At 35.4% G+C, this 60,948-nt stretch overlaps 8 protein-coding genes across 9 annotated transcripts; 6 read left to right on the top strand and 2 right to left on the bottom strand.

The window, feature by feature from the left end:
• The first annotated feature begins 3,323 nt into the window (after positions 1-3,323).
• Positions 3,324-5,691, top strand: LOC138324591 (uncharacterized). Its single transcript, XM_069269643.1, has 3 exons — positions 3,324-4,270; positions 4,401-4,584; positions 4,847-5,691. The coding sequence occupies exons 1-3, from the start codon at positions 3,459-3,461 to the stop codon at positions 5,207-5,209; spliced, it is 1,359 nt and encodes a 452-aa protein (XP_069125744.1). The 5' UTR covers positions 3,324-3,458; the 3' UTR covers positions 5,210-5,691.
• Positions 5,692-9,787: 4,096 nt separating this feature from the next.
• On the top strand, positions 9,788-12,194 carry LOC138324590 (uncharacterized). Its single transcript, XM_069269642.1, has 3 exons — positions 9,788-10,724; positions 10,896-11,079; positions 11,318-12,194. Exons 1-3 carry the CDS (start codon positions 9,931-9,933, stop codon positions 11,684-11,686), a joined length of 1,347 nt encoding a protein of 448 aa, XP_069125743.1. The 5' UTR covers positions 9,788-9,930; the 3' UTR covers positions 11,687-12,194.
• Positions 12,195-13,182: 988 nt separating this feature from the next.
• On the top strand, positions 13,183-22,515 carry LOC138323958 (uncharacterized). Its single transcript, XM_069268915.1, has 2 exons — positions 13,183-14,585; positions 17,424-22,515. The coding sequence occupies exon 2, from the start codon at positions 17,432-17,434 to the stop codon at positions 19,670-19,672; it is 2,241 nt and encodes a 746-aa protein (XP_069125016.1). The 5' UTR covers positions 13,183-14,585; positions 17,424-17,431; the 3' UTR covers positions 19,673-22,515.
• A 180-nt stretch (positions 22,516-22,695) lies between these two features.
• Positions 22,696-25,296, top strand: LOC138323959 (uncharacterized). Its single transcript, XM_069268916.1, has 3 exons — positions 22,696-23,674; positions 23,873-23,964; positions 24,297-25,296. Exons 1-3 carry the CDS (start codon positions 23,337-23,339, stop codon positions 24,416-24,418), a joined length of 552 nt encoding a protein of 183 aa, XP_069125017.1. The 5' UTR covers positions 22,696-23,336; the 3' UTR covers positions 24,419-25,296.
• A 10,671-nt stretch (positions 25,297-35,967) lies between these two features.
• LOC138324589 (uncharacterized) lies at positions 35,968-38,249 on the top strand. The gene is made up of 3 exons (XM_069269641.1): positions 35,968-36,623; positions 36,785-36,876; positions 37,337-38,249. Exons 1-3 carry the CDS (start codon positions 36,292-36,294, stop codon positions 37,462-37,464), a joined length of 552 nt encoding a protein of 183 aa, XP_069125742.1. The 5' UTR covers positions 35,968-36,291; the 3' UTR covers positions 37,465-38,249.
• Positions 38,250-38,743: 494 nt separating this feature from the next.
• LOC138324588 (uncharacterized) lies at positions 38,744-42,640 on the top strand. 2 transcript variants are annotated; one of them, XM_069269638.1, is made up of 6 exons: positions 38,744-38,914; positions 39,429-39,478; positions 40,433-40,517; positions 40,622-40,653; positions 41,117-41,150; positions 41,664-42,640. In XM_069269638.1, exons 1-6 carry the CDS (start codon positions 38,815-38,817, stop codon positions 41,717-41,719), a joined length of 357 nt encoding a protein of 118 aa, XP_069125739.1. In that variant the 5' UTR covers positions 38,744-38,814; the 3' UTR covers positions 41,720-42,640. The 2 variants fall into 2 exon arrangements, with proteins under 2 accessions (XP_069125739.1, XP_069125740.1); XM_069269639.1 differs by lacking the exon at positions 40,622-40,653 and having other exon boundaries at positions 38,756-38,914.
• A 3,915-nt stretch (positions 42,641-46,555) lies between these two features.
• Positions 46,556-51,123, bottom strand: LOC138324587 (serine/threonine-protein kinase D1-like). Its single transcript, XM_069269637.1, has 7 exons — positions 51,004-51,123; positions 50,547-50,717; positions 50,001-50,162; positions 49,581-49,668; positions 49,197-49,375; positions 48,440-48,810; positions 46,556-48,219 (listed from the first exon to the last, which is right to left on the bottom strand). The coding sequence occupies exons 2-7, from the start codon at positions 50,652-50,654 to the stop codon at positions 47,958-47,960; spliced, it is 1,170 nt and encodes a 389-aa protein (XP_069125738.1). The 5' UTR covers positions 50,655-50,717; positions 51,004-51,123; the 3' UTR covers positions 46,556-47,957.
• Positions 50,683-52,955, bottom strand: LOC138324438 (uncharacterized). Its single transcript, XM_069269505.1, has 5 exons — positions 52,821-52,955; positions 52,345-52,410; positions 51,936-52,124; positions 51,331-51,400; positions 50,683-50,717 (listed from the first exon to the last, which is right to left on the bottom strand). The coding sequence occupies exons 1-5, from the start codon at positions 52,920-52,922 to the stop codon at positions 50,683-50,685; spliced, it is 462 nt and encodes a 153-aa protein (XP_069125606.1). The 5' UTR covers positions 52,923-52,955.
• Positions 52,956-60,948: the final 7,993 nt, after the last annotated feature.

Raw genomic sequence — 60,948 nt, 5'->3', positions numbered from 1 at the left:
ACGAGATACTTATTTTGTAATTACGAGAAAACTATGAAGTGATGACGAGATATTATGTGATAATTATCTCATTACCTACTACGCTGATTTTGTATTTTGTGTTCTATTTTAACCCCGGAAGATTGGGGATGTATTACAGGAGAGTCGCAACTACGTATGTTACTAATGTGTATAGATATAAAAAAAATGCAAATTACTTTTTAAAAACAAGTGATATACTTAAAATATTATCGAGAAAAAACCCACAAAATAATACCCAACAAAAGGGGAAAAAAAACCGATAAAAAACGTTGCCCTATGGTCACTCCCTGGCAATTACCCTACGTTAGTTTCAAACTTGCATTTCAGAGATGATAGTCTAGAAGTATGCAACGGTTTACTCGCATACAGTGTATCCACAAGAAAACAAACACATGTGAAAAATGGAAAAGTCCATCCTCATTAAACATTTTTTTAAATCTAAAATGCGACTATTTTTGTACGTTAATCTATTTGTTTATTTCATTTATATATTTATGAACATATTCAAATTGACGTTTGGGTTCTCAATTAAGACGATAAATGACATTTTGTAATTTGACTGAGTGACTGATATCATTAATCATAGATTGACCACTTTGATCAGGAAAATTCTCACATTATGAGGTCAGAGGCCACCAGGGGTTAAAGCCCGGGCGATTTATAAATATGTTGATTAATCACAACCTAGACCTGATACTACTAACAACTTTTATAATGTGTTTGGTATTGATACCATTTTCATATCTCTTCGTTGTTGTATCCAAACTAATAGATATGATTTATTTTCTACCCCTTTTATTGAAAATTTTGAGGCGGTAGCTTAAATAGATTCTTTATTTATTGGCTTTGTTAACTTCAAATAATGCATGAAAGAAAAGAAATCATCAATACGTATGAAAATAAAGAAACCTTGCATACAATGGAAATTGTTACCTTTCGAATTGAAAGATTTACTTTATTCCATATTTCAAAATTATGGAGAAATAGCAAAAATCTAGTTTATTAATAAACTACACTCTGGTGTTTGTGTTATACCTTTAATACATAAAAAATCCTTATATCCAATCTACAATAGAAAAAAAACTCTTCAAAATTTCACATTTATTGAAGGACTATATTTTCTATGAAATTATTACTCCGTATCAGCAAATCAAAAGTGGCGCTACAAACGGCAATGCTATTTCATTGGATGAGTAAAAAGTAAAATTTTAAAAAGTATCATTGTAAAATGTTCGTTACAAGCAAGATTTCATTGTTATGACGAATTCATGAAAATCAAACGACACATTTTATCTTACAAGAAGATTACCTTATTTTTCATGTAATTTGAAAATAAATTGGCAATATGTCACAACTGACAACCACACCATCCTTATTTGTTTACTAATTATACAGACTAAGTGATTAATATATCAGCCCAGACATAACGATATATTGTTGTTAACCGCGATAAATTTAATAAATATTAAACAAATATTTTATTTTCAACCACCAAACTCCTGGCTGAGAACACGTGAACCCCACATCGGCGAATGATGCGTCCGTGTACAGTTTTCATCCGGCTCAAAAACCTGAGACGTCCTCACATAAAGGAAGGTAAACTTAAAACAGGCCTTTAAAAAGTTGTATTCGATTTACCAGAAACCTGATCAAAAACGAAATCCATTTCAGTCAATGAGTTTCTTACAAGAAATTGTACTTAATTACTAAGGTACTATCTTCCAATCTTCCGTAGCTAGTCTCAAGCCCTTATTAAGAAGGAGGGAGGAGTTATTAGAAAATTAAAGCAATCAACACTCTAAAATAGAGGCGCAACCCTAAGTCGTTATCAAATAACATTAGATAAATGTGAATGTTTCCGCTACACCCGGACATTTCCGTCAATCTCCGGGAAATGTCTCAAGGCCGTTTGGTAAGTCCTCGGGCTACAGATAGTTTGTTTTTATTATCTTGTCTGTAATTTGTTTGTCATTAATTATGATAGATTTGTGTTTACAGTTTCGTCCGGTCAAGACATCTATTTACTACAATTACATTTTTATTCTGTAAACATCGCCTACATCGCAAGTTTCTTGTGCTTTCTTTTCCTTTATTATACAAATTATTTTTTTTAAGATGACAGTAAGGCCTTGATTTTCAAAACCAACATCAAAGTCTTTTAAGGTAATAAAAGGTTTTAATCTCCCCATTATCCTAGATTTTGGTCTCGTCAAATACTTCCGAGTCTGATCAAAGACGTTTTTATGATTCAATGTTTTAATATCTCATCTTTTTGTTCTCTTGCATATCTGTTGAGGAAAATATGAAGCACTCAAAAGTTAAATCATGAACATTTGATATTAAATTCCAGTATAGCAATTGATTTTTTTTTATCAAAATTAATGAAAATTAGCAAAATATACATTGGTATTGTAATGAGACAAACGTAATGCCACCTTCAGAAACAATCTTTTTCCGTTTGAATGTTACATGATTTCAAAAGTATCATGGTAGCAGATGTTTTACATGAAGCGATGGTTGTTACATAATGAGAACGAAAATGGATTTTTCCTTGGAATGTTTTGGTTTTTGGTTCAGATTACTGCTATTCTAATTAAATATATTTGTTTCTATCTTAATTGATAAATCGTTTACAGAAATATATGATATCTTATATTGGCGAAGCACTCGCAAAATATTGCATGGCTAATCGCTTGGCTTTGAATGAGTATTTTTTTTAATTATTGAAACTTCAAAGTTAATTTTTGCTCTTGCACTAATGGGCTCTGGATAGGGCATTGTCCAACTGACTTTAAAATACTAAAGAAGTGTGTGTGTGCGTGTCCTCGTCGGGACACAAAATCTGCTCGTGCTATTGTAGGCGGAACCTGTAAACACATACATGCTCATCACTTAATCATTATTAGATTAGTGGACATCAGTAATCGTCACGCTTAACATGTCGAAATATGTTTGTTTGTTCTAGAAACATCAACGTTTTAATCCCTTCCCAGCATTCCTTGCTTATTGTTGTCTGGTAATCGTGGTCATTCACGAGATCATCTGCTTTAATTCGGACATATTTATTGTTCATCTTGACAGTTTGATGTAGACTGTCGTGGGAAGTGGCGGACTACGTCATCAGTATCGCGCTCTATTGTAGTAGAGAATATGCGTATGCGTCATCGTTTCGTGTCGTTGCACATCAGACAGACCACAACAACATACTTAGCGTGACAATAAACTGCACATGTTATGACCAACACATACGTCATCAGATGGACAGTCTTACTATATATAAGTCTCCAGATTTTTTTCCAAACCAGAAACAATTCGCTCTCCAACAAAGCAACAACACAACCTGGTACCAAGAAGGATATTCATTTTTTCAACGGAACCGAATCAACGAAAACATACCGCATTTTTTTCCTTTCTATTTTTAACTTTCTAAGGACACAATGAATGCTATTCTACTGTTTGCTATAGCTGTGTTCGGTGCCCTGCCTCTTTCTAGTGGACACTTAATATACCGAAGGAAAATCTACAGACCAATCATCCACAAGCGTATCGTTATGCCACCCCGAGTCTACTACCGAAGACTGCCCTCCACCTACTCAATCCAGAACAGAATGGGAAAAGTCTACCCAACTCGAGGACATGGACCGTTTTACAGACCAAACTTTCCAGCCAATATCAACACTTTTCATCCTCGAGGAACTATTACATCGCATATCGTTGTCCCCCATGAAGTAGTTAATACAGGGTTCATCGACCCCAGGATTAATACCGCTAATGGGGGTTTTATTAATCCAGGATTTGACCAGAGTAATTTACCTCCTTTGGACTTCAATAAGAACGTCTTTATCCAGGGAGTGGACACCCTACCTGTAGACCGTGTCCCTATTACAGGTCTCCAGCCTGGTATCGGCTTCAACACCAAAAATGTGGATGCTGATGGGAAACCGGTGGTTCAGGAGCAAAAAACAAACGAGGATCAGACCAAAACACCCGGTTCTTCAACTCTTGATGTCACTTCCGGTTTAGAAGGAGGACTTCCAGTTATAAGCCCTGTTGTTGTTACAGAGCCCGGGAATGGAGCAGAGCTCCCTGTTATTACTCCAGTTGTTATCACCGATGCTTCTGTTGCTGTATCTGATCCAACAAGCACAGGAGTTCCCGATATGACATTCCCGGATGTCGGAGTTAAGGACACGAACCAAATTTTCCCAGGGGTCGGAGACGAAAACCAGAACTCGAGCTGTCACACGACGTAAGTTCTTGATATTTTCATTACATTTACATGAAAAGTTAACAGATAAATGTTTTAAGTAATTTTAACATTAACAATTATCAAAATGTTATATGTAAATAGCTATTAACGTTTTTTGCTTTGTTTGCAGCGGTTGTGACACCGGCGCTGAATGCGTGTTCGCGGAGGAATACATCTGCCCTAGCTATATTCCGTCTGTTCAGTGTGAGTGCCGTTTAGGATGTCGTCTGGACTACACCTTTATACCTCTGGGTGGATCTATCACTATTGATGTCTGTGGCAACACTTGTTCCTGTAACAACATGTACGGAGCGGTAAGTATCTGTAATACTTAATCTGATGTAACAACCTGCCTAAACAATCACATCTTTATAAGGATTTGTTTTGTTATTAACAGTTTTTCAAATCATGAACAATAAAATAAAATATAACGTTCAAGTTTTCTGCATATTTGTGATAATATTAGAACCTTACAGCAGAATTTGCAAATGATGTACTATCTTATACATACTACATACTACATTACTACTGCATATTTTCCTGTGCAAATTTATAACAAATCCTTTTTTATTTCAGGCTGAGTGTACACAGCGCATGTGCAAACCAGAGGACCCAGCCGTTTCTATAGCCGGTACTGTTTCATCTGATAATGATCTTGGTGGATTCCAGGGCGCATTCGAAAGCATGCCATTAGCGAAAACCGACAACAGCGCATTCGATATCTCAACTAGTTCCTCAGATCGTGTAACGATTCCAGAATTACAGCAATTCGTTGAACCGATGAACGTAGTGGAACAAATTGCAAAAGATCCTTCATTAGTACAGCCCGTTCAGGACAGCGTGGTGATGGAAGCGCCCACTGTTGATCAGAACAACGTCAGTGTTGACATCACCACAGCAACACCTTCAGAACTTTCTACAGAATCACCTCAGGTCTAAACTTTTTATTAATATTAAAATAGCGTAAGACCACAGGATATTGGTGCTGCAATTGAACGCCACTTCAGAACAGAAAGTTGAATGGAAGGAAAATGAACGTGCTGTGAATAAACTATTTAGTACAGTGTAATTGTACGAATTCTGATATCGGCCGTTCTGTTATAAAACTTTGAGATTTTTGACTCGGCGTGTGTCAGATATCTAATATGACAAAGATAAAAAAGAAAGAAAATGAGTGTAGAGTGATTATAGTAATTTATTCACGCAAACATTCACCCCATGTTTTGTGCTATTATATAACATGGAGTCGAGTTATGTGCTACTTTTATAATGATATTTTATTTATATTTTATGTCCCCATGAACTTACTTAGTCAACATGACAATGTCATTTATACGTTTATATGTAAACGAAATCCTTATATAATTGTATCTCAATTGTGAGCTTATTTATTGTTTTTGTAATAAAATGTACGAAATATATCTATGTGTATGTTTTATCATTATGATAGTACAGTTACTTGAACAGGTCACTTGGACCACGTGCGATGTGTCTGGCTGCACCGATTAGTAATTTGATATTGGGCAGCTTTAAAACTAAAACGGGCATTGGTTCCGCCAATACCGCAACCAATAGTTTTTAATTTTCTCGATGTAATTGGTCAGTCCATTGAAATTCCCCTTTGGTCATAGATTATGTCAAATATGAGTTTATCAAACTTTGTTTTTTTTTTCTTTTTGAATTTGAATTTCTGAGAGACCGATTCTTTGTTTGCATACCATTCTATTATGTTTACGTGGATTAACAGTTTTTTAACATTTCCTATTCATATTCACTTTGGACCTTATAAAGATAGTGACATCAATGCTTAATAAGGATCTGATCTGGTTAGGTTTTAGTCTCGCTGAAGACTTGATTTAACCTTGATCAAAGTTTTTTTGAGATTTCCAAAATAATTGTCTTTATTTGTAGCAAGTTTTCATGTGAAAAATATGACAAACGTTAGAACTCAGCTCTATGTAGAATGGTTTTACAAGAATTTTAAGAAATTACTTATTTGGCCGTCTTTCTGAAAATACGCGATTCTTACCCTCTGTAGAGAAACGAAATTTTATCTTTCCTCTATCAAGATTTTCACTTAAATTGCAATTGCGACGACAATTTTAGCTTCATGAATTTTATTTCTGCTGATAATCTTTTGGAAATATTCATTAAAGTGCGAAATTATGATTTTTTTTTTTTTTTTTTTTAACTTTTTATGGTAGTTAAGGTATCAAGAAAGAATCAAGAACAATGACCCCGATTTGTATACTGGCTTTACAGGTTTAGAATCAGCAAACTTGTTTATCTTATATTGAAAAATATTAGGAAACGTTAGTCATCAGAATATCCTGTATGAAACCTTAAATTCGTCAAAACTTGTGGAAAACGGAGTATTGGTCTTTCAGAATTATGAGAGTTGGGATAATATATATTGTTATTTTGAACAAAAAGAATATGTTGATTCCGTGTTACTATTATTTTGTCAAAGAAAACATTGGTTTGGTCAAGTATACAAACAATCATACTTATCAGACAACCAATTAGGAATATAATGCATTAGATTGTCGTGTGTATAGTCAAAACAGTGCAATTCCTGTAAATTACACAAGTGTTAAATAGCTCTATTTTTGATTCACAATACTTCAAAATCAAGGACACTACCATATCATTTTACCCCATTTTAACTCTATGAAAAAATATCTGAGAATGGCGTGAATACTTAACGTTATATTTACGTCACAAAAGAGACAATGACGCTGGGTATTGATTTGATTGAATCTAACATTAAAGTTATATAATAGTATGCCATAATTTTCATACATACTCAAGAGCTTTTATTATGCTATGTACCACCAAACATTACCAATGTTTGAGAAATACTATGCATGCGTTTTAATTTTACAAAGTTAAAAAAGAGTTAAAATTCGACATGTTATTTACATCTACAATACAGTGAAATGAGTACAAATAGTCAAACCAAAAAGCTAAGCTGTTGCCCTACAGTTTCATTTTCAGATTTTTAGAGCGATTTTATTAATTATTTCAAAGATGAATTCTTCAGATTTGATTTCATCTAAAAAAACATAAATCATTAAAACAATAACTATTACAGCGAATAATTTATGTGTTGTTGCAAATGCTTATAAAGTATTATGCATGTCTGTCCGTGCCTTTGAATAATTTTCATATCATAATTCATCAAAACTTATGGTTTTCAATTGATTACTGAAGAAAAGAAAATGTCAAAATATTCGCAAAGTTATGGCAAATATAACTTTAAAATGTATATTTATTAATACGTCTGATCTGACATATTATATATATTGACGTCACTTATGTTAAATTTCGTTGGGATATGAAAATATTTTGTTTGCAATCTTTTCTGAGAATTTGCTCCGAGGACAGTTTGCAAACGTTTTCATACCCCTATTAAATTTTCAAAAAATGACATTAATGCTTATTTATTGATAATTGATGGAAAGCTCAAAAAATGGTCACACTTGTCTAACAGATATTTTGTTTTCAATTAAATAAAATAGACTCATGTTTAATAAAAGAAAAAAATACTTTCTACCACAATAGGGGGTGTTATTCAACTCTCATGACATTGAATAAACACTGCAGCTGTTGATTAACAATTTGTTTATACCACACGTGGTATAAACTCTGTACGCATTCTGATTGGCTGACACGGTGAACTTTGACCGAACTACTTCTTTCCCAGTGTCACATCATCATTGTCAACGTCATCAATAATCAATTGACGTCATTCTATGTTGTGAAGGCCGCTTGACGTCCAAAACTGCTGTTGGAAAGCGTGTGTGCCGTGGTCATTGTGTCATAATACGTGACGTTTTCATACATGTTAAATTGACCTTTATTACTAATTATACATCTTGCCGGACAAGAATTTTACTGATGAGTTTCGTAGTTTTAACGTTTATGAACGTTTATCTTGACCGTAATGGCTTGATGATTATCTGGCGGGAAATAGACGATGCCGTGTCGTGCGAATGCTTTTACATGTATACATGTAGTCCGACATTAAGTTTTATTTTCTGGAAGCAATTATGAAGATTTGAACTCAATAAGACGTTAAATGAGTATTTTTTGACCCTAAAGATGTTCCCAATTAGAAGAATTTGCTATCAACGGATTCTTTATCAAACGATGACTTTTGAATACTAATTAGAGTCTTTTTGCTGATGAAAATTTTACTACACCTTATTTGCATATTTCGGTAAATACATGTAACCGTATCCCTGCCGTATTTTTATCGGCTAAAACCGAATATTATTGTGGTAGAAACAGGTCACACTACTCGTGGTTGTTGAATATTGAATTTATTCCACACTCGTAAGTTATTTTTTAAAAGTTACAAAAGACACGAGCTTTCTTTTAAAAAATAACTCACTCGTGTGGAATAAATTCAATATTCAACAACCACTCATTGTGTAACCTCTATTTACATCAATGCATTATCAAATGATATTATCATACAACCAGTGACAATTTTATGTGTTGCTATTCGATGACCAATAGGATATATTTCCTGTCATCTTCAGCAAATAAATAAACAAAAGTGTAAATCTTTTTGCATTAAACTCTTCGACAATATATTATGTCTTTCATTGAAGACAGATTTACATTCTTAGTATGCCTTCTATAATTCATTCAATTACTTGATAATTAAATATCACTTGATTTACATTACATTGATGTGAACAAGCATTTACATCAATGCATTATCAAATGATAGTATCATACAACCAGTGACAATTTTATGTGTGGCTCTTCGATGACCAGTAGGATATATTCCCTGTCATCTTCAGCAAATAAATAAACAAAAGTGTAAATCTTTTTGCATTAAACTCTTCGACAATATATTATGTCTTTCATTGAAGACATTTGAAAAATATTGCATTTATTATCGCCTGGATTTTAATGACTAATTTTATTTATGTTGAAAACTTGATATTTATTTAACCTCTTCGGTTCTAAATGAGGTATTGTACAAATGTGATTATAAACGTTTAATTGAAGAGATGTCTGATTGTGGGAGGACACACGTAATATGCTCATAGTATTATAGGCGTTAAATGTAAACACATACATGTTCATCATTTTATCATAAATGATTTATATTTATCAACAGTGGTGGTCACACTAAACATGTCGAAATCTGTTTGTTTGTTCTAGAACTATCAACGTTTTAATCTCTTCCCTGCATTCCTGACTAATTGTCGTTTTGTAATCATGGTCATTTCCCGAGATGACCTGCTTCAATTCGGACATATTTATTGTTCATCTTGACAGTTTGATGTAGGCTGTCGTGGGAAGTGGCGGACTACGTCATCAGTATCGCGCTCTGTTGTAGTGAGAAACATGCGTATGCGTCATCGTTTCGTGTCGTTGCACATGAGACAGACCACAACAACATACTTAGCGTGACAATAAACTGCACATGTTATGTCCGACACATACGTCATCAGGTGGACAGTCTTACTATATATAAGTCCCCAGAATTTTCTACAAACCAGAAACGACTTCGCTCTTCAACAAAGCAACATCACAACCTATTACCAAAAAGGATATTTATTCTTCAACGGAAGCTTACTAAAATTTATTATTAACTTGACTTTCTTCTATTTTTAAACTTCACAATATCCAAGGACACAATGAATGCCATTCTACTGTTTGCTGTAGCGATGTTTGGGGCCTTACCTCTATCTAGTGGCCACTTGATATACCAGAGGAAAATCTACAGACCAGTCATCCACAAGCGTATCATTATGCCTCCTGAAGTCTACTACCAAAGATTGCCCCCAACCTACTCAATCCAGAACAGCATGGGAACCGTCTACCCAACTCGAGGACATGGCCCATTTTACAGACCAAACTTCCCAGCCAATATCAACACCTTTCATCCACGAGCAACTGCTATACAGCATGCCGTTGCTCCCCAACAAAACCAGATGGTAAATACAGGTTTCATCGACCCTATTGCTGCTTCAGGAATTAATCCGGGATTTGACCAGAGTAATTTACTTCCTATGGATTTCAATATCCAGGGAGTGGACACCCTACCTGTAGACCGTGTCCCTATTACAGGTCTCCAGCCTGGTATCGGCTTCAACACCAAAAATGTGGATGCTGATGGGAAACCGGTGGTTCAGGAGCAAAGCAAAAACGAGGCTCATACGAAAGTACCCGATTCCTCAACTGTTGACGTCACTTCCGGTTTAGAAGGATTACTTCCTGTTATAAGCCCTGTTGTTGTTACAGAGCCCGGAAATGGAGCAGAACCCCCTGTTATCACTCCAGTTGTTATTACCGATGCTTTTGATATTGTATCTGATCCAACAAGCCCAGGGGTTCCCGATATGTCATTCCCGGATGTCGGAGTTAAGGACACGGATCAAATACTCCTCGGGGTCGGAGAAGAGAAACAGAGCTCGAGCTGTCAAACAACGTAAGTACATGTAATTTAATGACATTTTACATATAAAGCTATTAAACTTATTGCATATATATACATTCTGTACGTTAAATACAGTAGATGAAAAGGAAATAACGGTTTTTATAAGGTTTTTACATCAAAAACTTTTGAACATTTTTTGTATCTTTGCTTTTTTGTTTCCAGTGGTTGTAACACTGGCGCTGAATGCGTGACCGCGGAGGAATACATCTGTCCTAGCCACATTCCTTCTGCCCAGTGTGAGTGCCGTTTAGGATGTCGTCTTGACTACACCTTTATACCTCTGGGTGGATCTATCACTATTGATGTCTGTGGCAACACTTGTTCCTGTAACAACATGTACGGAGCGGTAAGTGTCTGTAATATCTCATATAAAAACCGAACAAATCGACCACCTCTCTTAAGGATTTGTTTTGTTATTAAGAGTTATTTTCAAATCATAAAAATTAAAACATAACGCTCAGTTTTTTCTGTCGTACTAATATCAGAACCTTACAGCAGAATTTGTGATTTATTAGCATATATATTACTATATTGCGACTGCATATTTTCTGTGCAAATTTATAACTAATCCTATTTTATTTTAGGCTGAATGTACACAGCGCATGTGCAAACCAGAGGACCCAGCCGTTTCTATAGCCGGAACTGTTTCATCCGATAATGATCTTGGTGGATTCCAGGGCGCATTTGAAAGTATGCCATTAGCGAAAACCGACAACAGCGCATTCGATATCCCAACTAGTTCGTCAAATCGTGTAACGGTTCCAGAATTACAGCAATTCATTGAACCAATGAACGTAGTGGAACAAATTGCAAAAGATCCTTCATTAGTACAGCCCGTTCAGGACAGCGTGGTGACGGAAGAGCCGACTGTTGGAATTGAACAGAACAACGTCAGTGGTGACGTCACCACAGTAACACCTTCAGAACTTTCTACAGAATCACCTCTAGTCTAAAGCCGTTGATTAACATTACAAATAACAAGAATGTCCCGTAAAATGAAAGTCTGCAAGTGAACGCGAATATAGAACGGAGTGTTGAATGGAAGTAAAAGAAATGTGATCTTCTAAAACAGGGTGACTCCCTTCTGATTTCGATCTTCATATCATAGGCTTTGAAAAGCATAAATGTTGACGCTGCTTGTGCCATATACCCAGACTGTGTTGAGGATGAAAAGAGAAAGAAAATTATTGTAGAGAGTGTTTAGTAATTTATTCACGCAACAGAAACAGCGGAAAAATTCCAATTTTGTTCCATGTTTTGTACCCATGAAAAAATGGAATCGTCTTATGCGCTACTTTTATATTGATATCATGTTTTTCATTGCTTTGTTACGATGACAACAAAACAGTGCCATTTAAACATTTACATGTAAACGAAATCCAAATTGAATTGTATACTAATTTGTGTGCTAATTTATTTTTTGTTTGTTTTCAAATAAAATTTATGAAATATGAAACAATATACACGGGTTTATTTATTGCACAAAAACAATTACTGAAAACATGCAACTTTATCATGTTGATCAAACTCGAGTTAGTTCGTTAAATAAACTAACGAGAGTCATTCGTTGGGGAACATGTTTATACCGTGGTGATCATTTGTTTCTTGTCTACGTTCAGGCAAACTCGCCACCATACAATGCTTCATAACATCTTCCTACCATAAGATAGTTTAGGGCCTAATGAGAGAGACAATATTCTGTTGTTTATTACTTTGTACAAATAGCTAATTGCCATTAGTAAATCCAATATAATTTTAAAATATATGAAAAATATATAGTCTGAAATTAAATGCCAATCGGAACGCTTCAATTTTTGATTTTTAGATATATCTTGAACACCATAAGTAATATTATTATCACCATTTCTTTTGGTACTACTTTCCTGATGACATATTGGGGGGAATCGTTTCATCATACACACTGCATAACTTACCAGACTTCATTCACCACGCTTAAGTATTTAGAAAGGACTTTTTTCAATATCATGGTTGTGTTTGAGGTTTCCTTGTTGTTACATAAAACTGGTGTGTACTTTAAATATGTGCTGCGTGGTTAATTACTCGTGACATCGACATCTAAATGCAGAGTAACATTTACTAGCGGGAACTGCATCTGTAACCCCCGGCACTCTTGATGATCGTATCTCCTTGAATATATATTTTGTTTCGATATACATGTATAATCATTATTAAATAAGTCCAACCTATTTATCAAGTCAGAGTTATAATAAGTTCGCAGTCTCTTTTAACACTCGATAATTGATCCATATAATTTTTTATAATGTTTACCAGTAGATGTCACTGAGGTATATGTGTTTGTGTATGTTCGGTCTATTTATCTGTATACAATTAACTGTGTAGCTCACTCGTACATATCAGGATATGTGAACTGATATTTACATTTACATTGAAAGTTCAAAGTTCATTTATAAATAATGCACATGTTCAGCCTGTGAATTAGATACAGGAAGTAATGAACATTGAAAGAGGATTCAATATTTAGTTCGGATAAAATTCAATGTATAATATAGATACTACTGGATGAATACTGGTGATACAAGAAATATGACAGTACATGTATATGTAACTGAGATATCAGAAACTATGAAATATATTTGGTTGTAGAAAAGGTGAAATGAAATGTGAAGATAGGGGAAGCTGTCATATGAAGACAGGATACAGGACTTAAGTCTGCATTATGGATAGAGAAGTGAATTGTACTGTGGATACAGGAAGTGAAACTGTACTGTGGACACAGAAAAAGAAGTAAAACTATATTGCGGCAATAGGAAGAATCGAACCTGTGTAATATATGTACATGAAATTAAATAAAATGAGGATTCTGGAAAAAAACACCTTTCCTATGCTGTGTAGATACAGGAATATGTACAATATGGATGCAGGAATAAGTTTTTCTATATAATGTGGATAAGGGATAAGTTTTCCTACATAATGTCGATTTCGGGATAAGTTTTCCTATGCAATGTGGATACAGGAATATGTACAATAAGGATGCAAGAAAAACCTTTCCTATACAATGTCGATTTAGGGATAAGTGTTCCGATAAAATGTGGGTACATGCAGGAATAAGTTTTCCTATGCAATGTGGATACAGATACATGGATAACATTTCCTATACGATGTGGATAATGTGGATACAGACAGAAGTGGAATATCATGCTGATATATAGTGATTTGGAAACGTCGGTGGATAGTGAAGTATGTAAATATGTCATTTTGAGGCGTTATAAATAACATAGTAAACATTAATTGTGAGTTCGGAAAGTTCAAGGTATGACCTGTGACCATATGGAGTAGTGAACATTTAATGTGGATATGGAAAGTGAGGAATTTGTAAATCACATCGCAAGACAACATGTTTTAAGCATGACATAGTGTAAGATGGTAGAAATAGATTTCAAAAGATTGCTATACGAGAGAAGTAACGTTGGAACGAAATCGAGATCAACAAAACGCACAGCGTCCTAAGAATAACATTAACGTCATGAAAGTGTTGACAAAATGATGCCTACACAATCATGATACAAACACAGTTAAACACGTGTGCTAATCACATCGACTACCTTATTTTAAATATCACATATTTTATGACGTTAGAAAGAAATTTCATAGATTGTTATACAAGAGAAGAAATGTTGGAACGAAATCAAAATCACCAAAACACCTTCAAAGAATGATATTTTGAGAGTGTTGACTAAATGGATATTTGATTGCGAAAAGATATCGAATAATCAGGATCCAGGATATTATAAAACCGCATATACGGGAATAAGGTGTATGGGCATCACCTACACAATCGCGATACAAAGACCAACTAATGTTTACTTATAAGTAAGTATATTACGGTTTATTGATATCTACACAAATTATCTTGTATTGGCATTTATTTTATTAACGCTGTACCGGTAAATACCTGAATGAAAAAATTATTTCATCAAACTTTATTCCTCTTATTTGGGTTTAGTTTGATGTAATCATGAGGTTATTGTTAAACTGACTAAAAGCTGATAATGAGAGTTAAAAAGCATGTATTTGAAATAAAAAAAAAATAATATACATAATCATTTTTTTTTGAAAATTGTTTCTGAGACACCCCCCAGTTATGACAGTGTTGTATCCAAGGAAGTGGCAGCCATTTTTTATTTTTTGCTCAAAATTGAGTGCATCGAGTACAATGATATACATGGAGATATGTGGACGGATTATTATTTGGATTTCTATTCACTTGTGTGGAATTTTTATTTTGACAAACATCTAAATGACAACTTAGAAGAAGTGGCATTTTTTCTTGCTAAACAAGCCCCATACAGCATTACGGATAACGACTTTGTTTACATATTAGTAGGTGATAAACAGTGGACAACTGCTAGGTGTGCATATACTTGTATAGACTAGGCGCATGTGTGTCGATTCACGCGCTTTATATAGGTGCCGGTGAGTGCGTCGGAATGTAAAACAAAAATGGCTACCCTCGATAATCATTTTAATATTTTGTAACTTACATTTTCAGCTTTAATAAGGTAGTTTTTCTTGTGACTCGTCCTTTTTCATATACCCTCTCACATGCTTGATTAACCATTGCTAGACAGTAATGCCGTCTTCCTGACGTACGGTGATTTCGATTTTTTAATCCTTTATTGAATAATTTTAATTATGAACAGTCTGCAAAAGTAGAGTCATATATCAAGTGTTACTATCAAGCGTAATCCATCTTATCTTTTCTATTCTTTCTAACTTTCTTTCTTCTTCCTAACGTCTCCCTTGACACCACTTCACTTTTGGACTTCGGTTGAGCGTTCGCCCCTGTGAGGTAGGCTCTGGGTTCAGTCCCCTGGCCGAGATACACCATAGTTTATAAAAGTAAAGTAGTAGTTTCTGCTCCTATTTAGCTTTCTTCATATTGGGAGTCTTTTTGCAGTGATATCGGTCGGATGCATAACTTTCTGGATGGAATTAGGATAAAAATTGTCAAAGAGCATTTGAGAGCACCTTAAAGTTATTAGTGCCATAATTTTCAAACTCACAAATTAATAAGGGCTTTTATTATGAAAATAATTTTGTAATTTTAAAGTGACTTCTTGAGATATGTTTTAGCTACATTTGTAAGTATACATAATCATAAAACAAGAACTATTGCTGTGCATAAATATGTGTTTATGCAAAATGTTTAAAAATCGTCATACATGTTTGCTTGTCTTTAATAAACTTTGAATAATTTTCACAGCTGAAATCTCAAAACTTTATAGTTTTCAATAGATAACAGAAGACAGATTTCTCTCAATACACTTAAAGATACTCAAGTGAAGAAATCATAATTCCTGTAATCAGACGCTCCCATCTTTTTCTAAACGAACAAATATTTACAAAAAATGTAAAACGATAGTAAGATATTATATTGAATATGCAATGTGTTCGACAGCTTTTCAAATTAAAGTACACGGATATCGATATAAGTGAGATGAGACTGTGCAGAAGCGTATGTTCTAAATTTTATTGACATATTTTCAAAATTTGATCCCAAATGTTTTTCATTTTACTAGCAATGTTGTTGATAGGAACAACTATGGAATTTACTTCCTGTTATGGCTTATTTAATATGACTATATGAATGAAGCTATATCAGGAAAACATATTTCATGGTGAAATATATATATGATATTAAAGTTTGTGGAATAATCATAAATTCTTTTATACCTCAACAATATCACAAACTGTACAGTGTTATTGATTGAAGACATAAATCACTCTCGCTCATACTATACCGAAGATAGAAAGTTAATCTATCTTTTCTAAACTTATTTTCGCTTAATTTCGACTCCAGAACCTATACCTATACTGTACCTATACTTGACATACTTTGCGGAGATTAGTCTTTGCTATTTCAATTTGCCCGCGAAAATTTAATGCGCGCAAAATAGGTAAGTTTACTGTATGTTAATCAGTACGCAAGAGGAACAGCTAATATGAACGGTTTTCAATAGATGACTGAGGAAGACAGATTTCTCCTCACTTAAAGATTCACACAAGAGAAAAAAAAACAAGGACTGAGGGATTAACTTCCCCTGTTATGACCTTTATGACCTTCTTTAAAGATGTTCCACCGCCGACAGAGCATAAACAAAATTCATTATTTGAACAATAATTGGTGTAATAATATCGTGTATATATATGTCTAATTAACACAAAAATAATATAAAATAGTTTCGTTTACTTTTGGTACATGCACAATCAGTACATCATTCCTTATAGGACTTAGTGCCACGCAATTAATTATTTTAATATCTTTTCCTTGGATTGAAATAAGAAAGTCAAACTTTTCAATGGTGGTAATGGTTTAAAATAAGTATTTTTTGTAACTGAAGAAAACTACTAAATCGTCTGCTCCTATTTTATATACAGAAACAATACCATTAGTCAGCGGTGGAGCATTTTTAATATGATCAATTGTTTGAAACTATGAAATATCATAAACTGTGTAGTACTATCGATCGAATATACCAATCACTGTTCGTCACATTATACCGAAAATAAGTAGAGGTTAGCTTACTCAATTTTAATCAGTACGCAAAAAGAACACCTTAATATGGTAGTCAATTTCATAATCTATGAAAGCAATGATAATTCGCAAGGTAAATATAAAGACATTACAAATAATGGTATTTTTTTCAGATTCGAACATGGAGAATGAAGAAGATCATCCAGCTGCAAGTTTGGCCATAAGTAATATTCTTGACATTTGTGGGTTTTCCAGTCTTCATCATAGACTAATCAAAAGCTTTTGGTCATTGTTAAATTTAACCACCGATATCGGTAATATCGTTTTAGATATGCCAAGTATGGGTTTGGAAAATAGATTGATTGGCGGGGCAGGTGAAGGTCTAATAATGATGTCCGCCTTTAATAATAGTTCGTGTGATGTTGATATGATGGCAATACTGCCCAACAGTGCTGCGTATGAAGACATGACCTCAAATGTACCTCCAGGCTACTGGCAGTATCTAATGGAGCCGTGCAACAAGAACATCGGTTATGTTAGATTGAGGCTCATAAAGGAGGGGAGTATGTGTAATCTATTAGAAATACGAGCCTTTTATGAACACGTTGAATCTGTTCGTTATCTTTCGAATAAAATCCCAGCCTGTTTGAATAATTTTGGAGGAAACCTTTCAACTTTGTGCCAGCATTATACACAATTATTGCAGCTATCAGGTGTATTTACGGAACAGATTGTAACAGGACCATCACTCTCCTCCGTCACTATGGGAGGATTGAAGCCAAACACATTTGTAGTAGATAAAATAGATAATGTGATATCGCTCCCTTGTCCTAAGTGGCCTGCTGTCGCGCAGGAATGGGCAGAAAGAAAGCGCGAATATGGCTGGCCATCTGCTAATTTTGTAACAGATAATGTAAAGAATGGCTGTTACGTTGTTCCAGTTGGATGCAAAGAATGTGATCGTACTTATCTTGATTGGAGGTTGTCGTTTGTTCTTGTAGAACAGGCCCTAATCAGAGATTTTAACTCAACGCAGGTGAAGTGTTACCTACTGCTAAAGCAAATTAAAAAGTTTTTGTTTGAGGACAAAATAGGTGAAATCATATCATCCTACATCCTAAAGACCACTCTATTCTGGGTAATAGAGGAATCGCCGCCCGACCTCTGGGTCCCTCACAGGCTTCTGACAACAGTACAGCTCTGTCTGGAAAGGTTGATTGCATTGGTGAGAAATGACTTCTGTCCTCATTATTTCATCCGGATATGCAACCTTTTGGCAAAAAGATACACTGCAACAGAAAAACATACCGTTCTAAGTTTATGCTATCATGCTAAAACGAATCTCATGATATGGTTATGTGAAACGCCACCATTCAATGAGATATTACGAGAAAACAGTGTCGAGGTGATGGCATTAGATACAGAAGATATCAGTGACGCAGATTTGAAATCACAAGAGATGTTTTCTATAATTTTTCAAAGTTTATGGAGCGGATTAAGTGAAAGCATGAGGTTGCCGTTATCATGCCAACAGTCTTTACAGAAATCAATACAGTATTGCAACACAACAGTTGAAAAAATCAAGAAAGCCTGTTTGAATCATGACTTGCCTCTAGAACAGATCGCAGACATTATTGCTGAACTGGAACTGATTCGTAGACGACTTTCATGGACGCAAAATAATATTTATAAGGAAACGACGTCAAACATACGGTGTATCCCCGTACCGCAACAAAGATTAACTGAATACGAAGCTTTGGTGGAAAACATCACTATTAGCCATTTAAATGTTGCAGCCGGAAATACTCACTTAGCTTACGACATGATCAGATCTGTTGTCGCGACACTGAAATGCAGATCTTATGTTCGATTGCGACTCCCCTACGAAGCTGTGTTTACCGGTAACGGTTTAACATGCATTTTAGACTACGCAATGAGGGGTTCTGATATGATCAACAATGAAAGTGTTCAAAGTAAGCAAAACTTGTCAGACATTGTGTTCTTGCGATTTGAAATTGACGTCCTTCCTGAACCTCTAAAAATGGAAATGCTTCCTTACACACAACAGAGTGTAACTTTCGACATATCCTCTGGTATGCGGCAGATGGTGGCCATAGATCCTGCCGTGTACGCGTGCTTCCTCAAATTCTGGTGTGCTATGAAGCTGAAGCGAAACATTGAGATGTTGGTTGCCCGTGACGACATGGTGTGGTGCTGTAGTCTCCAAGACATCACAAACAAAGCCGTGGCATTCAACCTGCTCGGGTACTGCCACAAACAACTGGAGGAATACGACGCTGCCTTCAGAGCTTTCTGTAGGGCGTTGGAGCAACAGCCTCAGAGTGAAGCCACCTTGGTCCACATTTTTGCCTTAGTCCATAGTACCATTCGACGTGAACTGAACGAGACGTGCCCGGACTAATTGCCAAATATGTTCAAATTTTGATACCGGACAATGATAATCTAACTAGCATACATGAAGTACCTTGGTAAAGAATAACGTGGTCTGTGACCAGTCAGATAAATTCATGAACTTAAAATCACGGCCGTCAATGCTTATAAAAAGGAGACTGAAATCAAATAGTAGATCAGGTCAAAATATTACTTCTACAAATCTTCTCTCATGGGTCGCCATGTTTGAAGATACAACAACACAGAACGGTATTCACAAGTATGTTAAATACTAAGTAATCTGAGTAATGCTCACCGATGCTGGATGTGGGATAAGTGATCTGCTATATATTTTAGTTAGTTCCATCAGATATATTATATTGCCCTCTATAAGAGAGATATTTTCACGATTCTGATTTCTGGATTATTTTGTGCTAGTGTTTCGCAACATATGCAACACCCTGGCGTTGAACATGCGTCGTTCATCCAACCGAAAACAATTGCCTTAATCCTCACAATAACATTAATAGAAGTTTAATATGTTAATATTTAACGATGAATGATTTCGCTCATATTTCTCTGAAGCGGATATCATAAATATACAAACGGTTAAGCTTAAGATGTAATTCAAAAATGGATTATAAGGAGAATGTTATATTAATGAATTATATACAATTAAGTATCCTTCCTAACTGGTTGGTAGTTTCTGCACATTCACTTCTATCTCTATGGGAATGTTGGACAAGGCAAAAATAGTCATTTTGGTCCAGAAGAATAAGATGTCGGTACCCTCAAATGTCGGGCAATTTGGTTATATTAAGGCATTCCCAATTTAATATTGTTTTTTAAATACATATTTTTTTAAATATTTTTTTTTTAAATACTTATTTTTTCACGAAAAGCACATCATGAAATGTATATAATTTGGGTGGTTAATTGGGATTAACGTCCTGTTGAGGACTGCATTCCTTGTATGTTGTGTATACGTATCTGTATATTTTTGGAGGCTCACAGTATATTTGTGCTGTGTCTCTTTGTAATTTAGTGTAACACGCTTCACGTATTGTTCCAATGTTTACATTTGTACGTTTATTACATCTGTTTCAAAGTTGTTGTACCTTTTATTTTACATGTGGTTTAAAAATGAAATTCATGTATAAAGAAGAAAATATCTAAAATGAATAATTAGGGATACCCATTTAGACATGTCTAATTCTTGGGTGATGAAGAAGTCCACATTTATATGAAAGTTCCAAAACTTGGCGGAACATCTGTGGTCTACAAATGTAATTTATTTACAGTACTTTTTCTATATTATTTGATCAAGTATTTATAAGAAATACAGTTAAATGTCATGGTAAATTATATCTTTCAATTACATGTGTTTACTAACGCCGTGTCCAATAAACTCAATAATTGTCGAGATCGTGGAATGCATAGTTCTAAACGTTCTACCCTGAATCACTCCAACGTTAGTTGTGTTAAAAATGAACCCTGTATCACCCCAAATGTGAATATTTATGAACTGAATAAATTATGAAATTTTCAGCAATGTTTCTTTTTACCAAAACGTTAGTTTGTCTGAAAATGAAGTTTTTTCAATGACACTGATATTAAATTTCCACACCAGAGAATAATTCTAAGAATTCCCGATATACTTATATAAACATACGTATCCATATCAGAATACTTCTCATCTGACCAGAACATAACATGGAGTTTTTATTTCACGATTTCGTGCTTTAGCGTCCCTGAATAATTATCGGACTATAATTGATTATCTTTAGGTTTCTCATCACTGACCGTAGTCGATCGTTCGTATACGTGACCAGTGAACAGCTAGCCATATCTAACGGTCAGTTGTTGTTTACTATAATAAATCTTGTCATGTCAATAACTTGAAGCTTGTAAGAATGAAACAACCCAAAATAAGGGTAAAACATATTTTAGCAGTTATCTAAAATTTCTAATTTTAGCAATTGCTACGCTGTAATAATACTTCAAGAGAATTTTGTGGAGCATCAAAATATTGTTGTTTTTTGACAATATAAATTATAATATAGTCTGTGATAAAATAGCACAGAATATTGTAATGGTGTATATAGTTCATGATATTTGGTCGGCTGTGTTTCATCGGCAAAGGTTTATTTTACCTGTCAAGGGTCCAATGTTGGCAAACTGGAGATCTCCAGTTGGTGTGAAACGACAATGTTACCAACACAAATCATATGTAAGACATTAGTAAAACATGTCTGTTGTAATGTTTATATATATTATATAACGTCTATCGCTTTGCAATTAATTTAAAGATGCTCCACCGCTGACAAATGGTTTTTCTTTTCACTTTCAAAAACAGGATCAGACGATTTGGTATTTTTCTTCAGTTTAATTATTTTATATATTTTTTTTTTGTGTTAACTAGACATATATATACACAATTAAACACGAATTGTTGTTCAAATGATGAGTATCATTTATAGTCTTTCGGCGGTGGAGCATCTTTAATTTCAATATTGATGTTTTAATTATTACAAAAATAATGCTCAAATAAATTTTTTGTTATAAAAATCTGCAGTATTTTAGTAATAAATTTGAAGAAAAGAGAAATCAGATACGATGAATGTTGGATTATTTGTTTTTCCTCACACAAAAAAAAACAGAAAACTGGAGTTGTGTTGGAAATGTCTTGACCTGTACAGGTCATCCTTTTTAAACTGGAGACTTTGATGTTTTGATTGAAATTAAAGGAGTCCCAAAGTTTGACAGGTACATTTTGTATATGTTTAATTGCTTTGGTGGTCACCACGGTCAACTCATGAACATTGATATATTGTGATGTTTGAATATAGTTTTAAATTTATTTTTGTGTCACCATTGCCCAGTTTCATCAACATTTTTTAACTTTAAGGAATTCCTTAATTTCAAACTCTCGATAGCAAAGCATAAAAGATTTTAAACGAGGCTCTCTAACTTAAGAAGTTTTCCATAAATTCCTTGATGCTTTCTGGAGAATTTTAAGTAAAGGAATTCCTTAAAGTTAAGGAATGTTCATGAAACTGGCATGAATTTTTAATTGAACCTTTACTTTAATTTTGACTTTCCATTCCTTTAGTCCTCGCGGCTATTGTGGGCACGTCAAATAAACAACTTATGGGCGTGATTTGAATCAATTCCATATATATGTGTCCATAGTACTACACTACCATATTAGGAAATAATGTTTGATTCACCTCTAAAAGTTTCTATGTGACTAGTTGGGTGTACCTTATATGGAAATATTTCTCAATGTATTAGATGTAAGGGAAGGTTTTGACGTCACAAATATAGATATCAAAGGTCAATTTTAGCCAATAAGGAGCCGAGGACGACACCGGCGATGGTCGAGCATGACAGATGATTGATGGATGTAGATTTCCATGTACGTAGGTCATGTGTTTGGGTTACCCTTGATTATCGCGCTGTCATAACTAAAGGCGGAATGACGAAAGCAAACGGAATGTATATATATATATGAATGGAATAGACTCAACATTCAACACAACTTGTTTGATACTTTATCGAGTAGCATAAGCAATTGACAACAAAATCTACTCTGCTGAATTCTACTCGCGCAAGATACTTTACTTTGAAAATACTGAACAAGGCATTTGCTTTGAAATTTTTGAACATTAGTGTTTTGTTAAGGGGAAAGGAATATGAACAAGATGTATTCATTCTTCACGGTATGCATCATCGGCACACTTCTACTGATGATAGACCCAGCTAGTTCTCATCTTTATCGTCAGTTCAGACCAGTAATGAGACCCATGACGAAACTAACAAAAATCATCTTTCCACATACTCATGGAGTCCTGTTGCCTGGACAACAAGTCATACAAAAAACTCATTTAATCCCAAAAGTTCCAGCCATTCCACAGATTCCCGCCGTTCCGTCTCAGCAACAGATCGTACCTCCTGTGACTGGAGAGTTCTGGCAGGTTCGTCCTAATATGGTGCAGAGAATCCCAGCCACATCATCTCAATGCCGTACAAGGTAAATCAATCAATATTCAGTTGAAGTGTTTGATTAACAAGTCAAGATTCGTCTTACTGTATTATTTCCCGATTCCATAGTGTGATAATTGAAGAAAAAACGAAGAAAAAACCCCAACATTATTGACTTGTTTACATAAATATGAACCTCTGTCACTTATTTGCAATTTAATAACAGGTTGTTTACAATTATTTACAGCCGAGGTTGTGCCTCAGGAGAAGAGTGTGTATTCGCTGATCAATGGCAGTGCCCAGACTGGATACCTAACCTTAACTGTCAGTGCCGACAGGGTAAGTCTCTCTTACAACTATTGTTTTCTCCTTTAATATGGTAATGATTAAATAGGGCAAATTTCTTCCTGGTAACTATCAGTATGGTAATGCTGTTTCAGTTTCAAGAAAAATGGAATCTATAGAATTTGACGTCAGGCAAGGCGTATATTAATACAAATATTACATGGAGCAGTTTGAAAAAAAACATCTAGTAAGCCAGATGATGTTCTATCATCATCACTAAATCTATCAACTTGAAATATGTACAATTTTTGTAAATGTAATTATTCTATTTAATTATTTTTTATTTTAAATATTTGATTCTATATAATCATCTTTATATTGAATAGGTTGTCGCCACCAGAACACATTCATACCGTTCGGACAGACAGTCATCGTTGACAAATGCGGAAACAAGTGTTCCTGTTTAAGTGTGTATGGTTCTCCGGAGTGTTCCTACGAGAGTTGCTGAAAATTTAAAACTACCATTTTGATTTGTGTATACCTATACAAAATGCTTGCTGGACAAGCCATATTCAGACCAGGTTACATTCGGAAGAAAGTTGCTGGACAACGTTGTTTTTATCTAAACAAGTGTTATGTAAGTGCAATATTAATATGTTGATATATAACAGAGATGCAGTGAACAAACAAACTTGTTGGAAAAATTATGTTCAATGAACGTTCTCTAGACTAAGAGAAGAAACTGAAGTGCCTCAATGGTACTTGAATTTTATATTTCGTTACAAGTTTTAGTATGGCAGAGAAGAATCGTCGCTACGAATATTGCCATCTTCGTCTCAAATAGTGCTGAAAGTATTAATCAAATTTTGTATGGAATTGTGTGAAAACCAACTTATGTGATATAACAAATATTGTTTTCTATTATATTTATTATATATTCATTGTTTCATGTGTATACTGTAAACCAATTTTCTTCGCGTGGGATTTACTTTCGCGAATTTCGCGATCAAGGTAAATTCGCGAAAGTTTATCTCCGCGAATACCCCTTCAATTCTTGCACAATTAAATTCAAGCGTGTTTCCATTTAACTTTGAATTCGCGAAACTTAATCTCCGCGAAAATATTTTGAAACGGAAATCGCGAAATTTAGTTGCCGCGAAAGAAATTTGATCTTCAGTATATCAATAATAATATTTATTACGTTATAACTTATGATATAGGGAAATGTATAAAATCATTATTTGTGTTTAGTTTACGTGTTAATACATTAATTTGATATTTTTTACTTCATTATTCCTTACTGTTCATCCAATATTTAACTATACAACCACGTTATATGTCATTTTGATATTGTTTTATACTTTTTAATTAAATCATTTTATTTTTTGTTTGCATTGATTGATATTTTATAAGTTCTGCTCTACAATGCCCAATTGTATAAAACCAGCATGGGTCGTCGGTTGGCAAAGCTTTCCTTTCCCTGAGTCGGTTTAGTCTCCCGTTCCCAAATCGACCTGGATAATATGGGACCACCTGCCCGATTACGTGAATTCTTCCCGTCTCAGGTTTTTACCACATTGAACTTAAGCATCCGCATGAATAATCAAAGATAAATGTTTTAGTGACGAGGCTTTGTATATTTGATATTTAGATCTCTGTCAGATAGGCAGTAACCCAATTAGCATAATGAAGGCCGTTAGATATCGTCAATGTCTATCAATGGGAGACAACTCTTACAAAAAGTGTGTACTTTGGGCTAGCGAAATGAAATTCATTTTAGGATTGAACACGTGCCTATCGCAAAAAAACATGCAATGCCGTTATCAGATGTATAGACCCAGTGAAGGCGCTATCACTTTTAACCACTGTAACTTCATCCCTTTATAAAGTATCAACAATGGTAAAAACCTAGACACCATGGCCACCAGTCTATAAAATATTAAAACAGAGATTTAGATATATTTAAATCTCTGATTATAATAATCACTGAATATTGAATATGGATATTATATATGAATTGATACCATTACTAACTACACTTATATATATATAACAATAACAATTCCGACATTTTTGACATTTACCCTTGCCCTACAGTCCCGATACCACTTTCCCGCTGAACTTCGAAACATTCGGAGCTCTCTAGGCTTATGCTTTCTGCTTTTCAAAGCGCCGTCTTGTGTGATTTCTGAGAATAATGCCCGATTACCTGAAAACTCTGGAAATTCTCTATGTACATCTAATGATAATGTGTTTGTTATATTTTCCCCATTCGGACCTGTTATAAACATGACAAGCTTCAAGGACAGGTAGACTGTGTAACGAGAAATTCGTTTTGTTATTATTATGTTCTTTGTCGTACTCTTTGTTATTTTTTATATGTTTTGTTTGTTCAATTGTTATGCTGTTTTCATTAATTCCTTTAAACTCCAAAACAACACAAAGTTTGTTTTCGGATATTCCTTCTATCAACAAATAGATATGTTCATTGACATTTTGAGCGTTATGCCATTTGTGTGAAATGGCTACTTTATTTCTTAACGCAATCCATTTTTTTCTAATCCATTTTCTCTCTCTTCTTTATTTCCGTTTTAAAATATCCAAAACAACGTAGCTTGCCAGTTGGTCAGTTTAGTGATCATCTAAAAAGAAAGCTACAAATTTATTCATTCCTTATCTTTCTTAAACTTCATTCTGCTTAGTGAATAATATGTCTTCGTATCAAAGCTAATTTACCGCGTTTTATTTTTTATGTCGCCCGTTGTTTCAGCCCGATCTTGAAGTATTACAAAATCATGGGGCCTCTGCGGATTTCCGAATCCACTGAGGGTGTGACACCCATCACCAGTACACCTACAAGGGACAACAGTGCTACCCTCAAATCATTCATGGCCATCAAATGGTGTGTAAGGCGTAAGTTTTCTCCCATACTTCACAGGGATATCCCGCAGTTCCTAGCGAAAAGATTATAAGACTCTTTCATATGTGCACATGGAGGATAGGGGTATTCCACCCGAGGCGTCAGAAAATGTGTAAACCCCGAGGCTTGCCGAGGGTTTTAACACATTTTCTGATCCCGAGGATGGAATATCCCCTATCCTCCATATGTATATAATGAAAGAGTCTTTTTCTCTCATATCATTACCAAATTTCCATTAAAATACCTGCCGGTCCTTCATTTTACTTCATTTTTCCTATTTTTTATTACATAATTTTATGCTAAAAATTCTCTGAAAAATATTTCGTGGTCTGGCCTACTTTTTTCCTGTACCAGATCACATCGTACACGTTTGCGTACATCCGCGAAATATATAGCGCCAATATCCAAAACAAAAACAAACAATCAAACAATCTCGTGAAATATATTGGCCGTCAACCCTTGGCAAGCCTCGGGTTTACCAGCCAAAATCTTTCACCCGGGTTGAGATATCCCTGTCCACTTCACAGACCCATGTAAGATTCTATTAATCTTACATATCTATCTTACATGGGCAAAGTCTATATAACATAGCGTGATATGAGAGAAAACTCTATCTTACATAGAAGGGTGTAAGACAGCTCACACGCGCTAGACAATAACGTGACGTCATCGATACATGCGACGCAACTGCGTCGCGCATTGTAGATGACGTCATCAATTTTGACGCATAACGACGTTCATGCGATAGCTAATGGTGCGATGAAAAAGCTGAAAACCAAGTGGAATCTCATCATTTTTTCTACTAAGTATGGGGGAAAAAGAATCAAACATGGGTCTGTGAAGTAGACAGAGATATCTTTTAGTAGAAATCTTTATCTCAACCCTCGTGAAAGATTTTGGCGGTCAACCCTCGACAGGCCTCGGGTTGACCGGCCGAAATCTTTCACGAGGGTTGAGATATCCCTGCCTACTTCACAGACCCATGTAAGATTCTATTAATCCACTGTACATACCTCACTCAAAAGTTGGGGAAAAAGGAAGCAAAAGACAATTTGCCAATCTAGTGATATGTAAGGCGCAGAATAAGACATCCATTGTACAATGTACTGTTTCTATATATAATGATTTTGAAATAATTATATCCTACTATATTAAGTGTTTAAGATGTGAATAGGTATACAATTTCTTTTAACACTCAATAATTGAACCAATTTATTTATAATGTTGATCAGTAGCTGTCCCCGCGGTTCATGTGTTGTGTATATTCAATCTGGTTATCTGTATCCACGTAATCTGACCGCTCACTCGTATATATCAGGGTATGTCTACTGATATATGAATCTATATAACGACGTTCAAAGTTCATTTGTAAACAAAGTACACGTTCAGCCTGTAAATGACATACATGAAAAATGGGCATTGAAAGTAGAGTGAATATTTAATGCGAATTGTGTTATACGGATACTACTGTATATTGTAATGAGAGTGATACAAGAAAAAGGACAGTATAACTGAGATATCAGAAGTTATGAAATATATTTGTATATAGAAAAGGTGAAATGTTGAGAAACCGTTTTGTGGATTCGGAAAGTGCAACGGTAATGTGGATAAATGCAACAGAATTGCGGAAACAGTAAGCTGTGTATTAGATGTACAAGAAATAAATGAAATATGGATTCTGGAAAAAAATCCATACTATGTAGATCCAGGAACAACTTATCATATACAATGTGGATAATGTGGATACAGATAGTAGCGGAATATCATGCTGATATATAGTGATTTGGACACATCAGTAGACAGTGAAGTATGTAAACATGTCATTTTGAAGCGTGAACAATAACATGGTGACACCTAAGATGACTTCAGGAAGTGGATATGACCACATGAGGTAGCGAACATGTAATGTGGATATGGAGAGTAGTGAATATCTTAATAAAGAATATAATAAGAAGTTCGAAGGAAATTTCAGAAGATTGTTATTCAAGAGAAGAACTGTTGGAACAAAACCTTCTAAAGATTGACATTTTGATACAATAACGTCATGAAAGTGTTGACAAAATAAATATTTGATTACGGAAAGATACCGAATAATCAGAAGCCATGATATTCATTGTTTGGTACTTGCATACGGGAACTAAGGTTTATGGACATCACCTACACCATCATGATACAAAGTTAAAGTGGACTTATAAGGAAGTATATTACGGCTTATTGATATCTACACAAATTTATTAAAACCGTACCGGTGAATGCCTGAATGGATACATTTTTTATCACATTTTATTCCACTTCTTTGGGTTTAGTTCAATGTACTTGTGAGGTTATTGTCAAAATTGACTTAAGAAGGTAGTTTTTCTTGTGACTCTTTCTTAACCAACTCTCCACAGTCCCGCACGCTTGATTAACCATTTCTAGATAGTAGTATCCCGTCTTTCCTAACATACGGTGGTTTCGTTCTTTTAATCCTTTATTAAAGAATTTTAAACAGTTTTCAGTTAGTAAAATATCTATGCAAGCTGAAATAGTATTACCGTATTTTTCTGTTATAGATAATTGCGTCATTGTGTTTGACCTCAAATGCTATGAAACAGCAATAAATGTTTCGTCATATATCAAGTGATCATACGATAAAGCTGATTCCATTACAACGAACATGGTCAGTTTGATTGGAATGGTGGTGTAAATTAATATTGGAATATATTACACATGTACATTGTAGACTTAGATTTACACTTAGAAAAATACACTTCTATTGCTTGTAGAATTTTTAATACACCATTTGGCGGCCATTTTGAAAAGGTGCATTTCTTAAACTTTGTAGAGAGGTGAAATTTCACTTTTTTTTACTTGAATAATTTTACTTAACTTGCCGGTGCGAAATTTTTACTGTATATCGTTCTTGGGTTCAGGCAACCAATTTAGAAATTATTGCTGAAGTTTGTCGTTCGTATGTTCAAAACAGTGAAATTCGTTTAAACTCACAATTTACAAGTGTACGTCAAATAGCTATATCTGATTCATAATAGCTCAAAATCAAGCACACCACTATATTATTTTTATATTGTTATTTCATTTTTAACTTCTGTATGAATTCCTATTTTCAAGAATCTATATTAGAAAAATAATTTGTCATCAGAAAAAAATGATTTTTTACCAGAGCAGATCCTTAAGTCATATGCTTCTAGTGTATATTTGACACACTTTGTAGAGATTTGTCTTAGCGATTTCGATTTGCCTCCGAAATTTTACCACACACGAAAATAGGTTAGTTTAATATGTTAATCAGTAAACAGGAAGAACACCTAATATTTCATGATCTATGATAATTCGCATTTAAATATTGCCAGTGTGGAACTGGATTTTATAAATAATGGTAATTTTTTTCAGAACCAAAAATAGAGAATAAAGAAGACCATTCGGCGGCAAGCTTGGCCATAAGTAATATTCTTGATAGATGTGGGTTTTCCAGTAGAGAACACAAAATGCTTGATTCATTGGTAGATTTATACACTGATATCAATGACGATATGCCAACAATGAATTTTGGAATAAGATGGATAGGAGGTACAGGGGAAGGTCTGATGAATATGTCCATATGTAGTGGCACTACGTGTGATGCTGATGCGATGATAATACCGCCTACTAGTGCTGCGTATGAAGACATGAACACAAATGTTCCCCAAAGCCATTGGCAGTATCTGATGGAGCCGTGCAACAAGAACATCGGTTATGTTAGATTGAGGCTCATAAAGGAGGGGAGTTTGTGTAATTTATTAGACATGCTAGCCTTTTATGAACACGAAGACATATCAGTTCGTTATCTATCGAATGCAATTCCAGCCACTTTTGGAACAAACATTACCGATTGGTGTCAGGAATATAAAGAAATCTTGAAACTATCGAGTTTATTAATGGAGCAAATTGTAACAGGACCGTCACTCTCTTTTGTCATTATGGCAGGATTGAAACCAAACACATTTGCAGTAGATAAAATAGATACGGTGATATCTATCCCTTGTCCAAAGTGGCCTGCTGTTGCGCTGGAATGGGCCGAAAGAAAGCGCGAATATGGCTGGCCTTCTGATAACTTTGTAACAGAACATGTAAGGAATGGCTGTTACGTCGTTCCGGTTGGGTGCAAAGAATGTGACCGTACTTATCTTGATTGGAGGTTGTCGTTTGTTCTTGTAAAACAGGCCCTAATCAGGAATTTTAACTCAACGCAGCTGAAGTGTTACCTACTGCTAAAACAAATTAAAAAGTTTGTGTTTGAGGACAAAATAGGTGACACCATATCGTCCTATATCCTGAAGACTACTGTGTTCTGGGTAGTGGAAGATTCACCCCCCGACTTATGGGTCCCCCACAGGCTTCTTGAAACAGTACAACAATGTCTAGATAGGTTGATAGCATCGGTAATAAATGACTTCTGTCCCCATTATTTCATCCGGATGTGTAACCTGTTGGCAAAGAGGTACAATACAACAGAAAAAAATACCGTTCTATGTTTATGCTATCATGCTAAAACGAATCTCATGATGTTGTTGTGCAAAAGGCCACCATTCAATGCGATATTACGGAAAAGAAGTGTAGAGGATATGGCATCAGATACAAAAGAAATCAGTGACGCAGATTTGAAATATCAAGAGATGCTTTCTGCAATGCTTCCAAGTTTACGTATCTGGTTAAGTCAAAAAATGAGGTTGACGTTATCATGCCAACAGTCTTTACAGAAATCAATACAGTATTGCACTACGACAGTTGTTAAAGTCAAGAAAGCCTGTTTGAATCATGACTGGCCTCTAGAAAAGATCGCAGTTTTAATTGCTGACTTTGAACTGATTGGTAGACCACTTGTGTGTACACAGAATAACGTTTATGAGGAAACGACGTCGAACATCCGTTGTATCCCCGTACCGCAACACAGATTAATTGAATACAAAGCTTTGGTGGGAAATATTACTATTAGCCATTTAAATTTTGCAGCCGGAAATACTCACTTAGCTTATCACATGATCAGATCTGTTGTCGCGACGCTGAAATGCAGATCTCATGTTCGATTCCGACACCCAGACGAAAATGTATTTACCGGTTTAACACGCATTTTAGACTGAGTATTGAGGGGTTATGATTTGATAAATGAAAGTGTTCAAAGTAAGCAGATCTTGTCAGACATTGTGTTCTTGCGATTTGAAATTGACGTCCTTCCTCAACCTCTACAGATGGAAATGCTTCCTTAGACACAACAGAGTGTAACTTTCGACGTATCCTCTGGTATGCGAAAGACGGTGGGCGTAGATCCTACCGTGTACGCATGCTTCCTCAAATTCTGGTGTGCTATGAAGTTGCAGCGTAACATTGAGATGTTGGTTGCACGTGACGACATGGTGTGGTGCTGTAGTCTCCCAGACATCACAAACAAAGCCGTGGCATTCAACCTGCTCGGATACTGCCACAAACAACTTGAGGAATACGACGCTGCCTTCAGAGCTTTCTGTAGGGCGTGGGAGCAATGGCCTCAGAGTGAAGCCACACTGGTCCACATTTCTGGCTTAGTCCATATTACCTTTCGGCGTGAAGTCAACGACACGTGACCGGACTAATTGCCAAATATGTTCAGGTCAAAATAACACTTCTACAAATCATTTCTCTCTTGGGTCGCCATGTTTGAAGATACAACAACACAGAATAGTATTCACGAGTATGTTAAATACTAAGTAATCTGACCGCACGTGTACTCACAGAAGCTGGATATGGGATAAGTAATCTGCTATATCTTTTGCGGATTCTATCAGATATGTTCTATTACCTGGAATAAGACAGACATTTTCACGATTCCGATTTCTGTATTATTTTGTGCTAATTATTCCGCAACATATCCAATACCCTTGCGTTGAACGTGCGTCGTTTATCCGATCAAAAACAGTTGATTTCATCGTCATGGCTGCTTTGATCGAAGTTTGGATATATTGATATTTATCGATGTCTATAAAAAGATAAATGATTTCGCTCATATTCCTCTGAAGTGGATATCATAAATATACAAACGGTTAGGCTTAAGGTGTAGTTCAAAAATGGATTATAAGGAAAATGTCATGTTAATGAATTGTAACTGGCTGGTAATTTCTGCACATTCACTCCTATCTCTATGGAAATGTTGGACAAGGCAAAAATGGTCATTTTGGTCCAGAAAGGATAAGATGACGGTACCCCAAAGGTGGGACAATTTGGTTATATTAAGACATTTTCAAATGAAGAATTTTCTTTAGATATTCATTCTGATAAGGCAATTAGGTAATTTTGGCAGATGCATTCGTGTTAGGGTGTGTGTGTGTGTGTGTGTGTGTGTGTGTGTGTGTGTGTGTGTGTGTGTGTGTGTGTGTGTGTGTGTGTGTGTGTGTGAGGGTGTGTGTGTGGGTGTGGGTGTATGTGTGTGTGTGATGCTGTGTGTGGGTGGTGGGTGGGTGTGTGTGTATGTGTTTTTAATTTTTTTAAATACATATCTTTTCACGAAAAGCACATCATGAAATGTATATTAGGTGGTTAATTTTGTAACACTTTACTGAAACAAGTTTCACTGGTTACGTTTATTATAACTATATCAAAGTTATCGTACATTTTATTTCACATGTGGTTTAAAAATGGAATTAATGTATTAAGAAGAAAATATATGAAATAAATAATTAAATATCTAGTATTTAATCAGGGATATCCATTTGGACAAGTCTAATTCTTGGGTGATGAAGAAGTCCACATTTATATGAAACTTCTAAAACTTACCGGAACATTTGTTGTTTACAAATGAAATTTATTTACAGTACTTTTTTCAATATTATTCGATCAAATATTTATTTTTTACACTTAAACGTATTGGTAAATTATCTCTATCAATTATATGTGTTTACTAACGCCGTGTCCAATAAACTAAATACTTGTCGAGTGCGTGGAATACATAGTCCTAAATGTTGTTGAACTATGTGTACCCTGAATCACTTCAACGTTAGTTGTGTTAAAAATGAACCCAGTATCACCCCAAATGTAAATATTTATGAACTGAATGAATTGTGAAATTTCCAGCAATTTTTTTTTACCAAACCGTTATTTTGTCTGTAAACCCGGAAAAATTAAGTTTTTTCTATAACACTGATAATGAATTTCCACACCAGAGAATAATTCCAAGAATTCCCGAAATATTGTTTTGCCGATGATAAAATTTGTTGTTTGTTAGCGCGCATATCTATTAAAAGCAGACTTGTTCATATCAGAAGACTTCTCATCTGATAAGAACATGACATGGAGTTGTTTATTTCACGACTTTGTGCTTTAGCGTCCCTGAATAATTATCAGACTATAATTGATTATCTTTAGGTTTCTCATCACTGACATTAGTCGACCGTTCGTATACGTGACCAGTGAACATGTGTAGCTAGCCATATCTAACGGTCAGTTGTTGTTTACTATAATGAATCTTGTCATGTCAATAACTTGAAGATTGTAAGAATGAAACAACCCAAAATAAGGGTAAACGTATTTTAGCAATCATCTAAAAATTTTAATTTTAGCAATCGCAACGCTGTAATAATACTCCAAGAGTAACTTTTGTGGAGCATCGAAATATTGTTGTTTTTTGACAATATAAAATATAATATAGTCTGTGATAAAAAAAAAAACACAGGATATTGTAATGGTGTATGTAGTTCATGATATTTGGTCGGCTGTGTTTCGTTGGCAAATGTTTTCTTTTAAGGATCCAATGTTGGCAAACTGGAGATCTCCAGTTGGTGTGAAACAACAATGTTACCAACACAAATCATATGTAACACTTTAGTAAAACATGTATGTTGTAACGTTAATATATATGATGTAACGTCTATATCTATCGCTTTGCAATTAATTTAACGATGCTCCACCGCTGACAAATGATATTTTTTTCACTATCAAAAATAGGATCAGACGATTTGGTATTTTTCTTCAGTTACAAATTTTAAAAGTTACTTACTTTACACCATGACCGCCACTGGAAAGTTTGAGCTTCTAATTTTTACTTCAAAATAAAAATATTAGAAATAATTAATTGCATCCCGAAAACATTCCGTGGCACAATGTTCTATATAGAATTAAGTTCTGACTGCGCATGCACCAAAAGCAAAATAAAATATTTTACATTATTTTTTTGTGTTAACTAGACATATATATACAACTGTACATAATTAATTACGAATTGTTGTTCATATGATGAGTATCATTTATAGCTTGTCGGCGGTGAAGCATCTTTAATTTCAATATTGATGTTTGAATTATTACAAAAATAATGCTCAAATAAAATTTTTGTTATAAAAATCTGCAGTATTTCAGTAATAAAGAAGAAAAGAGAAATCAGATACGATGAATGTTGGATTATTTGTTTTTCCTCACACAAAAAACAGAAAACTGGAGTTGTGTTGGAAATGTCTTGATATGTACAGGTCATCCTTTTTAAACTGAAGACTTTGATGTTATGATTGAAATTATGGGAGTCCCCAAGTTTGACAGGTACATTTTGTATATGTTTAATTGTTTTGGTGGTCACCACAGTCAACTCATGAACATTAATATATTGTTATGTTTGAATATAGTTTTAATTTTATTTTTGTGTCACCATTGCCCAGTTTCATCAACATTCTTTAACTTTAAGGAATTCCTTAATTTAAAATTCTCCACTGCAAAGCATAAAAGATTTTAAACGAGGCTCTCTAACTTAAGAAGTTTTCCACAAATTCCGTGATGCTTTCGTCTTAAGGAAATTTTTTAACTTAAGGAATTCCTTAAAATTAAGGAACGTTCATGAAACTGGCATTGATTTTTAATTGAACTTTCTCCTCAATTTTGACTTTCCATTCCTTTAGTACTCGCGGCTATTGTATGCACCCCAAACAAACAACTAATGAGCGCGATTTGAATTAATTCCAAATGTATGTGCCCATAGTACTATACTACCATATTAGGAAATAATGTTTGATTCACCTCTAGTAATTTGCACGTGGCTGGTGGTGTTAACCTTATATGGAAATAGTTCTCAGATGTAAGGGGAGGTTTTGACGTTACAAATCCGGATATCAAAGGTCAATTTTAGCCAATAAGGAGCCGAGGACGACCCCGGCGATGGTCGAGCATGACAGATAATTGATGGATGTAGATTTCCATGTACGTAGGGCATGTGTTTGGGTGACCCTTGATTATCGCGCTGTCATAACTAAAGGCGGAATGACGAAAGCAAACGAAATGTATATATATATGAATGGAATAGACTCAACATTCAACACAACTTGTTTGATACTTTAACGAGTAGCATAAGCAATTGACTACAAAATCTACTCTGTTGAATTCTACTCGCGCAAGATACTTTACTTTGAAAATACTGAACAAGGCTTTTGCTTTGAAATTTTTGAACACTAGCGTTTTGTTAAGAGAAAAGGAAAATGATGTATTCATCCTTCACGGTATGCATCATTTGCACACTCATACTGATGATAGACCCAGCTAGTTCTCATCTTTATCGTCAGTTCAGACCAGTAATGAGACCTATGACGAAACTAACAAAAATCATCTTTCCACATACTCATGGAGTCCTGTTGCCTAGACAACAAGTCATACAAAAAACTCATTTAATCCCAAAAGTCCCAGCCATCCCACAGATTCCCGCCGTTCCGTCTCAGCAGCAGATCGTACCTCCTGTGACTGGAGAGTTCTGGCAGGTTCGTCCTAATATGGTGCAGAGAATTCCAGCCATAGCATCTCAATGCCGTACAAGGTAAATCAATCAATACTCAGTTGATGTATTTGATTAACAAGTCTATTTCCCGGTTAAATGGCGTGATAACTGAAGAAAAAATGATAAATTATCAACATAAATATGACTTTTTGTCCTTTGTTTACAACTTTTAAAATAACAGATTATTTATATTTTTACAGCCGAGGTTGTGCCTCAGGGGAAGAGTGTGTATTCGCTGATCAATGGCAGTGCCCTGACTGGATACCTAACCTTAACTGTCAGTGCCGACAGGGTAAGTCTCTCTTACAAATATCGTTCTTTTCCTTTAAACGAACGAAATGAATAACTTAGACAAATCTACAATAACTATCATAATGTTAATATTGTTTTAATTACAAGATAAATTAAAGACATGGCGTCAGACAAGGCGTTATATTAAGTACAGTTTTAAAAAATATATTTAGTAAGCCAGATGATATTTTATTATCACCACTGAAACTAATACATTTGGAATACGTACAAAAGAAAAATATAGTCTCTTTCATAAATAGAGTATGTGTGAATAGTTAAATTGCTATATGCTAATTATTATCGAAATAAATATAAATTCACAGAGAAGTGTTCCCAAAAAAGAAATGTATGTTCAATTACACAATTCGATTTTGAAAAAGAAGTCAAACTTTTGTAAAATTATTTATGCATTTTTTGTTATTTTTAAACATTTGTTTCTATAAGTTCCTCTTTTTTAATAGGCTGTCGCCACCAGAACACATTCATACCGTTCGGACAGACAGTCATCGTGGACAAATGCGGAAACAAGTGTTCCTGTTTAAGTGTGTATGGTTCTCCGGAGTGCTCCTACGAGAGTTGTCCTGTTTAAGTGTGTATGGTTCTCCGGAGTGTTCCTACGAGAGCTGTCCTGTTTAGTGCCTAAGGTTCTCCGGAGTGTCCCTACGAGAGTTGTCCTGTTTTTAAAAGTGTGTATGGTTCTCCGGAGTGTCCCTACGAGAGTTGTCTTGTTTATAAAGTGTGTATGGTTCTCCGGAGTGTCCCTACGAGAGTTGTCCTGTTTATAAAGTGTATATGGGTCTCCAGAGTTGCTGAAACTACTAACTTGAATTTGCAAAACAAGTCATATTCAGACCAGGGTACACGCAGTGCTGGACAACTTTTTTATCTGAACAAGTGATATTTAAGTGGAAAGTAATTATGTTTGAGCATTAACAAAGATATTGTGAATAAGAAACTTGCTGGACAAGTTATAAATATTTATTGAGAAGAAACTGAGGTGCCTCAATAACACTTGGATTTTATATTTCAAGAACAGAGAATAATCTTCTGTATGGATATTCCTGTAATTTCCTCTTTTGTGCTGTATTATGAACGAATGTTTGTATGGAACTGTGTGAAAGCCATCTTATATGATATTATACAAATATTGTTGCCAATTATAATTATTCTATACTTATTGTCAATTTTTTATACATATATAATGAATAATTATATTTATTACGCTAAAACTTATCATACGGACAAGTATGTGTAAAAATAATTATTTATGCTTCATTTATGTGTTAAAACTTTAATTTGATATTTATTTCCAATGTTTAATTCATTGTTCCTTAACGTTCATCCAATATTTATTGATACAAGTCATAAATTATTAGCTTTTTTATATTGCTTTCTACTTTTTAATAAAATTATTTGATTTGTTCATTGATATTTTGTTAGTTCTACATTAAATCATCCATTGCATGAAATCAGTTCCTATTGTCGGTCAGCGATAACCAACCTTTTCTGTAGTGTTCGACTATGAACTTTCCCCGTGTACTCAGGTTTTCCTCTCAACTGCAACTTAATACTTTTAACATCCTTATATGAATATCCAAAATTCCGTGAGTGCTAACTCAACTTAAAAGTTTGAGGAAAATATATCAAACGAATCGAATATATATATCAAGGCAGTTGTTTGATACAAGTGCCTGTGTAAGTGAGATGAGCATTGGATATTTTTAAATGATACAATGTCTCTTTCATGTGGCTTTACTTATGTCTAAATGTTTTAAAAATATCGATAGGCCTACCAGACACTAACCAGAAATATATCATACACGATGAAACAGCTGACCATGTTTAAACATTTGTGGTATTATTGACCAATCAGAAACGTGCATTTTCGCAGAAAGTTGCCAGGACTTATCGTTACGAACACTTCCTCTTGGCTATCAAAATGAGGAGGTTTGAGATGGGTGATTATGTTTCTAATCACGGCGATGATGAAGACACAGAAGCCGACGACGACACTTCTGACATTTGGGATATTTCAGAGAGTGAGTAGCGTTAGATTTCAGATGACTTGTACGGTGTTTGAAATGCTTAGCAGCTTTCTGTACTGTACTGTACTTGTTATTGTCTATGAAAGGGAGACAACTCCAACAAAAAGTAAGCACTTTGGGTCGTATAAAACATGTGACCAGGATATGTCCTATGCAGTAGAGAAATAGAAAAAACGAACATATATTTTAAATCCGTTATAATTTTTTCAGATAAACGGTCTCTATATCGGTGTTGCATTCGAGCACTTGATGAATGTAATATTGTTTAAGTGTTGTCCTGATGAATTCGGAAAATGTCGGTTTCCGCTCTAAATGTCTTCTCGTCTGTAATATTGGGTACCTAACTGAGATAACAAAATTTACGCTTGTAAAGAATTGAAATTTTGCGCGGTATTATTTTTAAATTTAATACATCTTTACCAATTATCCTGTTGATATGGTGGCTGATTACGGCCATCTCGTGTTGCCACCATATGTTGATGATTTGACATTTACCGTCTCCCTACAGTACCTATACCCGGCTCCCCCGGGGAGAGGACATTCAGTGTATCACCAAAGGTAAGTTTTGTGTACAAGTTCAGTATGTTAAGCAGATAAGCCGAAAACTGTGTTATATGTGTGAGAGGGTACAGCAACGAGGCCCGATGCATATAAAAAAATACATTTAATTTAAACGATGGAATTAATACATTCAGCTTGAAATTCTGAACATTGTCAATATTGTCTTTGAATGATATGTGTATGTTGATCAAGATGCATACATGTATCTCTTGTAAAAGTGTTTTAAAACTCTTCTGGAATTGTTTATGCCGTGACACTTTGAGCTGTGCTCAGGATTTACCTATAACTGGTTTTTAAGTGACTGTCCAAATATGATCACATATAAACCGGGCAGTGGTCCAAAATCTTAATATAAACCGGCTACAGGTCACTTAAAGACCAGTTATGGGTACATCCTGTACATTCCATGAAATATAACACAAAAAGAACAAAAAAGATTGTTTTAATTTAGCTTATAAGGCCTAAGTTATTATATAATAGTTTAATAAAACACAGTACAGACACCTTAAATTGTTCTCGGTTACATAGAGACTATGAAAAGTACACCTTGAAATAATCTCGAAAGGTTTAATAATATACATTATGTGTATTTATAAAAATATAAAAAGGGTATTATTTGGTTACTTTACTCCAGGGATATTTCAAAAAAGAGAGATAAAATTCAATGTCGACTTTGATTTTTTATAGTCATTGGTGCCAAAGTAACGAAGATTTGGGGTTACCAATTTAAAAATTTGTTGACAACTTTCCAAAAATTCAAATTTAAAAAAAAATGCAGATAACGGTGTGTTCGTTAAGAAACTTGGAATCTCAGCGAAAATCACCAGCTATAAGGTATACACTGTTGTATGATATCATAAATACTTCATGCATTTTGAAATCACAAAAACAAATAGATCATGTTTTTCTTCATTATTTCAAAAAAACAATTAACGATGATTTTCTTTTTAGCCGTCCCAGTCAAATTCTACAGGAAGCCAGAATTATGGAGAGGAATATAAGAAGAGTTCAAGAAATGTTGTAAATCTGGAATCTGGTATATATGTTTATTACTCTGTCTATTTCATTATCTGATTTAAATCATACCTGACGTTTCTTTACTCATTACACTCACGCCATGTTTCGTATTTGTGTATCTAGAGAGTACGTCAAGAGCCAAGGAGAGCTTTGAGGTAAGATAAGGTTATGAATGGAACGCAGGGTTATCTTCCATTGTAATAATGTCTTGTTTGTCACGTCGTGTGTATGTGAGAAAAAAATATCTTCATTGTTTGAGAAAATGGCGTAATTTCCTGTTAGACTAAATTGTCTGCTATAATTTTTCAACGCTCTGTCAAGCTTCGCACCGGAAATTATCATTAACGCCGCCTGGCGGAGCGAATTGATACTAAGGCAGATAATCCACTCTTAGTTTCTCTTCCACAAGCAACTCATAGTTCAAGGGCAGGTAACTCGTTCACGTGTTTCAGTGTTCTGTTCTGTTTTTGTGTTTTGTTTATTAAACTTTAAACCATTAAAAATTTAGTTACCGGATCTTGCCTCCATCCAGAAATAGGACGCTTTGAGCGTTACCATGTGTATGAAATATTTACTACAACTTTACCAATATTTTGACTTTTCTCTTTTTTATTTCAGTCTACAAAATACAAACATCGTATTTTGCCAATCGGTGAGTTTACTCAGTGATCATCTCATATTGTGGGTCGGATAAAAATAAGGGTTGTTGTGAACTACGGAAAGTTTGTTTGAATTTAGTCAGTTTCCAAACTTGACCATAAACCATTTTTGAGATGTACGTTTCATACCAGAGTTATTTCCCTTCGTTTACACTGCGTCAGTACCTCTGATTTATCCGGCGCAGTGCGTTACTTTACACCATCGTTGAAATGCAAACACCGAAGATAATTAAATCGCTGTAAAAAGACAATGGACATAAAAACGCGAAATTTAATTCGACATGACAAATTGTTGGTTTACCGGTAGTACATGGTTCTGATATATGATCGCACAGTGAAATAATTCTGGAACTTTGATAGACTAGCTATTGAAATAAAAATAACAGAAAATTACAGATTTAATCATCTCTTATCTTCCTTAAACCTACATTCGGCTTAGTGATTTTTATTTCTTCATATCTATGCCCATTTATCTAGCATTTAATTTCTATGTCTCCCATTTTTAGCCCCGATCCTGAAGTGCTACAAAATCATTGGGCCTCCACGAATTTCCGCTGGCTAGCGTAATTTTGACGACCTCCAAATCCTACAAACAGATGAAAGTGAATATGAGACTATAAACCCTACAGAGGTTACTGACCAGAACGAATTGTCGAGTATTTCAACGCCAGGGAAAACTAGGCGTTCCAGGAGAATATTTGCGCCGGATATACTCCCGGATCTTGATAAGATCTCGGAGGAAGAAGAACTGTTGTATGAATCCACTGAGGGTGTGACACCCATCACCAGTACACCTACCAGGGACAACAGTGCTACCCTCACATCATTCAGGGGCATCAAACTATTGGGCATGTCCATCGAGTGATGTGTAAGGCGTAGACTAAGTCATCCATACCTCACTCAGAAGTTGGGGGAGAAGGAAGCAAAAGACAATTATGACAATTAATTTGTCAACTGATTTTTCAAAGAATACATAGTACCGTTGTGTTTTATTTTTCTTCTTGTTTTAATTCTACAGAGAGTGAACTGATTCCATTGCATCAACGATTTTAAACGAAATGCATTACTTCGAATCATTCTCTCATTTGGAGAAGAACCTATATCATGATTGGATCTGCATTTCAATGAAAATAAAAATATTGACAGCATACTTAAGTTATCTACCGTATCACATTGTCATCCAATAAATTAACTAACCCTTCACTGTCATAACGGATCGATGATGTTTTGATAAAATGACTGGCATATATTTGCTGTTATAGTGACTGCATGTCGATCACACTCAATAGCAGGTAATAACGAGATCAGACAGGAATTTATTTTATTTATTGATCAAAATCTTACGTGATTAGAGTGATGTTGAACATTGCTATTTGTGTGTTTGTTCGTAGCTGTCGCTTCAATGGTAGCTATATCTGGTGTACCTCAGTCAATTAACACTGAAATTTTATAAATGTTTATACGATTCATTAAAAGATTCTTCATCCCCTAAAGTCACTCGAATGTAATATACCCTCTCATATACAAAGTACAGATATATGTATGTGGACATCATTACTAATTACAATTTTAGTCCACGGTCGACAGATGAGTGGCTATTGAAATAATCTTTCGTTTTTCACCCGTCCGTTCGTACATTTACATTATTGTTACCGCTACATGTATTTTTCAGTGAGTACAAAAGAGATCTTTCTCTTAATGAAGTTTAGTGTTCCCTAGGACCATTGTTGTGTATATCGAATTTTCTGACCAATCAGAAGACTGACAGGCAGCCATTTTGATAGTTTAATATTTTACCGCCATTTCTAATTCTATTCTAATTACATTTAAAATGACAAATTCGTTGAATTCTGCAACTTCAAATTATACATTGAAGAAAGACAGTTATCACAACAAATGTCACATAAATTATTGATAGAGCAAAACATGCTGGATTTCATTGCATTATCTACCTTACACATCATTGCATGCCTAGTGTTTTGACCGTCTTGTCTTCTATGTAGTTCCCTCCTTCGTAGGAGCACCTCCTTTCGGAGTTAAAACATATTTACATGATTAAAAAGTTCTGGGACATTTTTTCCTCGTTCGATATGAAAAAAAAAATTAAGGTGGGGAACAGTACATATGCCATACTCTATTCTCTTGATATATACACATCCTATGTAAGACGTCGCTTCGGATTTCTTGCCAGTCTTCTGTAGCGTTGAGTGTGGATGGAGTAACAAAGTTTGCACGCATGGAACTCTAATGTTTCTGTGGTCTTTGAATCCAATTGAAGTTTAGAGGAATCGAAAATATATTGTAGAATGGTTTCTCCATCGATACAGTTCTTGTTTAAATTTATGATATAAAATTGATGTGATAGTCTCTAGAGCCGACAATCTGCTGTCATGTAGTTCGGGGCAATGTAGTAGTAAATGACTTGTCGTTTCATCGGCCTGTTTCCGGAGAAGACACGTGGGGTCAACTTGGTTATGGTTGAAGGCAGCCCTGTTGGTTTGTAGTATATAGGTTCCGGTTAAGATTTTAAGCTTGACGGCGATTCGAGCTGGTTCACGGTCGTTTGGTAGACTGGAACATACAGTTGGATGTAGCTGTCCAGGTTTGAGTACTTCGATGTTTAGATGTTGTAAGGCAGAGTATTATGCAGCTAGGCGGCTGATTTTATCTTTCCAGTGCATGTTGACTTGTTTGTTGACTCTGTGTTTCCATTGCTCCTTGTTTTAAGGCGCGTTGTCCTGTAGTAGGTCAATTGCATTAGGGAGGTCGTATAGGACTAGTAGATCTCGTATGGCGTTGAACCAGCTGTTGGAATTTCCCGTTTTTACACACAGCTGACGTCTGTCTAATTGTTTCTCAATCGACGAATCACTTAGTCTTATGATGCTTCCATATAAGCTTAGAGCACGTTTATGAATGAAAGCTTCAACCGGGAGAATTCCACTCAGGATACATACCGCGGCGTCGGCAGTAGTTGTTGGGGATGGACAATATTTGTTTGAGGAATAGTTCTGCATATTCAAGTGGTTTTCCACACGTTAGTTACAGTTCCAGACCATACAGTAGGACGGCATTACATAGACAAGTAATAGATTGATCGTTGAAGCTGGGTCTAGACCATTTTCTCCATGTAGGCCAGATCCTACCAGTGAATAGAGTGTCCTCCTTGTTTTTTTATGTTTCCGTCAACAACATGTATGTCCTGTTTGGTTCCGATCTTGATACTCCGATATGGGTAGTACTATCCACCAAGGGCATCTTTACGTCGTCGAGTGTCCAACCTTTTCTCTTTTGATATTCAGAGTCCTCTTAGGGTTTTGTTGATTTAAAGGTAGATATTGGCAATACCACACGTTTTCTTGGTTGCAGACTGTAGCGCTGGGTTTTATTGTAATTCACAGTTGTGTTGATGAGTATTTGTAGCTCGTCTGGGTCGTAACTGAGAAGGGTGATGTCATCAGCACTTGTGGGCGCATTACATAGAATGTGACCCATTTTGGCACTGTAGCCTGCTTTTTCAAGCCTGTTGAGAAGTTGGTTGATGAAGATTTTGTACACATCTGCACTAAGCACACCTCCTTGACGCATATCTTGTTGAATCGAAAATGTTTCTGATTTTGGGGTCGATCCCGAGGTCGAATACTTTCCTTAGGAGAAGTTCATGGGACACAACATCGAACGTAGACTTGGCGTCGAGAAAAGCAATGTAAATGGGTTTCTTGAGGTCTTTACTCTCTCAAATGAATTCCTCAACTAAAAGCGCGCAGAGAATGGGCGAGGTATTTGCAGTGAATCCCCTCTGCATGTGGTTCTGTATCGAATCAATAAAGGGAAGTAAGTGTTGTTTGATGAGAGATTCAATTACCTTTAAAACGACTGGTGTTACAGTGATTCCTCTGTAATTCTTTGCGTCAGATTTTACACCTTTCTTTTTGAATGGAGACCCAACTTTCAGTTTTCTGGGATGTGGCCTTTAGCGGATATTTTGTTGAAGATCCTGCTTTTTGTTGTCAAGCCCGTTGCCGAAGTTGGTTGATGAAGATTTTGTACACATCTGCACTAAGCACACCTCCTTGACGCACACCTTGTTGAATCGAAAATGTTTCTGATTTTGCACTATTTAACGGCACTCGTCGCTCCAGAATGTAGACTGTGTAGCAGTGACCAGATATTGGGGTCGATCCCGAGGTCGAATACTTTCCTTAGGAGAAGTTCATGGGACAAAACATCGAACGTAGACTTGGCGTCGAGAAAAGCAATGTAAATGGGTGTCTTGAGGTCTTTACTCTCTCAAATGAATTCCTCAACTAAAAGCGCGCAGAGAATGGGCGAGGTATTTGCAGTGAATCCCTTCTTCATGTGGTTCTGTATCGAATCAATAAAGGGAAGTAAGTGTTGTTTGATGAGAGATTCAATTACCTTTAAAACGATTTGTGTTACAGTGATTCCTCTGTAATTCTTTGCGTCAGATTTGTCACCTTTCTTTTTGAAGACAGGAGTAAGCGTTCCAACTTTCAGTTTATCTGGGATGTGGCCTTTAGCGGATATTTTGTTGAAGATCTCGCATAGTACCCTAATGATGTTGTCTCCGCCATGCACAATATGTTCTGCCGTAATCCCGTATGTGTCTGGGAATTTCCCAGTGTTGAGGTTAGACACTGCTTTCCGTACTTCATCGCAGGAGAATTTGACAGGTTCTGCATTACTGCACATATCGGTGATAAGCTCGACATCCAGTTGCGCATGATCACGGTGGGTATCGTCAAATTGTGCGTTAACAGTAACTGCAATGGAGTAGCTAGTTTGCTAAAGTGTGTTGTCCAGCCTATCATTATTCCGTTCTTCTCTGAATATATTTCATCACCAACACGTAGCTCACTGATATTAACACAGGCATTCTTCCGTTGGAGTTGTACAAGTTTATGAAATAGCTTTGTATCAGAGGTTCTGGCTTCCATGATAGAAGTATGACGTTGGGACCGTTGCATGGCTTTCTCGATTCGCACAGCTTTTCGTAGTTCTTTTTTCGCAACCTTTCTCGACCTAACGGCAGGGTGTGACGAGTCGTTTGGTTTATCACAATCTTCCCACGATTTGAGTGCAAGTTTGTAATGACAATGGAGTTAGGAGACATACGACGGACGAAGATCAAATGCGTTACCGTGGGTCTGACCCTGGGTTAAATGATCTAAAAACAAGTTGACACAATTTTTACATTTATACATTTTATTATCAACATATGTAAATATTAATTGCGATTGTTGTTTTCAACATTGAAAATAGATCATCCAAAACGAAATTTAATAAATCAAATTTCATAATTACTGATATTCAACATTTCAAAATAATATTAAAACTGATATTATATAATAAAAAATATATGAAAAAATGAGATCAATCATCATATGGTAACATCTGCTGTTATTATTGAAATTCACATAGACAAAAGATTGTAAGAATAAATATCCAGCAAATTTAGAAATAAAAATGTAGAATCTTCATTACAAGAAAAGCATTGATCAAAGACCGCCATCCTGAAGAATGCGGTGTTTGGGCAATAGAGTTCGCAAAGGAATATCGACTCGGTGTTTCTAAAAATGGAAACACCGAGTCAATATCCTTTTACTGAACGTCACGTGACCATGTATTAGCCAATAAAATAGGGGAAAATCAGACCATATCTTATATATATATCAATTATCGACCTTTATTGAGGTCCATATTGGTGTTATATCGCCCGCGTAGAATAAATAGTGACCGAAGGCGTAGCCCGAGGTCATTATTTTAAATTCTTCAAGGGTGATATAACACCATATGAATCGAGACAAAGATCATTAATTTTTATATTAGATATATCGTTTATATTAATTACAAGAAAAACAATGGTCAAAGAACGCCACCCTGAAGAATGCAGCGCTTGGGCAATGAAGTTCGCAAAGGAATATTGACTCGGTGTTTTTAAAAATGGAAACACCAAGATCAATATGCTATATATTGGACTTCACGTGCTAATGTATTAGCCAATGAAAATAGTGAAAAATAAGAGCATATCTAATATAAACAGATATTAAACAATTATAAATGTAAAATGAGATCTATTATCCATACACTACTTGAAATCAATTCTTAAGAATCTATTGTTGTATATATTACGTTCCATTTTCAGCTATTAGATCATTCAGAATATTTCGTATAATTTTTATTGGAAAAACGGAGAAAACAGATGATATTCCTGGTGTCATAGTAGCTGATACACAATACCCATGTTACACATATTAATTGTGTTTACTTGTATTTAATCTTTATTCATAGTGATAATGAATAAAGCAACAACAACAAAAAATAATAATTAGAACATTACCAATCCAATCTACCCATAATTATAAATTTTAAAGTGGCAATCTCTGATGTACAGCAGGCCAAGTTTACGGGCTTATTCCATCCACGCCAGTGACTTACGATCTTACAACTTTTCACAGTGTGCCAGAGGATCGCATCCTGTTCTGTACAGCACGGTATGCCACACCCATCCATCTAAAATCACCGACCCACACTGTTTCGAACGTTATTGAACTTAAGATGTACATGAAATATGTATAAATATTGATTTGAAAAACAATCAACCTTAAAAAATACAATGTAAAAGAAAATATCTGGGGGGAAAACACCTATTATTATGAATATTTAATAAAAATATTTTATAATATATCAAATAGTGAAACAAATAACTTTCAAAAGTAAAGTGTAAACTTAACAATAATATATACAAAATAAAAGTATCACAGTACATAGTGAGCTATCTATTTCAACAATACCATTAATTCCCCGGCCATGTGAGGAAGTAATGGCCTCTCCACAGGATCAGGCCGTTTGCATCGGTATACAAGACTATTGAGCTTGTTGACACTGAAATATCCCAGAGTATCGCCTAGACTATATACGTCCGATGCAGGGGTTGTTGGATTGTGGTTCCTTACCTCTGGAGCGAGATGGTAAGACCTAGATGTGTCCCCTTTGTAGGACTTTTCAAATCCACAAGAGGCGTGGCCAAAATCAATGAATCTGTGATACAAAAGTTAAATAACAAAAGGTGAAAATAAGATCATTGCTGATATTAAATTTTAAAAATTGAAGATCTCTGTATTCCAAATGCTCTATCGACAGATGCAATTAGTAGCATGTGTATTCCCCATGTTATTCTCCATGTCACCGGTTATTCGTCTATCTATTTAGCATATTATTCGTTATGTTCAAAGTACTTCAAAACATTACGATGACTTACTTTGCTCTGAGGTCAGTGCCGTATATGATGATATTATCGTCTTTTATGTCGTTGATTAGTACTTTCTTCTCGTGAATGCTGTGTAGTCCAATAACAAGTCTTAATGCTATTGATAGTTTGTCTTTTTCACTAAGGTCATTCTTCTCTAGACGTTTACGTAGGGTGACCCCCTCCCCCACCATTTCCATCACGAGGTAGATCTCTCTGGGATCTACGGGGTTGGGGAGAAGCCCGAGAAGTTGTGGCGTAAAGCCTGTTGTATTAAGTACTTGTAAATACCTCGCCTCGGCAACTATGTGTTTGATATCTTCATTATGATAGGCTTTGATGGCCACCCTTTTGCCCGTGACGAGGTGTTTTGAAGTAAAGACCTGAAAATGAATTGTAGAGACTTGTTCAGAAGTTCATTATTTCTGGATAAAACTACGATTTCATTTTCTTGTTTTCTTATGAATACTAGACGTATACTTATTGTTGGCATCACAAAGTTCAATCCTTTACATAGTGTGATGACTCCTGATTTATCATATTAAATATTAATGTTTAAGTAATAAGGATAGTTGATGAACGTCTTAGACACCGTATGTTTGCGTTTTAATTTCATATAAAATAATGATATTCTTCAGATTTCAATGAAACGATACCCCGTTTGGCAATATTGAAATATTATTTATTAATCTCAAATAATTAGGATTAATGATGTAAAAACATCTGCTAAAATTTACTTCCTTCTTCTCGAGAAGTTATTGCTACTCACCGACCCAAACACACCGGATCCCAGGATATTTAGGCCTCCATTCTCTGGGTTGATTTCATTCAAAAAGTCAACGCTTGACAGTATCTCAATTGTTGCGTCGACGGTTCTGACTTGGTTTCCAAAGACAGAAAAGTTGAAGTGGGAATGTTGGTACTGGTATTCCATGCCACCTATTAATACTAAATCAACGGACCATTTTCAGTAAAGTAATATTTTTTCAATTTCATATAAAAGCATAATATTCATCAGATTTCAATGAGACGATACCCTGTTTGGCAATTTTCAAATGTACGTATTAAATAATAATAATTAAAAAAAGAAGGAAGTCTCTTACACTTTGTTTACAAATTAATTAGACTCTTGTTTACACATGACTAAACATACCACACAAGCTAGTTGAAGTTTGCTGGTGCACTACACGGGGCGAATCCATAAGCGCCATCAGCTCGTTTTCTATTGCTGCCATGGAAATCTGAAAAATCCAATATATACAATATACAAAAGTCCATTAGTATACAACATGTCAATTTTTCACCATTTTAGATTTATCTGAACTATTTCATCAATTTACAGTTGATAATGATATGTACGTGTTACGTCACTGAACTTTTTACATAATTTTAATTCGACACAATCCACAATGATAAGACAACACGTGGTTACGAGCGATCAGAGCTTGTGCTATACTTGTTTGTTAAAAACATATCATCATCCGAATAATTATATTATTGATCAATTATTTCTCTTGTTCATGTTTATTTATGCATTTTAATATCACTGGACAGTTGACCAACATTAACATACTGAATGTGAACTTCCAGCAATCACATTTCCTGGTGCTGATGTGGATCTGTGTGAACTTTCCACATCAGAATAATAAATCTCAGTTGATGATGCCACCAGAGAGGCATTCAGTATCGCAATGGATGATCTACTCGATGCCGAGGATCTTGGAGTCAAAATTACCTGAAGAATCAAACATTCAATATCTAATTACATGTATTATGAAACATATACCACATCCATTTTTCAGAAGTGGTAAGGTGAAACGCCATCTTCAAACATTTTGAAAATAACAACTACGTTTTATCAATTTACAGTTTATAACGTGGATTTTTCACATTAATGTTTTTTTTTTTTATTTTGAAACTATGCATAGATATATATATATATACGAAAACACATAGCAGTAAACAACAGGGCTTGAGCTATACAATACTTATCTGTGAAAACCATATAGTCCTCCGAATTAAATTAATTCATAGACTTCGGAATACTTTGCATTTTTTATCAAATGGTTTTCTTTCATTCTTTGTAATTTTACTGAACAGTTGACCACCATTAACATACCGAGTGGGGATTTCCAGTAATCACATAATTTTCTGACGCTGATGTGGATCTGTGAGAACTATAACTTTCCACATCAGAATATTGAAGATCACTGGAAGAAGCCACCATAGAGGAACTCGATAAAACAATGGATGATCTACTCGATGGCGATGATCTTGGGGTCGTAATTACCTGAAGAAGCACGCATTTATACAAACAACAGATTTTGTCATTCATCCCACCTCGTTTTAAGTTAATTTAATGCATTACTGTAAGCAATCACATTATTATGATATTGCTTTTATCTCCTTTGATTTTTCTTATAAACATCTTTAAACTTTTTTCCGTTTTCGCTTTTGCTAAAAAAACTAAATATTGACTAAATTGCATCGAATTTGCTATGAAATTATAAATACGCGGGCGTCATTATCTTATTAATTGACCTACATTACAATTGTTGCGAACAGATAAGACTTACGGAATAGGGACTTGTAGACAAAACACTGTTGGCTGCAGATAATGATGTTAAACTGTCTACATCAACCAAAGAACTGCCTTCAGAGTACACAACACTTGTTTCATCAGATATCTCTGGTGCAATGTTCACCTGGAAAAATAAAAATGGTCAAGATCCTGTTTTCTTACCGGTTTTTAATTTAACATAAGTATAAAAGCAAATAAAATCATATTTTCTTACAATTAAATACAGTTTAAGCAACACATAATATATCAGAAGTGCGAAAGGTTTTTAAATTTCAATTTGCATAATTTATCTTTGGAAAAGAATGAAGTATTTCAGCTGTACCTGTCGTGGTGAAAACTTGGACTAAACATCCATGGTTCAATAAGAACAGACTGGTTCCTTCTTCGTCTCTCTGAAGAAATTAATCAGTATTCTTTTAATATGGTATATTTGACAATTTATGACCAAACAGCTCATTTGATATCCATGCACAGCGTATTTTTTATCGGTAATAGCTATATATATAGTATCTTTAGATAACAATACTGAAGTTCTTTGAATTTGAAATATCTATCATTACTCTTTTGAAAATTATATCTTCAACACCTGATTCATTATACATATACACAAACAAAAATGCTCGTGGTGAAAAACTCGGACTAAACATCCATGGTTCAATAAGAACAGACTGGCCTCCTTCTTCGTCTCTCTGAAGAAATTAATTAGTATTTCTTTCAATATGGTATATTTGACAATTTATTTACCAAACAGCTCATTTGAAATCCATGCACAGCGTATTTTTTCATTGGTAATAGCTATATTATCTTTTGATAATAACACTTAAGGTCTTTAAATTTGAAATTTGCATCATTTCTATTATGAAAAATCTATTTTCAATAAACTGATTCAACATGCATCAACACAAACAAAAAATATTTTAGCTGTACCTGTTGTGGTGAACAACTTAGACCAAACATCCACGGTTCAATTAATACAGACGGTCTCAGTCGTCTTGCTTCATCGAGGCTTTGGAAATCCAGAGCAAGTGCAATGAGATTTTCTTCGTCCAACATTGATGGTAACCGAGGGACGTCCCCAAATGTGCCGGGCCCAAGACGATCCTGAACTATGTTTTTCTGGAATGATTTATTTATATTGCTTCAACATGATATTTTTCATTAGCCATACATGCACATCATATTTGAAACTTGAGATTTGTTGAAATGTAAGAGAACACCGAAATAAACACTTTCATTAATAGATTGGAAAGAAAAAGCAACGAATGGACGACAAACTTGTACAATAACAAAATTTAGTACATAAAATAGATACTCGTTATATAAACATAGTCTTTACCTGTACAGGTGTGGGCTTGCAGGTCATCACAAGGAACTTTTCTTGTATCGTGTTTCTCCGGAATGTCTGTGAAACAGATGGACACTCTTGATCACGTGTTTTATTCTAATAATGAGTTACTAAATTGAGCTTTCGAGTGGTCTTGTGATTGCATACATTCTGTTTAAATTTGTCTTGTTTCTTACAATCATTTACCAATATACTTCATATTTTACATTACAAAGATTCTAAAGTAAAGTTAACGATTCTTTTTCCCACCTTTTCATATACAGTAAAAACCAGTCTGAGTGACAACCTCTATGTTAAGACCTCATACATACTAGCATGAATTTGTTGTGGTCCGAAATGACTAATTTCAACATAACTTGACCTGCGCAGAAAGACCACTGGTTCTAAAGATTTTGTCCCAAGGTTTGTTTTATGGACACATTTGACTTTTATACATAACTCAGTTTTATATCAGGATTCGTGCTTACCTTGCTTCTGTTGGCTGCTCTTGAATCTGACCTTGGGTCAAGCACGAGACGCCCAAGGTCAAGTGGTGCCGGATATTTTGACGGTTGACACACGGACACCATGACCCTCTCCTGTATCCATCCTGGTCTCGGACTGCATTGCTTTTGGATTGGTATAACATTCTGTCACAAAAATGTATTGTCTCTGTCTCAATGAAGCGGTAATGTTAGAAAATTGAATATAGTTAATGAAGGAATGGAAAGCACGTACATGTTTGTACAGTTATGGGATCACAAATCCTACACTGTTTGCGGTGTTTCAACGATAAGCGATTTGTGCGGTTTGGATCATGTGCGCACATAATATCGTACAGATCGCTCATTTGTGCGTTTCGTACCGCACACCACACACAGCATATTTTGGGACGTTAGCTGTCGGAAATAGAGAACCACGTAAGAATCCGGTTTAAATAGAAATGATTGATTTTTGTTTCACATAATAGAATGTACGTATACATAATAGAATGTACGTATACATACGTATGGTACTGCACGGACAAAAGTTCGTCTACGTGATATTTTGTAAACTTTGAATAAAACCCAACCAACATATGCTTACGATGCATACTCAATTTCAATTTGCTATTTCTTATGCTTCAACAACAATCGCTCTCGGACAGAAACACAGCCAACATCGCACAGACTTCATGCGTCGGCACCGCACATCGTGTAACGTTGTGCGTTTACACAAATTTTACAATTATCTAAAGAATAATTCGAATTACAAGGTAACAACCTTCCTAGTCAGAATACTTTGACAATTCATATTGTGAAATAAAAACGTCTCCTTTTAACAGTATAAAAATGACGGTCAAAACGCACCTCCTTGGCGTAAACCTTATTTCCTTATTACGGCAATATGAGCTGTAGTATCTTTAAACGATCTTTGAATAAAGAATGGACGACGATCTAATCGGACTAGACCGTACAGTGAAACACGTTTATAACAAACACGCTTGCAACAAATTTAATCGTGATATCGTAGTAACTTTGATTTCCAGTCAAGGGGTCAGTTACAATTTGTCTGTCTACATCCCAGATCTTCTGAACAAAGACTATTACCTGCAGTACAGTGATGTAACTTGCAATATGTGTATAACGAACTATGTTTATAACGAAGTAATTACTTTGGTCCCCAGAGATTGGTTCGTTATAACCGGGTTTTATTGTACTCTTAAAATGAAACAAGCTTATACACTACATAACATCCATGCATATCAAACGTCTCGTTAGATATATTATGGCTTTAATCTCTTGTATATTTTATATATGGTCAAAAAGGCAAATAATTCCATAAAATCCAATATTTTGTCAACTAGGTATCTTTGAGTGACAATAGCTCAAAAACGAGAACACGGACATAAGTTTTTTCTTCAATTTTATTTTATGGTATGAACTCCTATTTCCAAATATCTATATGAGAAAAAGAGTTTAATACAAGAAAATTTTGACTTCTCAGAGGTGTACATCCTTAATTGATAAGCTGCTTCAAAAGAGCATTTATAGATCTTATCAAATAAAAATTCAATTACTTATCATTTAAATTAAACAACAGCAGCCAAATTACTACGTGTTTAATGCTAATTTAGCGTTTAGCGCATATTTACAAGTCTCGAAGTAAATTGACCCAATGAACAATTCCAAAGAGATCAACATTAACAAGTATGATAAACAATTCAACATTATTTCTCACCGGTATGTACAAGACTTACCTTATATCGTTTTTGAATTTCGCTGGAAATATTGTTAATGTTGTTTCGATTAAAATTCAGTTGCTGCCTGAACTGATTACGAACGTCAAACAGCTTCATTTTTGCTTCTTAAAATTCTTCTTCTTCGTCTTCTATTAAGCGCATATTTCTGTTGTTAGGCTTCGACTAACTATGACGTCACGGTAATTATTACGTCGTTGGCTTTAAGTCACGTGGTTATATCCGGGTGATCTTGTTTGTGACGTCACATAAAGTAGCAGACGACAGTTTGGCACACTGATAAAGGTATTTTAATATGTTTCAAGAAGAAAAAGAGATTTAGAGAGATAGCTTTAAGATGAAAATATTATTCTCCGTTTTCAAGTTGTTTTTATTTTCTGTGGTCCCGTTTTGGTTTTCCCAGGTGAGAATAACCGAACATGAATAAATCTTAAATATTCAAATAATATATATAACAATACTTGCTTAACTACACTTTACACTGATATTATAAAAATACAGAGAATATCTTAAAAGTGACAAATTTTCCTATCACTATAAACGATGCCCATATTTTGTTGTCTTAAGACCATACATAAATTTCCTTCTAAAAGTCTGGGACTTTTTACACTTTTTTTAGGTTTTTACACCGATTTATTTCACGTCATACTCACTTAGGAAATCTATGGATTCGATCCAAAAAAACAGACGAGCTCTTTCGTTTTATATTCAAAGCGAGATAACTATCTACAGAACCAGATATCTGTTTTTTTTTTCTAATTTAGAGACTTGTTAGAGATATTTGTATCATTAGGGTATTCTTTTGGTCCCGCTTTATGCATTCAAAACATTCAAAGCGAGATAACTCTTGCATATTGATTTTTTTTTCTACAGAACCAGATATATCTAGATTCCTGTTTTATATTTATCCTATTTTTATTCACATTTCTGTAGATGTCGAGTTAACATCAGGATCAGTATATTCTTTTTATTTCAAACGTATATTTATTCCGCTGTAATTGATAAAGGGAGATAATTCCATAGCATTCTTTTGTGGCCAAACATGAACATTGCCATCACATTATTTTTGTAGAATATTTCGGCCTTTTATCTAATAGCTCCAAAGTTTAAATCTCTAACAAAAAATACTAAATGTTAGTCTCTAAGACAAAATAAGTCATCTGTCATTGGACAAAGTAATTACTTATGTGTATGATCTGCTGTTGTTGTATAATTATTGTCCGTGATATCTTGGTTTTATTTACGAAATCAACAAGAACAATACATGAACAAACATGGAGCCCTGTTTGGTGGAGACGAGAGTATGTAATGTCTAAGAAGTATTTATATACAGGTCAAGTAATATAGACAGTATGTTCCTGGTAACACGGGATCCATACAGACGTGCATGTATGTCTGTAGGATACGAATTACGGTACTTCAAATACAATGTAGTAAATCCGGAAAAAGACGTAATCTTAACCTTGTATAGCAACAAAACTGTCGAATTTTCAAGGTATTATGTCGCTTAATCAAGACACAAGTTAAACAAACACGGTCAAGGGATGAAGAATTAACAATAAAAATACAGGACGACAAATAATATGATAAATAAAAACATTTAACCATTCGGCAAACGGAGGTCAAAAGTGTAATCTAGGGAGGCTTTGTAACTTTGCCTACATGTTTTTGACGTATTAAAGCGAGATAACTCTAGCAGGCTTAATGGGACTGTTGCAGAATTATGTCCCTTTGAACATAGTGCATTGGCGGCAAAAGTACAGTAGGATTACAGGCGTTTGACCTATAGATATTTTCTCTGTAGTGTGTGTATTACTGTGTCAAAGTCTATAACTCGGCCGTACATATTTTCACTCTCAATTGACAGATATATTGGTGATACAATAAATATCTGTCGTCAAAATGTCACAAGTTTATCTTCAACACGCCCGGACACTGTGTCTTCCTCCGATAAACACGCCAGGGTTTTATTAATTGGTTCAAAAACCACTGCATTCCAACACTTCGACTTGATAAATTATTACGTAGTAGAAAACAAATTTACCAAAATTTCACGAATTTCAAAAATACGATAAAAAAAAATAATACTTAGCTCGAGGTCATACTAAAAAAATAATTCCTAAACGTGGATGCATCTGATATCATAGATTAGCTCACCTATACGACTAATGACTCACCTATACGACGGAAATGACATGTTCGTGTATTGGACACAGGGATCTCGGAATTAGTTATTGTTTGCCAACCAGTGTCCATAGACCGTTTTAAAAGGTCTGAGGGGAACTAGATAAAAATCATATTCTACATGTAGTAAGGTTTTAGACGGCCTTGTTTACTAGTAATCTAGTGATATTTTGTGTGTCTATACATCACTTCTTGGGTAAACTTGAACATAACTAAGTTGTTTAAAAGTACTATGTGTGCATCAGGCCTAACCTTAGGTATCATTACTGACTCGTAGATTGTTGTGTTGTTTGTAAATAACCATGCCACTATTTTTTCCTCCTTCTCTTCTTTTTTTTCCTAGCATGCTTAGCCGTCTTCTTTGAGCGGAGAATAGTTTCTTTCTATTGAGTTTAGCATTAAGTCTTACAGTTTTTTGTTTTTTTAATTATCACATGAAGTGGATATATTTTCAAGAGATCTAATGGAGTGTCGTTGATTGATGTAATTTTGTGGGAATGGCGAATTTGTCGAGATACTCGTAAACTCTGCGCATGCGTAAACATGCTGTTATCCTGTTCTTGATGGAACGTGTCTCTGCCTCTTGCTTTTCTTGAGGGTCCAAAACGACATTGAGTCTTTGTATCTTCGGGTATCACACTTATATCATATTGGGAACCAATCACAGAAGGCCAAAGGGTGGGGGGGGGGAAATAAAAAAAAATATCTTACATGAGAGATACCCCGATGCTCCTTTGATAGTGCCGACGAATAAACATTCAATGACAAAACTTTACCCTTTCACACAATTACTGAAAAATTAGGTATCAATATTGTCTGAAAAAATAGACACAAACGGATTAAAGAGTAAAAAAATCACACTGTACAATACGTATAGAGTATCAAACGTGTAGCCCGACCATGTACCTCTTGTAATTCTATCCTCTTGAAAGCAAGCCATTCATTAATGCACAGGTTAAATACAAATAAAAGAACACACAATCCTTTACTATTACACAACATTTTAAGAATTGTTTTAAATTTATCCAATTTATCATGATCACATTATTAATTCATCAGCAATTCAAACCTATTTCCATAATGGAGAGTATATAATATCCTAAATACAAACGAATATTTCAATTATAGAAACAACCGAAAATAAGAACATAATATTCAAATACAGTGAATTTCTGGTACGGTTCACCAGAGACACGTCAAAACACTCAAACAAGAGACAGAAATTCAGTAATTTCCACTAAATATATAAGAGGATTATATACTAAATAAGCTTTAACTCACATAAACTCAAACCAATCCATAAACAACTTCGCTCTGTCGTAACTGTCACATAAGCCCGTCAGTGAACATAAAAACCAATACCAAACAACAAACCCACAAACAAAAACCCCCCACCACAACCCCACAAACATAAACAAAACATACGCCAACACATAACACCATACATACGCGATATATTACGCACGCGGGGGTAAAACACAGCACGGTACAGATACACAAATTAACATTACTATTAAATAATACATCTGTTAATATCAAAACACCCTTCAAAAACGCTTTAATACAACATAAATATTACATACATTCACATAAAATTTGACTCTGATTACATACTCATTACATACATTTGAAAAAAGACGTCCTCGTCCTTTGACAAAGTATTATGATATATAGCAAGAAATACAAAACACATGTTTAAGTTTGAAATCTTAAATGACTACTCAAATATGAGCATGAAATACTGCCATGAAAAAGCACTACTACATAAATTTCTTTAAAAGCTAAATATAAAATAAAACAACACAATTCTGTTTCAAATTCTAAGACACTTACAACCAACCCTCACACAACAATTCTTCATAAGTGCATCTCGATGCACCGATTCCTGCCGAGAGTATTCACCCTGCTATACCAAGTCCCTGTAAATACTCTGCTCTTGACCATTTAGTCCGTTGAGATTCACGGACACCACCTGACTCATTACAAACTCATCCAGACCACTGGCCACACACGAGGCTGTCGTCACTCTAGTTGATCTTCTTGGAGCTGACGTAGGAGCATGTCTACATGATAAACACAGTAGCGCCCCAAGACTCATTCTTCCAGAGACTTGGTCGTCACCGGGCGGTGGCTAATTCCCCCGTCACAGTACTGACGAAGATCGTCACCCATCCGGTCTGCACAGATCGTAATATCCTTCAGAGTTTTCAGGCCGTTGTCCTGGGGAGATTTCCTGTTCCCCACCCTCCTTGTCTAAACCTGGGCCCTCTGTATTATTAACAATGACAACTGACGAGTCATCATCTCATCGGAGTCTTTGAAGACCTCCGAACCTCCATCTATCCTCCTTTGCCTCGGTCTGGTCTTCCATCTTTGGATTGCTAGGAAGTGTCTATATGTTGCTGTCGAAGTGTCCTCATGTAAAAGCCCGATTAGGACAACAGCATGTTCCGGTGTAGTGTTCTCTCCCTTCCTTCACTCCATTCAATTCCGCACAATGTATACTGTGACCTCTATGTTCGGTTGACGAAGTACGAAGTAATCCTTCGTCCTCCCCTTTTTCAGCAATTCCTATGCTTCTCCTCAAAGGGCCATTACACGAACAAGAACTCTGTCACCCTCTTGTAACGTTGTCGCTCTTGCCCCTCTTGTCGTAGTTCTTTCTTTCGTGCTCCAGATGCCTCAGATTAGTACTGCGCCTGGCCAAATCGTACGACTTCTTGAGATCATCTCAAAGATGTGACACGTATTTGGGACAGCGTAGGATGTTTCCCTCCAATATCCTTTCCAAATGCCAAATATATTCGTCAATCTTGGATGTCTGCCAAACATCCAAGTGGAAAGGAGAATAGCCAGCAATTAGAATGCCGAATGCTATTATAAGCGTGAACAAGAGGAACGACGTGCCGTTTTAAATCTCCTTTATCCCTTGGAATCAAGTGTACCCAACATTCCCAGCAACGTCCTGTTAAACTTCTCACAGCTGCCATTTCCCCATAGAATGGTACGGCGTTGTTCTACTCTTCTTGATGTTGGCGATTGCCGCAAAGCTGATGGATCAAGTTACCGACAACCATTAGCACCTTGGTCGAAATGCAAAGCTGTGAAAGAACGCTTCCGCTGTAGTCCTTGCTGTTTGGTTCTACGTAGGTATGACCTGTGTGTATTTTGTGAAAGTGATCCCGTTACGACCAGCATATGCTGGAAGCCTCCCTTAGATGACTCCAAAGTAAGGGAATCTATGCACACACAGCTCAAGTGGCTGAATCGTCTGGATACTCCTTTAATGGCGCCTTCCTGGATTTACATCGTCTGAATCGCTTTACCCGATTCTGTGCATCCAGAACCATTCCTTACCAATAAAATCGTTCCTGAGTCAATGACAATGTCCTGTCTCGTCCAGGGTGTCCAACTGAGTTGTTAAGACCAATAAAGTGCATGTTTCCGATACGCAGACGGTAGCACCAAGCTGTTTCCTTGTAGCACCATCTTCAGTCACTCCCAGTACATAACAGGCACGTCCTCTCAAAAAAAACCCTCAAACTAATCGAAGGAAATCAAAAGAACTTGTTGGTCAGGACTGCAAACGTTCCCCTGTCCGTTTTTTCGGTGACTGTTATCGCAGGATAGCTGTGTCGTTTAGTACAGGGATCTCTATTCATAGGTTTTTCTCAACAGTCATATGACAGACTGATCTTCCTAATCCTGGCTAGAATCCTAAGAGTTATCGAGTTCTGCGTGCCCCCCCCCCCCCCCCCCCCCCCCCCTTGGGGCGTTGGGGGGGCTGTGGACATGGACACTAGCCTCTCAATCCAAAACACTGTATTGCCTGGGCTGACAACCAGCATTTCGCCTTGTAGTTGGATGATCGGTCTGAATCCAGTTTGGAAAGGTAAATTTAGACATCGTATAAACAGAACTAACGCTGTTAAGTCACACATTGGGGTCCTGTCGCTTCCAACTTACAGAAGTCAAATCGTAGGTCTGTAGGACTATTTTCTGCGTAACCCGTAAGGCGTATACGGGTCTGATCCGACTCACTGTTATGGCTATGAACTTCCACAACTTAAGTGCACGCCTTTCGATGGGAATAGGAGATTACAACGTGGAACTTACATTCCTTTTGCTTGGTACAGATCCGCGCCAAGGCACATTCGCTGGCATCTCTGTGTATCTCGAAGGGTAAGTCATTT

The sequence above is a fragment of the Argopecten irradians genome, chromosome 5 (assembly GCF_041381155.1).
Source record: "Argopecten irradians isolate NY chromosome 5, Ai_NY, whole genome shotgun sequence".
Classification (NCBI taxonomy): Eukaryota; Metazoa; Mollusca; class Bivalvia; order Pectinida; family Pectinidae; genus Argopecten; species Argopecten irradians.
Note: the sequence above shows the minus strand (reverse complement) of the source record. Positions and strands in the feature narration are given on the sequence as shown.

Coding starts and splice junctions, on each gene's coding strand:
- LOC138324591 (XM_069269643.1), top strand. CDS start 3,459: ATGAATGCTATTCTACTGTTTGCTATAGCTGTGTTCGGTGCCCTGCCT. Junction 4,271..4,400: donor AACTCGAGCTGTCACACGAC/GTAAGTTCTTGA, acceptor CTTTGTTTGCAG/CGGTTGTGACACCGGCGCTG. Junction 4,585..4,846: donor GTAACAACATGTACGGAGCG/GTAAGTATCTGT, acceptor TTTTTATTTCAG/GCTGAGTGTACACAGCGCAT.
- LOC138324590 (XM_069269642.1), top strand. CDS start 9,931: ATGAATGCCATTCTACTGTTTGCTGTAGCGATGTTTGGGGCCTTACCT. Junction 10,725..10,895: donor AGCTCGAGCTGTCAAACAAC/GTAAGTACATGT, acceptor TTTTGTTTCCAG/TGGTTGTAACACTGGCGCTG. Junction 11,080..11,317: donor GTAACAACATGTACGGAGCG/GTAAGTGTCTGT, acceptor ATTTTATTTTAG/GCTGAATGTACACAGCGCAT.
- LOC138323958 (XM_069268915.1), top strand. CDS start 17,432: ATGGAGAATGAAGAAGATCATCCAGCTGCAAGTTTGGCCATAAGTAAT.
- LOC138323959 (XM_069268916.1), top strand. CDS start 23,337: ATGAACAAGATGTATTCATTCTTCACGGTATGCATCATCGGCACACTT. Junction 23,675..23,872: donor TCATCTCAATGCCGTACAAG/GTAAATCAATCA, acceptor AATTATTTACAG/CCGAGGTTGTGCCTCAGGAG. Junction 23,965..24,296: donor TAACTGTCAGTGCCGACAGG/GTAAGTCTCTCT, acceptor TATATTGAATAG/GTTGTCGCCACCAGAACACA.
- LOC138324589 (XM_069269641.1), top strand. CDS start 36,292: ATGATGTATTCATCCTTCACGGTATGCATCATTTGCACACTCATACTG. Junction 36,624..36,784: donor GCATCTCAATGCCGTACAAG/GTAAATCAATCA, acceptor ATATTTTTACAG/CCGAGGTTGTGCCTCAGGGG. Junction 36,877..37,336: donor TAACTGTCAGTGCCGACAGG/GTAAGTCTCTCT, acceptor CTTTTTTAATAG/GCTGTCGCCACCAGAACACA.
- LOC138324588 (XM_069269638.1), top strand. CDS start 38,815: ATGAGGAGGTTTGAGATGGGTGATTATGTTTCTAATCACGGCGATGAT. Junction 40,654..41,116: donor GAGCCAAGGAGAGCTTTGAG/GTAAGATAAGGT, acceptor TTTTTATTTCAG/TCTACAAAATACAAACATCG. Junction 41,151..41,663: donor ACATCGTATTTTGCCAATCG/GTGAGTTTACTC, acceptor TCCCATTTTTAG/CCCCGATCCTGAAGTGCTAC.
- LOC138324587 (XM_069269637.1), bottom strand. CDS start 50,654: ATGGTGGCTTCTTCCAGTGATCTTCAATATTCTGATGTGGAAAGTTAT. Junction 49,669..50,000: donor TTGCTGGAAGTTCACATTCA/GTATGTTAATGT, acceptor TGGATTTTTCAG/ATTTCCATGGCAGCAATAGA. Junction 48,220..48,439: donor GGCACTGACCTCAGAGCAAA/GTAAGTCATCGT, acceptor TTTGTATCACAG/ATTCATTGATTTTGGCCACG.
- LOC138324438 (XM_069269505.1), bottom strand. CDS start 52,922: ATGGTGTCCGTGTGTCAACCGTCAAAATATCCGGCACCACTTGACCTT. Junction 52,411..52,820: donor GAGCAGCCAACAGAAGCAAG/GTAAGCACGAAT, acceptor TCTGTTTCACAG/ACATTCCGGAGAAACACGAT. Junction 51,401..51,935: donor TAAGTTGTTCACCACAACAG/GTACAGCTAAAA, acceptor TAATTTCTTCAG/AGAGACGAAGAAGGAACCAG.